This window comes from Micromys minutus (genome assembly GCF_963924665.1).
Source record: "Micromys minutus genome assembly, chromosome: 1".
Lineage (NCBI taxonomy): Eukaryota > Metazoa > Chordata > Mammalia > Rodentia > Muridae > Micromys > Micromys minutus.
Window position 1 is genome coordinate 219,454,348 of NC_137969.1, and position 72,089 is coordinate 219,526,436.

Here is a 72,089-nt window from a genome sequence, read left to right on the forward strand (position 1 = left end):
CCCTGCCTTCTCTTGACCAGGCAGGGTCCACTTTGCCCACCCTAGCTGCTTCTGTCCCAGGTGGTCCACAACCACCCAAGTGTGTTGTTTTCACTCATTGTCCCTTGGCATGCTGTTGCCAAGTCCTGCACATACACAGCCTAACTCTGTGGTAGGTTTTGTGCATCCCACCACTACACCTTCTTTGAACTCAATTAAGTGATCACATCAAAGAACACACCAAAATACTCTGATCCAACTGGTAAAATATAATTTACCCACCTAGATAAGTCAAATGATCTTATACAATTCCATTTCTTATAAAATATCCAGAACAACCTTATTCATATAGAGATGTTCCAAGAGAAACATCCACATCTGCTTCCTTTTGCTTGTCTCCTCTTGAATTTCCCACTTTCTCTTTCTCCTCTCTCCTTTCCTTTCCTTTCCTTTCCTTTCCTTTCCTTTCCTTTCCTTTCCTTTCCTTTCCTTTCCTTTCCTTTCCTTTCCTTTCCCTTCCCTTCCCTTCCCTTCCCTTCCCTTCCCTTCCCTTCCCTTCCCTTCCCCTCCCCTCCCCTCCCCTCCCCTCCCCTCCCCTCCCCTCACCTCCTCTCCTCTCCTCTCCTCTCCTTTCTTTTCCTTTCCTTTCTCTTCCAATGATAGGCTCGAACCACCTTGTCGTATAATGACATCATCCTCCAGAGTAGCCATTTCATAATTAGCATATCTGAAACTGAACTGACCTGTCTGATCTAGAACCTTTTCATTTCTTTTGTGGTTTCCTTATCATTTGCTTTGACAAAAACACTAGGGTCATCTTAAAAAAAACAATTAACCACCACAACCACCACCTCCTTCTCTTCTGTTACCTCCATCACCACCACCACCACTACCTCCTCTGCCTCCTCTACCACTACCATGATAGTGTCATGCCTAGAGGTTATTGTTTTATAGCCCCCTTTCCTATCTTCAAATCTCATGATTTCTTTTTGTTTTCTTTTTTGAAATGTTTCCTAACCACAGGGCTGGGGAGTGTGGGTGTGTGGGTAGGTGGAGGAGAGTAGGGTGGTACAAACATTCTCTTTAGGATTGAACGTCCAACCATCACTTATTCTTTCTTAGCACCATGAACAGTCAGTCTCTGAATTCACAGCCATTTGTTGCAAAAAGGAGCTTCTTTGATTAAGGATGGAAGTAATGCTTGTCAATGGGTATTAACAGAAATATTTACAAGGCAGCCTAGCACTATATTAAGTTAGCTACACAGCATCAATGATTTCCCTTCCTAGGGCTTATGAGTTTCCAAACCATGGGAAAGTTTTTGCATAGCACATACAGAAGACACAGACAGGCATGCATGCATGCTCATGAACACATGGGATTTATTTTTCTTGTTATGTGCTTAAATTTTCTTTTTTTTTACTGCCCATTAGAATTTTTACTGATAATGATATGCTAGTGGCCTAATTTTAGTTTTTCCTGTGCCCCTAAGATAGTCTATAGTTAACGATATGCATGATAACTATACTTAGATATAAATTGTAGTTGTCATATTAAAATTTTTCTGTTTTTTTATTCTAGATTATATTTTTCCTACTTATACTTTAAAAAATATTTTTATGTATTTGTTGACACTTTCAGATATGTATATAATGCATCTTGATCATGTTCACTCTGGATATCCTGGGATCTCTTCTTATTCCCAATTCATTTTTTTCCTATATTTTGTTTTTTGTGGTTTTTTTTTTGTTTGTTTTGTTTTGTTTATGTTACCCACTGAATTTGATACAGGTTAATTACATGACAACTGTGGGTTATTTACTAGAACATGGGCATCTTATCAGTTTTGGCTACCCAGTAACTATTAACTTCCAGTGGACCCCCAGAGAGGATGGGGCACCATTCTGTTCTATCCATGATGAATATTGACTGGCCCTATCTTGCAAAGGCCATTTTTAAGTCATGACAGTTGCTGAGAGCTGGTATCTGCAGATATAGGTCATGTGCAGAAGACAGGGTTACATTAATCACTTTTTTTTCTTTGAGCTTTATTTGATTTGACATTATAATTTCTTCCTTTTGTGCACTTTAATTTGCACCACATGTGTATATATATGACCACTAATTAAACTTGGTGGATTTTCTCCTGATTTGTAGACAGGACTTGTAGCTTAGGCTAGCCTTAAACTGGAGATGCTCTCATTTTAACCTTCTGGGTATTGGCATTGCAGGTGTGTGTTGCTGGAATGTGTCACATATACAGCAAAGAATCTGATTATTCTGTGTCGGAGACAACAAAGTCATATTTCCTTTACTAATACAGCAACACTTTTGAAAAATGAAGTTTTAATTAAATTAACAGAGTTATTTTATCTTTCTTTAAACATGCTATTATTTTATGTGTGGGTGTTTTGTTTGCATGTATACTTGTGAACCATATGCATGCAGTGCCCATAAAGGCCAGAAGAGGGCATTGGATTCCTGGGACTGGAGTTACAGGTGGCTGTGAGCTGCCCTGTGAGTGCTGGGAATCAAACCCCAGTCTTGAGAAAGAGCAGTCAGTGCTCTTAACTATTGAGCCATCTTTCCACTACTTCCTCTTTTTAAAAAAGGATCGTGTTAGATTTATAGAAAAGTTACTGCAGAGTTTCTCTGCAGTCCACAAGCATAACTTTTTATTATCGCATTACACACGTGTCACACATGTGCATAATTTGTTAATTATGCAGACTCTTTAGTAACAAAAATCCACATCCATTCCGATTTATTTAGCTTTGGCAGACTGTGTCTTTTCGGTTGCATCCCAGCATCTCAGCTGCTCCATGGGTTTCATGGCTCCTGGCTTTGTGATGGTATTTCAGACATCGCGACCCTGTCAGTTACAAGCAGCACTTCTCAGACATATTGGCAGATTTCTCTCTGCTTAAACTTCAATGATGCTTCTATCACAGCTAGGCTGGGGTTGTGGATTTGGAGGGAAACACCTGGGCAAACTGCTTTCCTCTCATCCATTTCTAAGTTCGTGCCCTCACGGGGACATGGCCACTTACATGTCTGGGTTGTTGAGCTGCTGTCCTCTGAATTTGCTTTTCAGGAAACTTATTAGAAGGAAGTCCTGTATGTGCAGCTTTTACTGAAGGATCGAGGAGCTGAGCACCTGTCCTTTAGGGTAGAGTAATCATATAAATTATTTGAAATTCTTCTGCACAGGGAAAAAAAAATCCCCATCTACTTATGTATACGATGATTTATTTATATTGCTGTGGATTCATGGGTGTTTATTTTGTTATTTATTTCAACTCATCACTCAGAGTTATTTCCTTTTCCTTGCTCATCTTAGGCTCATTTAGGCTTAAGGGAAACATCCAATTAGCTCCCATTTCCCTTGGTGTGTTGCTATGTCTTACTTTTGTATGTTCAATAATATTTTAGATGAATCTAGATTTCCAGCCTCAATCCTGGACCCAGCTGCTTCTTCAAAATGACACATTCCTTGCAGTGGACACTGGTGTAGAAACAACTATCAGGACATTCTGGTTGCTGTAGAGAGTCAGTGGTAGACCCTGCCAGTTTGCAGAACAACACCATATATGTATGCCTCGTAATTTCTGACTATATCCACATTTATAAGTACCTCTGTTTAACTTTCTACTAAGCAGAAGGGAGTAAGTGCCCATATCTCTTATGGCTGTCAGTTACCAAGTGGATTATGTTACCCAGGTCCCCTGCTTATTCCTAAACTCCCATGCCAGACAGAGAAGGGCTTCTACACCCAGGGCCAGAGCGGTCTGGTTTCAGCATGCATGGAGAATGACTTGAGAATTATTAGACTCTGGGAGATAACCTTACTACCGGAACACATGCTGTGCACTGAATTTCTATTACCGCTGGATCTCTCTGCCAAACTGCCTGTGGCTGACCCTTTACACTTTCTTCCTGTGCTTCTTTGAGTGAAGTTGTTTTAAACATTCGTAAAATTATTAGAGTTTTTAGTTGCACCTTTCATTCTGTCCTGAGATTTCTGGCTCTCTGAATTGTGTTTTAGTGGTTGAGGATATTAAGGTTTATTATTATTTTGTGTTGCAAATCTCTGAGTTACGACTATCATACACTGCTGTGTATCTATCATTGGTCTCAAGAAGACAAGTCTCATCATATCAAAAAAATCTAACTCTTCCTCACCCTCTAGAAACTACTAATGAGTTTGCTGGCTCTGTTCTTTTGTTACTTTATTGTATGGTATGCAGCATACACAGTATTATAAAACATACAGCAAGCAGATATTTCAGACTGGCTTCTTCCGTTTACCTACATTTAGGACTATTCCAGGTACTTAAGTGGTTGAGCACAACTCATTTTGTGTGTGTGTGTGTGTGTGTGTGTGTGTGTGTATTTCAACAGTGTGTGCATAGAAGGCAAAGGTCAATACTGGATGTTTTATCCACTATTTCTACACCTTAGTTTTTGTGACAGGGTCTTTCTTAGATCTCTGTCACTTCTTTTAGAGCATGCCCAGGGTGGTAAACACTTTTTCCATTTTCTCAAAATGTCTCTTTCTCAGTCTTTAATGACTGTCTATGCATAGAAAGTTATAAAGAGATAAACAGTTTCTTTAGGGCATTTGAAAAATGCTATTCTAATTTATCTTGATATTTAAAAATGTTTGATTTAAATTTGCTTTTTTTCAGGTGACTTACTTTTTCTGTGTGGATGTATTTAATTTTTTTTCTCTTTTTAATTTAGGTTCTCTGATTTTGCAGTGTGATTGTTTACGTAAATTTCCTGTTATTTATATTTCTTCGAAATTAGAGTTTCTCAAATCAAACAACTTTTTTTTTTTTCTGGAAGAGAAACAACCTTAACTATTGCTTTTCTTTCTAGAATGCTTATTTTTTTTCCCTTACTTGATTCTTTTAAAGGCTTGATAGCATGCATTGAAATCTTAATAGTTACCATAAGCATGAAGTACATGTAAAACAAAACGTAACATGGAAATAGTCAAAGTTTTCTTGGTGTGTAAAGATTAAACATAATGATTTTTAAATACCTAGAATTGCCACAAAGCTATATTATTAGCTCCTGAATTCCTAGAATGCATATTAACTGTCATTATATTTTATTTTAATCTTTGTGCTTTTAATTTCTCATTAAATTTCTCACCTTCATATTATATTCTTTTGGGCATCCTTAAGTTTTATTGACTGATATTCTTCAGATACCAGTAAGATCACGGTTTCTCTGTTTAGTACATCTGAAAGGCAGTCTAGCACATGTAAACTCAAGCTATTTTATAATGACCTTGCCCATAACAACAAACCATTGCTGTAGATTGGTGCCTCGAACAACCCATTTCTCACAGCTTGGGATGCTTGGAATGCTGACTGTCTCAACTGAAATTTGGTGCTGTCCTTTTACATAACAGGCATATATGTGTGTGGTGCATGTTCATCACCGTGTGGGTGTGCCTGTCTGTTCACATGGGGACATATATGTGCTTGGTTCATGCTTTTGTGTGTGTCACTGTCTCTCTCTCTCTGTCTCTCTCTCTCTATCTCTGTCCCCCTCTCTCTGTGTGTGTGTGTATGTGTGTGTGTGTGTGTGTGTGTGTGTGTGTGTGTGTGTGCCTTTTGGCAGAACTCCCTCTCTGATTTTTCTGATTTTTGCCTTGAGACAAGGGACATGAATCTTGCCACTTCACTTAGGTTGTGTGTTCATCAAGAATTTCAGATTTTTCAGTCTCTACACTTCTCCCTGATACCATGGCTACAGGGTACCTCAGCCACACCAGTCTTTTTTAAGTGGGTGCTGGGGATTTGAACTCATGTCTAAATAATTGCACAGCCCTAGTAGGGCTCTTGTAAAGGCTTGGTTTCAGGCCAGGAGGTAGTTATGAGGTCTGTGTTTTCACATGACCCTTCCTCGGTGAGTGTTCCAGTGTGATTGGGAAATGGAAGTGTAGAGAAAGGTGAGAAAAAAAGCAAGAGAGTTGAAGAGAGGAAAGGAGAAAGAAAGCAAGGAAGGTAAGGAGTGAGAAAGCAAGTTTCTTAGATGTACACACTTATGACATCAGTACATTCAAATAGACAATCTCCAAGTATCACCGCACTAAGAACTGGGTTCACAGTACGCTGCTGATTTAGAGCAGTGGGCAGATATTCAGTTAATAACATGCTTTAATAGACGGCCACTTCACCTTTGTGTGAAAGTGGGCAGGGGTTAAATGGTGAGCTGAGGTAGAAAATGGAAATTCAGTGGAGGGAACTGTCTGTCTGGGAGATGGTTTGAGAAAATGTAAAGTCAACAAGACAATTACCTTGGTTAAACAGCTGAAAAATCTTGTAGATTAATGGAAACATTGAAAAAAATTGCCCCAGCCTTTTTTCCATTATGAAAATTATTAAACTTTATTACAAAAGAATTGCATGCAGAAAAAAAATGCCATTATCTATCTTTTCTCTTTCCCCTAAGTCTTCATTTTTTTCTGGCTTGCTTGCCGTATATATTAATTAAGTGTTTTCAGACTTCCGTAGGGAGCATGAGAGGGAATGGAAGAAGTACACCGTGGCCATGCCTGTGAAACCTTCCTTGTTAGGCTCTCCTGTAGGCTTTGGTCCTATGTAGGCTTGAAGACCCAGAAGTGATGTTGTTTTCTGACTTACTATTCGAGTTCATTGTTTAGTCTTATTTCTTCTATCTCTGGTTTCGATCTAGAGAGCAGGAGAGGGCAAGTGAATAAAAATCAGGTTTGGTCAGCACTCATGGTCTTGCAGTAGCAAAGCACCAACTGAAACTGAGCCTTCAGGGGCTCGGGAGGGGAGAAGAGCCTTCTCTCTCCCCTGAGTGTCCTCTTCCCACTTTTCCATGAAGGGTTACAGTCAGGCTGTCAGGGAGATGAAGTCTCAAAGATTCTAGTCGGAAAATGTTGAAATGCTCTCTTTTTTATCATGGTTAAGATATGGGGTTCAATTAAACCCCTGTTCGACCCACTCTGGCTCCAGCTCCTGCTTCAGCTCTGGCTCCCCTCCTCACCCCTCCCCTCCCTCCCCTCCAGCTCCTGATCCTCCCTCTCCTCCTGCTTTCTCCATGCCTTAGGCTCCTTGGAGTCACTGGGGCTTTTCTGTCCTAAACGTCAGATTTTCTTAAATAAATAGTGAATGACTTTTTTCTTTTGGGAGAGTTATGCGGATTAGATTTGAGAACGTGGTTGGATGTCTGGCATGAGACAAAATATTTTCTCTGAGCGGACGAATGAAAAATTAGATTCATGTGGTATGTTTCTTATATGATTTACTGTTCTAGATACTTTCCGTTACTGTAACAAAATGCTTGCAATTCATGCTAAGAAGAGGAAAGGTTTATCTGACTTCTTTGCATAGGTGTCAGCCTATGGCTAGGTGGAGTCACTTGATTTCTTGGCTGTACAATGGTATCATGGTGTCATGGATAGAAATATGTGATAGGAACATGTAGCCAAGGAGCAGAGAGAGGAAGGAAAGGGATTAATGTCATAATCAAAGACTATTTGTATTTGTCTATGCATGTGTATCCCAACCCACATGTATCCCAAATCTCACAGTTTTATATTGCATTGTATTGACCCCAAATTCATGTTGAATTTCTAACTCTCTATGTGACTATATTTAGAGATAGGCTCTATATAGAGGTATCAAAATAAGGTCATATGGTAAGACCTTAACCACCAGGGATGTTAATACTTCTGAGAAGAAAAGAGACAGCAGCAACTGCAGATCAGCATGTGATAAAAGCTACTGCAGGTGGCACCTTGATTTGGAAAGTTAGGCCCCAAATCACCAGAAAATAAACTGCTGTTGAAGTCATCTGGCCTGTGGTACTTTGTTATTGCAATATTAACAGGCTGATACATACTATCGCTAAACCCCAGACATGGCCATATTTATTAGCCATTTGCAACAAGGGATGATGGAGAATCTCTGGATCTTCCAATGAAAGGTTGCAGCAATATGAGAAATCATTAAACTTGCCACTCTCTAGGTGCACATGACCCTAAGCAGAATCTTAACTGAAGCCTTAAAGGTATACAAAACTATGCTCATATATTTTCAATGTGTGTGTGTGTGTGTGTGTGTGTGTGTGTATGTGTGTGTGTATGTGTGTGTGTATGTGTGAGAAAGAGAGAGAGAGAGAGAGAGAGAGAGAGAGAGAGAGAGAGGACTAGGAAGTTGCTGGTAATTTTTCAACTGAGCCCACATACTGAGATTTCCTGGCTCCTCCTCCTCTTCCCCCTCCTACACCCTCCTCCTCCATGCCTATTTAATAATATTCTTGTTGATAGGTGACATTGTCTCCTGTCAAGGAACTTGGTTCTCTGAGGAGCACTTGAAGCTTTTCTTTTTAAAGTCTGGTGCCCATGTTTTTCTTTCCTTGTTTGCCCAGCCAAGGCTGCACATTTGCAAGCTGTTGCCTGTGCAGGCCTCTGGATTTGTGGCTGTTGTCAAATAAAGTCTGGAGGCAACGATTGGGATATCATATATCCCCGTATCAAAAGATACAAGGAATCAATGACAGATATTCTTAAGAGGACTTTCATCCATCTTCTCTATGGCCTTGGGCAAAAGGAAGGATTTGAATTATAAATATAAGTGTGTGTAGGTATGTGTGTGTGTGTATGTGTTGTGTGACCATGTTAACATTTCAGTGAGTGGTTTCAATACTAAATAGTCTTAAAGACTAAAAGGTTGCTGTTAATTTTAAAACAACCTAAGTCTCAGGCCCTGTATATTCTGAGATTCCTTGACTCCTTCTCCTCTACCCCCTGTTTAATAGAATTCTTGGTGTAGTTGACACTGGCTCCACTAAAGAAATATAGTTCTGTTAAGAGCATTGAAGCTCTGTATATGTGTGTGTGTGTATGTGTGTGACTGTGTGTGTGCATGTGTGTGTATGTGTGTGACTATGTGTGGGAGTGTGTATATATGTGTGAGTGTGTGTATGTTTGTAAATCTGTGTGTGTGAATCTATGTATGTGTGTGTATATGTGGTGTGTGAGTATGTATGTGTGTGAGTGTGTGTGTGAATGTGTGTATGTGTGTGTGTGAGTGCTTGTGTGTAGGTGAGAGGTCAGTGCCTCCCTTCCATCACTCCCTATTTTACTTTTTTTAAAAAAAAAATTTACCTATCTTACTTTTTGAGAAAAGCCCTCACACTGAATCTGAAGCTCACTGTAGTCCAGGGTGGCAGGCCAGTGAGTTCCAGATATCTACCGAGCTTTAGTCCCCAGCTGTCACAGAAGAGTGCACTGCATGGGTCTGCATGGCGTAGAAATTGTCTGTCTCACAGTTCCAGAGACTAACAAGTGTGACGTCAGATGCAAATCGATGCAGTGCCCAATGAGAGCCTGTTTCCCAATTTGCAAATGCCTATCATTTTATGGATCCTTGCCTGGCACAATTCAGCAGCAAGCAAGTTGTCGTATTTGTTCTTGATCTAATCTCTGAGGGCCCCAAAGACCTCAAATCCAAATATCATCCCATGGGGGTGGGGGTGAAAGTTTTAGCCTATGAATCGGGGTGGGGGAGTTGCCAACATTTAGTCAACAACAACAAAAAAATTGATATCTATCTATCTATCTATCTATCTATCTATCTATCTATCTACCTACCTACCTACCTATCTATCTATCTATCTATCTATCTATCTATCTATCTATCTATCTATGTATCTATCTATCTATCCATCCAACTATTTATATATCAGATACACATGAAACAAAGAAATAAAAAGAAAAAAAGAAAAAGAAAGGCTTTAAAGACATGATCTTGAGGTCCAAACCTGCCTTTCATCTTTAACAGTGAGACAGTGAGTCATGGTCCTGTTAGCCTTTCAGGATGTACTTTCTTTCTAAGTGCTGGTTCCAACATCCTCTTTATCTTTTCCCTTTCTTTCCATTTCTTAATATAGTGAGGATTAAACATCAAGAGTCTTGAAGACACAGAAGAGGCTTCACATCCTGGTGGCTGTGTAGGTCCGTCTAATGATCTGACCATATCACTGTGTGGCATGGCAGGTACTGTTTTCAACACTCAGCCTATAGTGTCCTGAGACTAGGGTGGTGGGGTGGGAGTGGGTGGGTGGGGGAGCACTCTAGTGGAGGCAGGGTGAGAGAGGTGGGATGGAGGTATTTGGGAAGAGGAAACTGGAAAGGGGATAACATTTGAAATGTAAATAAACAAAATAAACAATAAAAAACCAAAAAAAATATTGAGCAGGAAAAGAATACTGGGAGTGGATGGAGAAGAAGATGGGGTTCTAAAACTGGCTATAGTCAGTCTTCTGCAGAAGGTGACATTTGAGCTAAGACTTGGAGCATCCAGGGAGTTGGCTGAGTGCATGTCTTCAAGGGGACCATTCTAAGCAGTGGAAATGTTCCCAGGCATGATCATGGGCATGTGCCAAGTACAGCAACGAGGGTCCCCTGAACTGGCTGTGTGCAGTGGACAGTAAGGGCAGGTCTTCAGGACTGGAGACATGGGAGACACAGCGAGCTAGGTCATGTGTGGAGATCCCTGCATGGAGATCGCAGTAGCTACTTTATCCTGAACACCCGTGTGTGCACGCGCTCCTGTGTGATATCTGTGTGTATAGCTGTATGTGCACTTCTCTGTGTCAGTGAGGGCACACTAATGCCATAGGGTGAGTAGAGGTCAGAGGACACCCTCAGGTGTTGGTCAAGGCCTTCTTCGGTGTCTGAGACAGGTTATCCTTGTTCACTGTTGCCAGTGGCCGCCTGGCTTGCAGAGCTGTTTCCTATCTCGCTGTAGGAACACTGGAATGACATACGTGCTCTACCAGGCCTGACCTCACGTGGGCTCTAAGGATTCCAGTCAGGTCCTCACCTCACATCAGCGGCTTCCCCTCCATGAGCCATCTCTTGAGCTCTCCACATTAGTTTTGGAGAAAGCGTCTCTCCCTCTTTTTGGAGCTCACTGACTCGCCCAGACTAGCTGGGCAGCAAACATCAGGACTCTTCTTGCCTCTGCTGCTCCCTGCTGTGTGCACTGTATGTCTGTTTTCCATGAGTGCCGGAGATCCGAACTCAGGTCCTTATGCTTTCTGACTTTATGGACTGAGCCATTTCCGTAGCTCTACATTAGCTTTTGATAGATGACAATCACAGACACAAACAGATTAGTTCTTTCTACCGAGCCTCCTGCAGATTCCTGCTCTCGCTGTGTGGTTCGTGGATTAGCCTGTTGAAACCATCCAGCACAGTTACGCACGCAGAATCTGCCCACCCTGAGTGTACAGATTCTGAATCTTATCACATTTCCCAAGAGACTAGTGTACAGATTAGTTTTTAAGGGACTGGGCTTTGAAGTTTGTTTTATCTCACTGTTTAGTGACAGCCATGAGCATACCTTAAAAATATGAAAATGTGCCAGGTTTTGGAGAATGTGCCTGTGGCTTAGATGCATCGCTGTTTGTGGGGATTACTCGTGTATCTGAGGCAGAAGGCATATACTTAAGAGCATCCTGTCAAGGAAATCTGTATCCAGAATATCCTCAGGTCTCTTTGGTACCCAGGTATGGTCTATTGCCTGAATCTTCCCAGTGAAATGAGAATAGAGGTGCTGTGTGATACTTCCAAAGCAGCGGGAAGAATAGGACTTTCTGAATCTTCCCCATCCATCAGAAAACTATGAGGCCATTATGGGATGAAGGAGACCAAGATGAAAACCAGATGATTCACACTGAGCTATTGTGTGTAAAGTTTTGAGCGGAGGACTTGGGCTGGCTGGCATTATCCTAAGTCATAGATTCTTGGACTTTATGATGTGTGAGCATTAAGAAGAGAGCTTGGCGGTGGGGGGGGTACCTGTTGCCTTCTTCTAATTTTGGAATTTTACTCTCTGGAATTCTGCCCAGCTGTGAAATGAAAGCAAAGCCATTTGTGCAGGGGATGAATCTCAGTAGTACAGTGTCTACTCAGCTTGAGCGGATCATAGGTTCCATCTCCAGTGTGGGACAAAGAGACCACTTTGTTCATAATCGAGTACTGGCACTTGTCCTATGCTGTCATGGGCAGCACAGAAATGGGCAGGGGCATTGCCATTTGTGAAGCTTGATTTGGGAGGAATGGCTAATCTGGTTTGACAGCTCTGTTTTCCTAATGGCGCTACACTTCACTCTGCCTCTCCTGTCCCCTAAAAGAGAACACATTTAACGTTAGTCCCGCAAAAAGCTTTTAGACCAGAGTGGCTCCCTTTTCATAAGTTTCAACACCTTTGTTTCCAGAAAACTGCTTCTGGAGAATCATCCAGGGCCCACCTGGGGACATGAGGGACACATTCAGAACCCTCTGACAGGACTGAGGCCCGACATGTTGCTTTGATGCTGCAGTGTGGGCTTAAGAGGTGGAGAATGTACATTCTCCATGAACTTGGAGACAAATTCATTTCTCCACTTAGGAAAGCTTCCCTGGGTTTTGGAAGGAGCTAGCATACCTCTTTCCAAATTTGACATAGTCTTTTTAAGCCTTGTATAAATTAAGCCTTGGGATTCTTCAGAGAAATTTGTGATTTTATAGCTCCCCAGATTCAAAGCGCTATTATTAAATTATCTTCCCGGATCACCACACTGACAGTTCTGCTTCTTAAAATAGAGATCAGCTGTATTCCTGGACACTGGTGTAGAAAAGCCTGACATTGTGATCACAGCTTCCAGATGCTTGATTTTTAACTACTGTTTTCCTACTTCTGAAGCTCTCCTGACCGGATGTGGAAGATGCCAGCACAGGCTCCTTCATCTGCTCATGGTTGAGTACCATTTCATCCCCTGCTCTGTGCTGGCTGCTGGCTGTCCATGGTTCTTACTTCAGGGATCTTTTTCCTTTCTTCTTCCGGTCCTGTGTCTTCTAATTACTGTGATTTCAAAGGCAAACTGAAATCGGCTTACTTGACGTTAGCCCTGAAAAGCGCTCACACATACCCTTAGCTATGTCTTTTTTAGAGAATGCTAAGATGGAGGGCTCTTCTCCCTGGTTCTCCCCATTTCTCAAACACCCATTGAACAATTACTTTATTACAGCCTTTGGTGGTTCATCCTTAAATAAGGTAGGGGAAATACAGGGCTTTATACTCCAGTGGAGAACAGAGCCACAAGGAGGTAGGCAGAGAAACATTCTGATGGAACTGAGTGTTCGGGAGACATGTAAGAAGGAAACACTGGAAGAGACCTCTATAGCTCAGACATTGAGTTCCTTGGCTCCCTACCCCAAGTCCAAGTATTAAAGGGCTTTTCTCAGTGTCCTGTCATTAGAGGTGGTGAAAGCCTAAAGAGGCAGAGCCTAGTTAGAAGTTGGTAGGTCCTTGAAGGTAATAGTGGGACCCTGTTTCTTCTTCAGTTTTTGGGATTTTTCTTGTCCATTTCTGGACTTTTTTTGTCACATTTATTTTCTAATTTTTATTTCTGTCTTGGAACTACAATAAGACACTAGTAGTATCCTGGGGTTCTGTCTGTCTGTTTTGTATTGTTTTGTTTTCATTTTCTTACTTTTTTGGCTTTTATTTTTCTATTTTTTTTTCTTTTAGAGGAAATCCTTAGCACTATTTTTCAATACACCCATGAAATTTGTGTATTCTTCTTTCTTTTTGGCTTTTTATTGAAAATAGATTCTTCTCTCATATACTACATCCGAACCACAGTTTCCGCTCCTTCCATCTCTTCCACCCTCCCCCATTCACCTTCCCTATCCTCCAGATCCCCTCCCCCATCTGATTCCCTTGAGAAAAAGCAAGCCTTCAAGAGACAACAAATACATAGAACAAAGCAAGGTATAATCAGACAAGGATAAAACCCTCATATTGAGGCTGGGCAAGGAAACCAATAGGAGAAAACTCTCAGGAGTACACGAAAGAATGAGAGAAACACTTGTATCCACAGTTAGGAGGTCCATACAAAACACCAAGCTAACAGCCACAACATAAACAAAGGACCTGGTGCAGACGGACCCTGCAGGACTGGTGTCTGCTGCTCCAGTCTCTGTGAGCTCATATGCACCCTGTTTAGTTGATCCAGTGGGCGCCATGTTCCCCTGGTGTCCTCCATGCCTCCTGACTTCTTATGATCTTAGCCAATTGTAAATGTATCTTCTAATTTTCCTGTAGTAATTGTTGTCTCAGTGTTTTACCTAGGCTTTGTCCTGGAAGCTGCTAGCTTGCATAAAATCTAATCTAGGCCTAAAATGTTTTCAGCCTCTTTCAGACTTGCTGCTGAATAACTTCACCTTTTCTAACTGTTTCTGATCTCTGGCTGGCTGGTCAACTCATCTGTTCTGGCTCAAACTCCTCTCCAAACTGACTGATTCAATCTTGCTTCTCTCTGGGCCTCTGCCTGAATTGCCCTGTTTGGCCTCAAACTAACTTTGGAAATCCACTCTAATCTTCCAGCTCATTCTCATTCTTTGACTAATTATGTATTCACCTGTGTCTAGCTTATTCTTTCCCTGCAACCTGCCTCTGTGAAACTCTCCCTGTAAGACTGCCTCCCCTCCCTGTTACTCTCTGCACTGTCTCTTAGGTAGCTTCCCTTTCCTCACCTTATGAGGGGTGGGCAGATCCTATTTTGTCAAATCTTTCTATGATTGGTCACTTTGTCTGTCATTCAATTAGACATCACTTTCAAACATGGGTGTTTTTTTCTACAAACTAGCTTTACCTTCAGTGTTTGGGATTAAAGGTGTGTGCTAAGGACATGTCTGTATTCCAGCAGGGGGTTAAAGGTGTATGCTAAGAGCTGAGTCACACTGTAACTAGAAACAGGCTATTTCAGAAAATAACAGTCTCAGGGGTCTAACTGTGCTCAAATACCCCACAACAGCCTATATTCAACTTTTAAAGGCATTTTGTCTAGGTATGTGTTTCATTTGAGTTTTGTAAAATATTTAAAGATTTTCCTTTTCTGACTGTTCTCTCTGGTCCATATAGCTTACAGTCACAGTTTTTATTTTATTATTTGTTTCTATCTTTCCTCAAATAGTTTTTTTATTTTGATTCTTTTTTGTAAGAGTAAGGCACTCTAAACTTTAAAAAAATGTAAATTCTTAGTTTTTATCATGATGAGAGAAACAAAGACTTGTACTAGATTATCTTTGGGAGGGCAAATTAGTCCAAAATAACTAGAAGAAATTAGGCTACAATATTTTTAAAATACACATGTCCTATACCACAATTCTTTTAGATTTCAGTAAAAATACACCCAGGAAGCCCACATGTATTCACGGATACAATATCCATAAAACAATGATAACTACCATGCATATAAATGAAAAAAAAAACCCAGCAATATAATTTATAAATATTTGGCTCTCATGATAGAGAGAAAGATAATGTTGACTGAGGAAGACAAAACAAAATTATACATAATGATTATTTATTAAAATTAGAGCAGCAATATTACATTGTAGTATTTTCATACAAAAATATTATATGGCAAAATAAGATATACTATGAATAGTTTTAAAATTGAGTCAACTTTTCCAGTATAATTTTGAGACAAAAATATTCATATATATGTATATATGAGATATGTATGCATTTAAATAAGGTCTAAATTGATACAGCTTGCTATATTGGAAAACCCATAACGCACAGTTTCTGTGTTGTGCTTGATTTATTGGCTTGTGTCATGGCTATAGAAATGTTTCCTGTATGGTTTTCAGTAGATAGACTTTATTTTGTTTTAGCTACTATTTTGGTCTGTAGTATACTTTGTAATAAAAACACTTACGAATGCGGGATGGCTCAACAACTGAGAGTGTTTGCCGCTCCTGCAGAGGACTGGAATTTGGCTCCAAGTGCCTATATTTCAGCTCATAACTGCTTGTAACTCCACTCTCAGGGATCCAACTTCTTCTTCTGCCTTCCACAAGCATGCACACGCATGTGTGCATATAAACATATGTAGACACACATATGCAGAAATAACAAAGAATGGGAATTGAGAAATATAGTTTCAAGTCTTATAAACAGGTTCAAACTATCAATGTGCAGGTTTCACTGAGAGTACCCTGAGCAGGTGTCAACATATTTCCTGAGGGGACCTGCACTTGTCAATGCCTGTCTATTTTTTTAAAAATATATTTATTTTAAATTTGCTCTGTTGCTATATAATGCTATTGTATTATAATACTGGCCCCCAAAATCTGGTTGCCCCTGATGAGGAGATTCTCAGGGATGAGGAGATCCTCACACATACCAAATGATGCTATGCAATCTTGCTCCTTAACTTACACTGTTGTTTGAATAAAGTTGCCTAAGGCCTATAGCTGGACATCAGAGAGGTAGGCAGGGCTTTGCTTGCTAGACTTGGCATCTGAGGAGAGGCGACAAGGAGGAGAGGAAGAAGGAGAAGGGAGAGAACAGCATGGGGTAGGTGGATCATTAGAGCATAGCCGTGATCATCAGAGTAGGAACAGCCCAGACAGAACACTGCAAGCCATATCTCAGGGCTATTGACAAGGAAGTAGACAAAATAGCACTGAGGGTTGATATCTGCCCAGCTCTGGTGCTTTTAAGGTTTACTATAAATATACAGGGTTGTGTCTTTTATTTGGGAACTAAATGATTTAAAGCAGGGTAGCAATCCCCAAATAATATTACAATTTTATGTGTGTGTTTGCCTACATATATGTCCGTATAGAACATGTGTCCCGAGTGCCAACAGTGCCAAGAAGAAGTCAATGGATTCTCTGAAACTGGAGTTCAGGATGATTGTGAATCACTGTATGGGTCCTGGGAAGTGAACTTGGGGCCTCTACAAAACCAACACGTGTCCTTAACTGTTGAGACATCTCTCCAGCAACCTATGTCTGTCTTTCTGGATTTCTGTAATTGTTCTAGGGGTTAAACTACTACCCATTCACTGAGGTAGCATTTGCTTGTCTGTTCAGCATTCCTGAGGAGTTTAGGGCTTCTTGTTCCCTTATTAATTAGCAAGGGATCTCCCCACTGTCCATACAGTATCCCCCAACTACACACACACACACACACACACACACACACACACACACACACACACACACACACACACTTCAGTCCTACATGGGTTTGGAATGTCCATGCTAGCAGACAGAAAAGATGCAGAGGGTTACAGCTTCTCCTTACATGTATTTTCCAACAAGTAGGTAGTTGCCTGCTTCTATTACCCTTTTGGGAAGGTAATACCATTTCTTAAATTTTCTGGTGTTCAGTGAGTGATATGAAGTACCTGAGTAAATTCTTCCAGAATGCATTTGCCGTTCTGACTTTTTTTTTTTAAAGCATCTTTCCAGCTTCCAAAGCTTTGCAACCATTTCTTCCCATTTCCTTTTGTGGTGTTCCTGAATTGATGACCATCTTGGGTTGAATTGTTCATCTTTCCACCTCCTGATAACTTCATATTATTGAAGTCCTGGCTAAGACTTTAGAATATAACCTTGTTTGGAGATAGGCTCTTTATAGAGATAATACAGCAAGAGAAAGAAAAGGCATTGGTGTTTCTTATTCTGTTTTTCTTTTTCTTCCTTCCTTCCTTCCTTCCTTCCTTCCTTTCTCCTCCTCCTCCACCTCCTCCTCCTTTAATTGAGACACAGTCAATGTAGCCTCAGCTGGCCTTGAGTTTTTGGTCCTTCTGCCTTTAGCTTCCCCGTGCTACAATTACAGGCATGTGCCACCTCACCTTGTTCTTATTGTAGCTTTATTCTTACACAGGAAAATTGTAAGTCTCAAAATAAGATTGCATAATGACAACCGTTTTAGAGAGCTCAGGCCAAGGAAATTGAATATTTTTTTCCTAGATGATAAAAGTCATAATGTGTGGAAAGTAGAGCTCAGATGAAGTCGGTGTCATTTTCATCACACACGGCTTTATAGTTTGCAAGAATAGAGCCAAGCCACGTGGCCGGAAAGTGAATCAGAGATTCCCGGGGACCGGAGGCTCTATGACCCCCATTATCCCAGAGGACACAGCCAGTGCTTTGTGATGGTTCCTTGGAGCTGCCAGTTTCAGACCCAGGTATTATGCTCCTCACGGTGTCTCACATAGCAGAGAGGCATTGGGAAGCCCTGGAATTCAGAGTGACGCTTATCCTCTAGATGTCCTGAACTGGAGCCTCCTGTTAATAAGAATTCCCAGGAGAAAGTGGATATGCTGAAAGTTCTAGAGGCTGACAAGGAAACTCAGCAAGTGTGCAGAGGCTGAGGCAGTCCTCATAAAGCTCTGTTGTGTCTGAGGCTCTTTGCTCCTCTACATATCACCTGGTCCTCTTGTGCTTTCAATAGATCTTCCCCAGAGACACCTATGGCTCCTCTTCTCAGTAGGTGCTGTAAGAGTGTCCACATCCCTGCAGGCCTTTCTAGTCACTCAGGCTCACTGTCACTCTTAGTTGTGACATTCATTTCTCTGAATGCCGTGAAGATTTCCTGGCTGCTCGGGATCATTTTTGCTTCACCAATTAGCATGAATATGAAAGTTCCCATCTCAGGCTTCACTGTTCCTCATTCGTGGATCTCCTGTGGGGGAATAGCTTCAAGATCTCTGAGTTGAGGTGTTTTAAATGCAGTTCTTCACAAAATGTATTCAGTTTGGATATCCATAAGTTCTTACTTATTTTCCTTTATCTAGCTCAGGGACCCAAGCCTAGAAGATTTCTCCACTGATTTATCACAGAAAACAAGTAGAGATTTAATGTCACTGCTTACCACTGCACAGTGAGAAGCTGTCGACATCAGGTATTACACCCTGCTGAAGGTTTTCCGATTGAGTGAGGCTGAAGAAAGATACCCCAGTGTTCACATGGGCAATACCATCATAGGTACCAGGACTACCAAGGGCTGTTGAGGGCAGGTAGCTTGTGTGGTAAAGAGGACACACTGTATAATATGGTTCAGTAGCCTTTATATCAGCTTTGCTAGGAGACAAGAGAACAGTGCTAATTGGGCACACTTATTTGAATTTGCTTCCTGGGAAGGTTACGTGTACTCAAAGGAAAATTTGCATCTATTGGTGTTTGAAAGGCATCTCTCTCTCTCTCTCTCTCTCTCTCTCTCTCTCTCTCTCTCTTTTTTTTTTTTTTTTTTTTTTTTTTTTTTTAGTTTGAAGACTGAATAAGCCAATTCTCTGGTTATGAAGGAGAAGATATGCTGAAGTGTTCGGGGATAGGGAAGGGACATCATTTTCAAAAACAGAAACCATTTTTAGCTTCACATTCATAGTCTCCAGCCCGCCCCCGATAGCTATTCTTCATCAGTGGGATTAAAACCGTATATTTAAGCTTCCCTTGCACACAACCATCCCAAGCACATAATTTCTGTCTTCTGTGTGATGTGGGTGGAAGCTGCACGGGTGAGGAGCTGGGGCTCCAAACGAAACTGGAGATTCGTGGGGCTTTGGAGTCTTTGAACAAGCATGGGGTGTTTGTGAAAGATCGTAGGGTTGTGTGTGCTTGTTTTAGGAAATTACATCTCGAAAACTCCCCCCAAGCCATAGCAGACTCCTTTTTTCTTGAAACTGTAGTGAAACTTCTCTGAATTCTTACCTTCCCCGCCCCCTCCTTTTTTTTCTTCCTCATTACTGCTTCCTCCACTGTGCCTTAGCTTGGCCTCATCCAGACTTAAGAGAATCAGTTTCTAACTTTTTTTTTTTTTTTTTTTTTTTTTTTTTTTTTTTGCAAAACCATCCAGATTTCTTTCCAAGCTAAAATATCACCTTTCCAACTGGGAGTGAAGCTCCCCAGAGGAGAGCTCTGACACTTGCCTGTGGTAGAATTATGAAATTTTATAAATTTGCCATAGGCAAAGTTTGCTTTCTGCTGAGCCTAAACAGCTGTATTTTTTTTCCCATAAAGATCAATGTTCATGGTATTTCTCTAGTTTTAAAGAAAGTCACGTCACAGTTTTTGTTCATAGCTGTGTCAAACTTTAAACGATAACATTTATGGGGCAGCTTCTTCAACTGTTCTTTATCCTTTTATTCTGATGTGCAAGGACAGAATACAGTATCAGGAGACATCATGTTTTAAATTTAACTTGTTATTATTTGAGAACCTCATACACAAGCACTATGAACTATGCTATAGTTTCCTCATATCAGAAAAATATTGTGAGCAGGGATGATTCAAGAGCTCTTGCATTCATCTCTCACCTACAGTAGAGTCTGTTCCCTTTTTCTATTCTTTAAAATATAGATTATCATATACATATACGGATATTTAAACTGTGTTACACTGATCTAGTGGATTTAGATGTAGCTAAAACACAGTCAGGCTTCTGGGGGCCTTACTTTTTAACCCTGGTCTTTGTCTTGGTCTAAGGGTCCATTGGAAATTCCAGTAAGAGGCTGAGCTATTACTGACACAGAAATGACCATATACCTTCCAAAACTTATGTACATGTATCAAGTGCAAAACACAGGTTTTCTAAGTTTTGGCTTAATGTTATATACATATACACATGTACATACACATATACATACACATACACATATACATACACCCAGAATAGCTTACTTTGCCACCCTAACCAAATGTTTTCTGCCTAATCTTTCATTGATTCTAACTTGGAGTAAACTTACAATACAAATAAAATTGAGTTAGAACCAATAACATTAATCACTATGAAACGATGCTTTACTGCTCTGCTCCATGCAAGGCTACTTTGGAATTGCTCTTTAATTGTCATAGCAGCCCCAGCCTTATGTGTGGCTATTCGTCATCCACATCTCAGAGAGGTGAACCAAAGCCTGCACCAGGCTTCAGACGCTCTCTGAAGCATATACCAGGGCCCGGCACAACTGGCATCTATAAAGAGGACTTCTGGGGCCCGGAGCAGGGCTTCTGAATACCGGCTTAATTTTCTTTATCATATAAAAGATTTTCAGATATTTGGAAACACAGTTTTCGAAAGGTTTTGAGTAGTTAAAAAAAAATAAAACTCTGAGGCAGGTGCAGCATCATGGGGCAGGGAGAGGAATGGTCAGGGAAAAGGAAGATTTTTCTGGTCAGTATTGGTCTCTGAGGCCAATCCTGGGCATAAGGGCAAGGGCAGTCTCCTATTGAGCAAAACACCAGCTAAATGTGTGAATGGGCAGACAGCAAGAAGCACTGAACTCTGTAGGAAGGGTTGTGTTCCCTGCTTGGTGTGTTCTCTGTTCAGTACTTTTTCAGCCCCATGGCCCGTATTCTGGAAGAATTCGAGAAGGTGGCAATATATTTGAGGTAAGAGTGTCAGTCACGGACATTCTGTGCCTGAAAGGCATGACAGAGACAGAAGTGAGAGGTGCCAGAGTAGCACCTGGTCCCATGATGCTCGGAGCATGATCATTAATAGGGAGCCTCATGACTCTGATATGTTAACAACTGTTTATCACTTATAGTTCGTCTGCAGAAAAGTGCTCCAAATCTCTCGTGCTTTGTACTTTGACAGGGGGTCAAATCCAGACGGGTCCTTTCCGGTTTTGTCCCTGGAGACGAAGGAGGCCCTTGCTTGTTTTCAGTATTTAACTCTCTTCTCTTCCGTTCTTCCTGCATTCCCCAGCCCGCACGCAGCAGTTCTGAGCCTCCTATCTCTGAGCCGCAGCGTGCTCATTAAAGCTGCTAGTTGACATTGCTATTCTCTGCCGATCTGCTTGGAGGCTGGGCGAGCCATGTTTGTACAGCTGTAGCCTGCTTTCCAATCCAGAGAGCGTGGGGAGTCTACTAATGAGCAATTCCCAAGAACATGGCCAGGTGAGGACCCGCGTGTTTCAATTTCTCCTTTTCACATTTACTTCTTTGTAACACAAGGCCATTAGCCAGGCAAATGTGTCAATTTGGTGCCATCAATGTCACCGGCACAGTTGCCTTACTTTCTGGTTTTTCTTTTCTAGGGTTTTGCCAGAGGCAGCTACTGCAGAGCTTTGGTTGGGGAGACATGAGAGACTTCTGGCCAAACATTTCTAGGCTGAGAGTGCCAGACAGAGAGAGCTCCTACTCACCACTGTACAGAAGGTTCCGAGTACCCTCCCACTTAACCTTGATGGGAACAGAATAGGGCCCATCTACCGGACTGCAGGGGTTTCAGATCCCCTGGGGCAGTGGTCCTAGTCTCGTGGGCTGCAACACCTTTGGGGAAACTCAGCCTCTAAAATTATTTACACAATGTTTCACAACAGTAGCAAAATTGCAGTTCTGAAATAGCTACAACAATAACTTTATGGTTGGCGGGGGTTGGGGGGTCACCACAGCAGGAAGAACTGTATTAAAGGGTCATGATGAGAACCCTCTGCTCTAGCAGCTCCCCCAGAGGCTGAAATAAGCTTTAGGTGAGGGGCAAACATGGCTGGCCCGTGCCTGGAAATCCCAGACACCAAGTATTGTGTAGTCGGAGTTTCTGCTCAGGTCTGTGAGAAGCTGAGAAGGAAAGCGAAATACCAGCAGCGCAGTAAAGCTGGATTTTTAAACCTGGGTTTCTGTAAGTCTGCAACTATCTTCCTACTGCTGTTAGCATTCTTGCCCTATGTCAGCGTCAGACGTACAAAACTCATCAAGGGAAGTGGTGGGCAGCGGCATACCTCCTTCGTTCAGTTAGAGAATCTGGGTCTCCACAATTAGTAACATGGAGGAACAGGATAACCCAAAAGGAGGTGGTGGCTAAACTGAGCAGGCCTGGTGCCATCTCGTGCATTTCTGTCGACTTTCTCCTTTGGGGGGGGGGGGCAGAGAATAGAGAAAGGCATAGGTACAGTTCTTTCGCCGGGGGCTCCTCCATGAGGCAAGGTCATGATGTCAGCCACAAGACATACAGAGCTATCACTGCACCTACCCATAATGCTTTTTGGAGGTTTCCAGGTGCTGATCTGCCTAGCTAGTCTTTTCCCCTGTCATCCACTCCCCACACTGGTCTTTATTCCCAGCATGCTGAGTTCCTTGGGACCACCTCTGTTACCTAGTAACTGAATGCCTTTCCTGTCCCCCCTCCTCAATGCTACCTAGGCATCTTTCTGACTAAGGACTCTCCCAGAGAACATGTTAGTGCTCTGGCGAATTGTCCTCCCCTATGCTGGGTAATACTGGAGCTCTCATTGCACCCATGGAAGGCTCTGTGGTTTCCTTCCCATTTATACTTTGCCATTCCCCTTCACTTTTTAGTAGAACCCATTTAGGTGTGATGGAACACCTTCTCTTTCAGGTAGGAGTGATGGACTCATTGCTGAGGAGTGAAATGCAGCCATTTCTGCTTATACTTTTAGGTGCAACAGGGGATTTGCCTCATGGGCTTTGTTTGCTTATGTATTTATTTATTTATCCCTCTGCTCTTTCTTGTTTCCTTGGAGGGGGCACATAACGAGTGGAATGGTTCCAACTATATTACCTTGTGACCAGAAAAACAAACGCCATAACTTAAGAATGTCTGAAGCAAACAGCAACAAGTACCTGGTACATGATAAGGTTATAAAACTGAGGGGCCAGCCTCAGGTCACCTTCTCCCACAGCATCTTGTTGAGTAAACAACACCATCAAACCCCTCAGACCCTCCATTTACTAGGGGTTTCTGCTACTTGTGGCCCAATGTGTCTCTGCCGTGACGATCACTGATTTTAATTGCCACCTATTCTCTCTCTCCACAACTTTCTGTGAAGAATGTGAGACAGTGCTTTGATATCTCAGCACCAACACTGCCTCCAGAATACTACAGGCCCCTCTTTTAAATCTGAGAGGTTTGTTATGCCGCCACAGAAAATAATTTTCTCTGTGTGAATGATGGTTGCTGTAGTTATTAACATCGTATGTCTGCTCATAAAACCCATAGCTCAAGTGGCTGATGTTAATGCAGTTCAGTAGCATGCACATTTAAAACCCCAAGACTGGCTTTAATATATAATCTGTGTTATTAACTTTGTAATATAACATGAAACCTGTCACTGTTGAATTTAAGAAAGAGAATATTGGCAGAAATTTTAGTAAATCAGAGTAAGGCAAGATTGGGCTCAGTTCTAGAAAATTGTCTTCTGTTGAATTGGATGAATTTGGAAATTTAGGGAGAAGTTAGAGTTAATTCATTGTTTAACTTTCTTGTAGGGTATTAATCACAGATCATTACACCTGCTCCCTCAAATTACAAAGTAAATGAATGTCTGTGTTTTATGGCTGGTGCTGAACTTATACATGATCTAAAACATTCAGCCATCTTTTCATTTGCCTTTCATTGGTTGATAAAACCTACGTGGGCACAGTCGTTTCAGGGCTTTTCTTCAGTTCTAGAACATACGAGGTTGCACACACACGAGTCTTTGATACACTGAACCCTGGTCACAGCAGGGTCAGGTGGAGCATGTTTGGTGGGATGGTGGGAAGAGCTGTTTTACTGGGTAGGTGGTTTCTGCAAACTCCTGGAACATAGGAGGCACCGGAAGCTTTAGGAACCGACTTTGATGGCCAGGACATGAGCAGGAGGAGCTCAGATGCACACGAGACAGGTGCTGCTGACGTACACTGGCATGCTTTATGTTAGCTATGTATCTTCAGGGGATGTTCTCTAAGCTAGGATAAACAGAGTCGCATGCAGCAATAGGAAAGGTCCAAATAGGAAGTTGGCATCTCAACAAAGACCAGCACTCATGGGGATAAGAACAACTAGAGTCACATTAGCTGCAGTCCCCAAATAATACTGAGTTGCAAGTTGATGCCAAGTTCATGTCCCACACCACTTAGGTCCTAAAGGACCTTACAGTTCTTCCAAAAGAATTTCAGATTGTTATTTTTCAAGAAAACTTTAATTATATTAAAAATTCTGTGAAAGTAGTTTTGGGGGCTGGATTGCTGAGTTGGTAAAGTGCTTGCTATGCCAACATGAAGACTCGGTTATGGATACCTAGCATCCATGTAGAGCCAAGCATGGTCCAACATGTCTGTGACTCCTGACCTCTTGTATCCCTCACTGATTAGCCAGTCCAGCCAGACAGATGAACTGGTTCTGAGAGACACCCTGTTTCAAAAATAAGATGAAGCATGATTGAGAAAAATATTCATGGTTGACCTGTAACCTCTCCACAAATGCATACACCCTCAGGTAGATATCACACATAGATGCACAACACACACAGACATTCAGAAAACAGATACAGAACACATATAAACACAGACAGATACAGGACACACAGAGACACTCGCACAGATACAAAGCACACAAAGAGAGGAACACTCACCCAAATATACACAGATGCATATACACAAACACAAACACAAATCCAGACGATATTCAACACACACAGACACACAAACACAATGCAGAGAGTCATAGTCACACAGAGAGACACAAATACTCATGTAGCTACATTATACACAGAGACACACATACTAGCATATACATGAAGACATATACACAGGCATATATAGATAACACAGAGAAACAAACAACATAGAGATATACAACACACACACACATAGATATCCAACACATAGACACATACAGATATACAGAGACATAAAGACAACACACACACACACACACACACACACACACACAAACTTTTTGCTTAGAGCAAGTATTTACTTTAAAACTGACCTCAAAGTGAAAATGACTACAGTGGCCAAATCAGGTGAGGAGGCCATGCTCCTTAAATACTTTTCAAGGAGTGTATATTTTTTATAAAAATATTTATGTACTCACAATCTAAAATATACCATATGTCTTAGTCAGGGTATCTATTCTTGCACAAGCATCATGACCAAGAAACAAGTTGGGGAGAAAGGGGTTTATTCAGCTTACACTTCCACATGCTGTTTATCATCAAAGAAAGTCAGGACTGGAACTCAAGCAGGTCAGGAAGCAGGAGCTGATGCAGAGGCCATGGAGGGATGTCACTTACTGGCTTGCTTCTGCTGGCTTGCTCAGCTTGTTTTCTTATAGAACCCAGGTCTACCAGCCCAGGGATGGCACCACCCACATGGGCTGGGCCCTCTGCCCTTGATCACTAGCTGAGAAAATGCCTTATAGTTGGATCTCATCGAGGCATTTCCTCAACTGAGGGTCCTTTTTCTGCGATAACTCTAACATGTCTCAAGTTGACACAAAACCAGCTAGTACAATTGACCCCTTGTCAACTTGACACAGAAACACATCACTATTAAGCCTCAACCCTTACTTTCTTATTCATCCCCAAGATCTAAATAGCCTTAAGAGTCCCAGTCTTTACAAAATATTTTTCATATTAAAATTTCAATCTCTTTAAAATATTCAATCTTTTTAAAAATTTAAAGTCTTGTTTCAATTCAAGTCTTTTAACTGTGGACTCCAATAAAATCCTTCCTTCAAGAGGGAAAAATATCAGGGTACAGTCACAATCAAAAGCAAAATCAAACTCTAATCATCCAATGCTTGGGATCCACTCATGAACTCTGGGCTCCTGCAAGGGCTTGGGTCACTTCTCCAACTCTGCCCTTTGTAGCACACACCTTGTCTTTTAGGCTTCAGCTGCCTGTTCTCCACTGCTGCTGCTGTTCTTGGTGGTCATCTCATGGTACTGGCATCTCCAAAACACTACTGTCTTTCACTGCAACTAGGCTTCACCAATAGCTTCTCATAGGCTCTCTTCATGGTGCCAAGCCTCAACTCCTTTGCATGACCCCTTTAGTTCTGGGACATTAATTGCAACTGAGGATGCACCTTCACCAATGGCCTTCCATGGCCTCTCACAGTGCAGAGCCTCAGCTGCTCTTTATGACCCCTTCATGCCTTCAAAACCAATACCACCTGGGTGACTCTTATACATCACCAAGTCCAGCCATGCACGAGGTACAACCTTGGCTATCTCTGGAACACAGACTCTTTGTGCTCTCAGAAGACACTTCCCAGAAGATTTCGCCTCAGTGATGCTGGTCTCTTCTTAATCACCACTAATTTCTTAGCTCCAGCTGACCAGCATCAATTTTCCCAGTAATGCAAAGGTTTTGCTTTAGTAGTTCTGGTATCTTGTTAACCACAGCTGATTCTGCAGATCCGGTCAACCAAAACCACAGAATTGTCACAATCAGAATAGCAATAGCCCTGATAAGAGTGTTTACTTTTCCCTCTGAAATTTCACAAGGCAGTCCTCCATCTTCTGCACTGTTCTCAACATTATCTTCCAAGCTCCTATTGAACATCCTACAGAGCTCTTAATATCCCAGTGGCTCTTCTAGCTCAAAGTTCCAAAGTACTTCCACAGTCCTCCCCAACACATGGTTAGGTTGTCACAGGAATACCCCACTTCTAGTACCAATTTGTGTTAGTCGGGGTTTCTATTCCTGCACAAACACCATGAAAGAAAAGTATTTATTCAGCTTATACTTCCACATGCTGTTTATCACCAAAGGAAGTCAGGACTGAAACTCAAGCAGGAGCTGATGCAGAGGCCATGGAGGGATGTTACTTACTGGCTTGCTTCCCCTGACTTGCTTCCCCTGGCTTGCTCAGCTTGCTTTCTTATAGAACAAGGTCCACCAACTCAGGGATGGCACCACCCACAATGGGATGGGCCATGCGCCCTTGATCACTAGTTTAGAAAATGCCCTACAGGTAGCATTCCCTCAACTGAGGCTCCTTTCTCTGTGATTAACTCCAGCTTGTGTCAAGTTGACAGAAAACCAGCCAGCACACTATATGTGGACAGCTGTGATGAAAAGACCTGAAGAAACTAACATTCCTGGTATAAGCCTGGCCCAGAAAGCATACTGGAAAGAAGAACCCTGGTTCTATTCCAGACAAAATGAAAAGAACTGGAGGGTGTGAGTGGGTCAGTGATCAGGGCTGACTACCACCCAATACCACTAAGCCGCCTAGACCAAGCACCGATCATCCAGGAATTGCACCTGTGGTGCTCCCTCTAACTGGAAGAGGACTCTTCCAGCATAGAGCACAACAGCCCCTGATCACAAGGTGATTCTGTTAGTGCTGAACCCACTGCACTCCAAACACTATTTTTTCTCATCTGATCTAAAGAGTGAATTTGTTTGCCAGCCTGACATTACTTCCCACATACTAAATTGGTCTTGATGTTTTACATGATTAATTGGGTTTTTTTGTTGTTGTTCTTTTTCATCTGTTGCTTTGTTAGCTGATACCTGCACCTTCACCCTGAAATGCTACAATATATAGTGCATGGTGTATTCATACACAAAATGTATGGCAATGCTAAAATGCTGAAGAATTCTAAACTCATGTCTATATGAAAGAACAGTAGATTTTTTTTTTTACCAATAGTGTTAAAAATGTTAGAGAATTTATCGTACATTTTGGATATTAGTCCTCTCAAATGGAGGGTTGGTAAAGAACTTTTACCAATCTGCAGGTTGCTGTTTTGTCTTATTGACAGTGTCCTTTGGTTTACAGAAGCTTTTCAATTTTATGAGGTCCTATTTGTTGATCTTAAAGCCTGAGCTCTGTTCAGGAAATTTTCCTCTGTGCTCATATGTTCCAGGCTGTTCCCCAGTTTCTTTTCTATTAGGTTCAGTTTATATGGTTTTATATGGAGGTCCTTGATCCACATGGACTTGAACTTAGTACAAGGAGATAAAAATAAATTAATTTGCATTCTTGTACATTTTGACCACTACTTGAACCAGCACCATTTGTTAAGAATTCTGTCTTTTTTTCCATTGGATGGTTTTGGCTTCTTTGTCAAAGATAAAGTAATCACAGGTGTGTAGATTTATTTCTGGATCTTAAATTCTATTTCATTGATCTACCTGTCTGTCTCCGTACCAATGCCATGTGGGTTTTTTTTTTTAATCACTATTGCTCTGTAGTACAGCTTGAGGTCAAGAATAATGACTCCCCCAGAAGTTCTTATGTTGTTGAAAATAGTTTTCACTATCTTGGGATTTTTTTTAATTCCAGATGAGCTTGAGAATTGCTCTTTCTATCTCTATAAAAAGATAAGTTGGAATTTTGATTCAACCTGTAGATTGCTTTGGGTAAGATGGCCATTTTTACTATGTTAATCTTGCTGATCCATGAGCGTGGGAGATTTTTCCATTTTTTTTTAAAAAATATATTTTCACATAGAATTTAATTACTTACCAGTAAATAAAAGAAACTGTTCTATTTTAGTCAACTTAATAAATAGAAAATATAAAGCATAGTTTCCTCTGATCTTTCCTAACCAGTTCCACTGCTTTGCCAAAAGGTAACCCCACATAATTGTTACTATAACAATCCATCTTTCCCTTATGAAATTTCACAAAGAATACTATGTAATATAGAGAGAATTTGCTTAATTTTATAAAAATCAATACCTTCTAAAAATTAACAATAATTTTCTATAGTAGAAAATATCCCAATTTTGCTATAGTAGAATTTGTTATATATAAAACTGTTCCATTCCATATGTGCCAACTACTTTGTTCTTTGTAGAGTTTGGCAATTAAACCTTAGCTGTAATGGTGTTTATACATGTATTCTGGCAATATAAATTTAAGTTTATGTTTAATATATAATGAGTAAAGTATCCATTTTCTAAGCCAAATGATAATGAACTGAATCTGCTAAGAAAGCCAGATATTACTTGAAGGGTTCATGTAGTTTTTAATTCTGCCTCATTTTCTTGCAAGATCCAGCGGTTCCATGGCTTTCTTTTCTTTTCTTTTTTAAATCCAAAGCATAGATTTTATTTTTATGGCTCACATTAAAGTCCCTGGCAGATAGTTCACTTCAATGTTGCTATTTTCTTCTTCTTTTTTTTTAATTGAACAACTTTATTTTAAAAAACAAAGATAAATGTACAGATTTTAAGCATTATTGCATAAAAGTATACAAATACATTTTTGTCAGTACTTGATTTTTTTAAAGGTTTGATAGTATGCCTTAAAATCTTACTAGTTACAATGAGCACAAATTACATGTAAAACAAGAAGTAACCTGGAAATAGTCAAAGTTTTCTTGGTGTGTAAATATTAAGCATAATGTTTTTTCATTTTCTTTTTCTTTTTTGGCCTTTGTTTTTTCTTGAACTTCATATAGTCTATGAGTTGTTTCTGGGGTGTTCAGAGCATTCTGGGGTTAGTATCCAATTATCAGTTACTGCATATTACGTCTGTTCTTTTGTGACTGGGTTATCTCCCTCAGGATGATATTCTCTAGATGCATCCATTTTCTTAAGAACTTCATAAAGTCATTGTTTCTGGTAGCTGAGTAGTACGCCATTGTGTAAATATACCACAATTTTTGTATCCATTCATCTACTGAAGGACATCTGGGTTCTGTCCAGCTTCTGGCTATTATAAATAGAGCTGCTATGAACATTGTGGTGCATGTGTTTTTGTTGTATGTTGGAGCTTTTCTGGGGTATATGCCCAGAAGTGGAATAACTGGGTCTTCAGGTAGTACTATGTCCAATTTTCTGAGAAACCGCCAGACTGATTTCCAGAATGGTTGTACGAGTTTACAACCCGACCAACAGTGGAGAAGTGTTTCTCTTTCTCTGGATCCTCGCCAGTATCTGCTGTCTTTTGAATTTTTGATCTTGGCCAATCTGACTGGTGTGAGGTGGAATCTCAGGGTTGTTTTGATTTGCATTTCCCTGATGGCCAATGATGTCGAGCACTTCCTTAGATGCTTCTCAGCCATTTGATATTCCTCAATTGAGAACATTTTGTTTATCTCTGTACCCCATTTTTTAATAGGGTTGTTTGCTTTTCTGGTGTCTAACTTCTTGAGTTCTTTGTATACCTTGGATATTAGGCCTGATTTTTCCATCTTTTGAGGTGTTCTTTGATTTCTTTCTTCAGAGTCTTGAAGTTCTTGTCATACAGTTCTTTCACTTGCTTGGTTAGAGTCATATCAAGGTACTTTATATTATTTGTAGCTATTGTGAAGGATGTCATTTCCCTAATTTCTTTCTCTGCTTATTTATCCTTTGAGTATAGGAAGGCTACTGATTTGTTTGAGTTAATTTTATATCCATCCACTTTGCTGGAGTAGTTTATCAGGTGTAGGAGTTCTCTGGTGGAATTTTGGGAGTTGCTTAGGTAGACTATTATGTTTAGATTCCAGAGAACCAAATAACCCTTTAAAAATGGGGTACAGAGTTACAGAGTGGAGAGAATGAGGAGGCTTCATCTGGCTCCCGCTCTCACAGCCACTGCAGTACATTGGGCTCCACTGAGACAGCGCTGGGCAATCAAGAGTCAGACGGGCACTGGGTGAATCTGTGCCTCTTGGAGGAAAATCAACTAGACATGGGCAAAGGAGATCCTAAGAAACCAAGAGGCAAATGTCTTCATATGCATTCTTTGTGCAAACTTGCTGGGAGGAGCACAAGAAGAAGTACCAGGATGCTTCTGTCAACTTCTCAGAGTTCTCCAAGTCATGCTCAGAGAGGTGGAAGCCCATGTCTGCTAAAGAAAAGGGGAAATTTGAAGATATGGCAAAGGCTGACAAGGCTTGTTATGAAAGAGAAATGAAAATCTGCATCCCCCTCAAAGTGGATACCTAAAGGAAGTTCAAGGACCCCAATGCACCCAAGAGGACTCCTTCGGCCTTCTTCTTGCTCTGTTCTGAGTACTGCCCCAAAGTCAAAGGTGAGCATCCTGGCTTATCCATTGGTGATGTTGCAAAGAAACTAGGAGAAATGTAGAACAACATTGCTGAGAATGACAAGCAGCTCTGTGAGAAGAAGGTCACCAAGCTGATGGAGATGTATGAGAAAATTATTGCTGCCTACAGACCTTAAGAAAAACCTGATGCAGCAATTAAGGGGGTGGTCAAGTCTGAAAAGAGCAAAAAAAAAAAAAAAAAAAAAAGAAGAAGGAAGAGGAAGATGGTGAGAAGGATGAAGAGGATGAGAAAGAGGAAGAAGAAGAGAAAGATGATGAAGAAGAAGATGATGAATAAGTTGATTCTAGTGCATTTTTCCTTGTCTATAAAGCATTTAACCCCCCTGCACACAACCCACTCCTTTAAAAAAATTGCAATGCAAAACAGAAATGGGGTACAGAGCTAAACAAAATTCTCAACTGAGGGATCTCAAATGGCCAAGAAGCACCTAAGAAACTGTTCAACATCCTTAGTCATCAGGCAAATGCAAATCAAAACAACACCAATTCCACCTCACACCAATCAGAATTGCTAAGATAAAAAACTCAGGCAACAGCAGATGCTGATGAAGATGTGGAGAAAAATGAACACTCTTCCATTGCTTGTGGGATTGTAAGCGGGTGCTACCACTCTGAAAATTAGCCTGGCAGTTCTTCAGAAAATTGGACATAGTGCTGTTACCTTAGGACCCCAGATATACCACTTTTGGGCATATACCCAAAAGATGATTCAGTATATAACAAGGACACATGTTCCACTATGTTCATAGCAGCCTTATTTATAATGGCCAGAAGCTAGAAACAACCCAGATGTCCCTCAATGGAAGACGTTGTACATTTACAAATGGAGTACTCCTTAGCCATTAAAAAACAATGACTTCATGAAATTCTTAAGCAAATGGATGGAACTAGAAAATATCATTCTGAGTGAGGTAATCCAGACACAAAACGACACACGTGGTATGTATTCACTGATAAGTGGATATTAACCCTAAAGCTTAAAATACTCATGATACAATTCACAGACCACGTGATGTCTGAGAAAAAGGAAGACCAAAGCCTGGATTTTTCAATCCTATATGAAAGGGGGAACAAAATAATCATGGGATGAAGAGAGAGAGAGAAAGAACCTTAGAGGGAGAGAGAAGGGGGAAAGAGATAAGGGGAGAGCAGGGGAGAAATCCAGATGCTCAGGAAATGGAATAGAAATACGTAGCAGTGGAGCCTGGGGAACAAGGGTAGCCACTAAAAAGTCCCAGGTTCCAGGGAAGTGAGAGACCCAACAGGAATGGCCTTATCAATATACCCAGCAACAGGGAGATAGAAACTTTAGGGACCACCTTCACCTTCATAGGGATGACTAATAGTTGAGGTATTGGGCCACTCACCCATCTCAAAAATTTTAAACCAGAATTGTTCCTATCTAAAGGAAACACAGGGACAACATTGGAACAGAGACAGAAGGAAAGGCCCCACCAAAGCATCCATTTCATTTGCAGACACCAAACCCCAACACTATTGATGATGCCAAGAAGTGCTTGCTGAGAGAAGCCAGGTAAGGCTGAACCCTGAGAGACTCTACAGCACTTGACCAATACAGATGCAAATAGAGCCAGCTATTGTGCTGATCCCAGGGCAGCCAATAGAAGAGCTAGGGGAAGGACTGAGGTGCTAGAGGGGATTGCAACCTCAAAGGAAGAATAACAATATCAACTAACTGGACCCTTAGAGATCCCAGGGACTAAACTACCAATCAAAGTGTACACATGGAGAAATCCCTGGCTCCAAATACACACTACTTCCAACAATTGGAGGGGATGCCCTTGGTCCTGTGGAGGCTTGATGCCTCAGCACAGGGGGATGGTAGAAGGGTGAGTGGAGGAGCACCCTCACAGAGGCAAAGGGGAGGGAACATGGGATGGGGGGTTGCAGAGGGGAAATTGGGAAGGAGGATAACATTTGAAATGTAAATAAATAAAATAACCAAAAAAAAAAAAAAAAAAAAAAAAAAAACTCGAGAGAAGATAAGTGGTATGTGGCACTCTTTCCTGCAATATTTCATTTATCATTTCTCCTTGGCTGTACAGAAAGTTTACGGGTTTGGACATGAATGGCTCTAAACAAGAAAAATACCAAGTTTTATGAGTTTCTGTGCACATGTCTACCTTTGCTCAGATGGATGGATATTCAATCAACATTGCTTTACTCTATCCAGTCATCTGTTAACACCACTTATCAGGCATCTTCTATAATTTCCCCTTCACTTCTTGGGAATAGCTGTTATCACAGAAGACTGGAATGTCATAGTCTATGTTCTCCAGGTAGCTGAGACTTGGTAACTTGGTAAAGAACACAGATCTACTTGATTTATTGTTATAGAGTAGTGGTTGTCATCCTTTCTAATGCTGGGGTCCTTGAACACAGTTCCTCATGTTGTGGTGACCTCAACCATAAAATTGTTTCATTGATACTTCATACCTGTCATTTTGCTACTGTTATATATCCGATAGACAACCTTGTGACTTACAGGTTGAGAACCACCGTTCTAGAGGATTAGGAATTTCCAAAGCGTGGTTCTGGCATCTGCTCAGCCCCCGGTAGGAGCCTTCTTGCTATATCCTAACATTGCAGAGGATACACAGGGAGACAAGAGGAGCTGTCTCAGACCTTCTGCATAAAACCATAGATTCCGTAAATCAGCTCCCAATTGATCTCATTGAAACCTAGTTACCACCTTAAAGCTCCATCTCCAAATATCCTCTCCATATACTATAGAAGATTAAGTTTCAGCCCATGAACTTCTGGGGACACATTCTAGCCATAGTACATTTCTGATAATCAACTTAGATTCTAGAATCCACATGCTTATTACTTTAGGTTTTATATAAACAGTTAAGCAAATAATAGCATGGATTCCCCTGGCTGGTTTCACTGAGGTTTAGAAGAAGACTTGAGTACTCAGGCCTAGGCCTACCCATGTCATTGTTCTTGGCTTCACTCTTGAGAGACATGGTTTGCTCTCACACAGTTCCTGTTTGTATCTGTGCAGTCTTCTCTCTGGAGGAGGACCTGAAGTTGCAGTCCCGGTGTTCCAGGGTCCTCTCAGGACCTGGGCCCCCTGCTGCTATCAAACAGTTCTTGCTTGCTGAATCTCTTTAGATCCTTTAGAAACCTCCACGTTTACAAACTCCTTCCTTATTCTTATCCCTGTGTCTTTGGGGTGGCTTGTGATGTCTTAATTAACGTTTTTATCTAGTCATTATTGTGACTACTTTCTAGGGTACCAGGAGAGGAACTTTATAAATAAACTGATTCGTCCCTCAAAATCTAGGCAGGCAGGATTTAGCCTCCCTTGAGTGGGCCGCTGCTTCCTTGGAGGCATCCCTCAGCTGAAGGCTGCACCAGCCAGCGCTTCCTCACACGTGTGTAGGAGAGGTCAAATCACACAGCCTGTTTACTGGAGTCTGTCGACACTGTTAGGATGCTGGTGGGTGGCATTGCAGCTGCTGTTTAGAAGCCTCCTCAGCAGGGAAGGCACAGCACTAGACTGGAAGGAACAAACTGTACCAGGAGGAGGAAAGGGAAAAAGTATGGTTGAAAAAGCTTCTCAGTCGCAGAAATAGTAGCCGCAGCGTTACGGCTTCATCGCTGGCAATTTGGTTCATCAGGCGACTGTCTGAAGATGGTGCGGCTTCAGGATTTTAATAAGTGTCCGCCACAGCACTTTTCCAAATGGCATCAGGTACAGACGACACAGGAGGGTATATACTCTGGTTTATCTCTTCCTCAACAAAAGCTACTTTCCTTGCAGAGCGACAGGAGTCTTAAGCCTGACAGCACGGTGGCTATGAAAATGAATGCGGAGCCCCCACACTGAGAGATCAGCAATAGTTCTTTTCACTTTATCCCAGAGTTGTGAAAATAGTGTTGGTCCAGAAATCGTCGCTTGCAGAAGGGAGGACGATGTGTCATTGGGCGTAAGCTACATAATTGAGTTTGGGTTTTAATTATGAAGAAGGGTCAGGGGGCAAGGAAGTGACTGTCACTGCAGTGCCCCTTATCCATTGAATTCTGCCATTTTTGGCAAAGGCTGAGTCCAGTACAAAGGCCCTGGCCACGTTATTAATCATGTTTGTTGGGCAAGCTACAATAATCTGCTGTCTGGATACAAAGCCAAGCACGAAGTTGCCGGCTGGATGTGATGATAAAACACTTGATGCCATTCACTTTCAGTCCCTGCTTCTGCTGAGAATTAATTCCCTCTTAGCTCCACTTAATGAAGGGGACGCACTGGAAGGAAATGATCTCAGTAACGTCATGTCAGGCCTTCAGTTGTCATGTTCTTGATTATAAGGCAACGGAAAACATGAAGGCTGGCGGAGCTGTGTGGAGAGAGAGCACATCACTGCTGCTTGGTAGAGAAAGACCCAGGGTTCTGTAGGCAGGGAAGTGAGGATGTGCGTCTAGACTCCAGCACAGAGCTCTGACACTTGCCCTGACACTGGACACTCTTTTGTCTTATTTCAAGGTTGGGCTCTGCTGTTCCATCACATGGCAGTATTTCTTGATTTCTTGTTAATGAGCTCGACGAGATGTTTACCTGCTGGGCACTCAGGATGGCTGTCTGCACAGGGAGAATACAGTCATCAGTAAGGTGACTCTGAAGCAGTGAGTGTTTGAAAGGTCTCTCCGCCCTGGCTAGGACGATATTAATCTCTGTGAAATGATCTTAGTCTGTTGACAGGACACAATGCTCCTTTCATTGGGAGACGAGTCCTCAGACGGGTCCTGTCTTGTTGCCATTGTCACCGTTGTATGGTTTTATTTTATAAAATAAGATTTTATTGTGTTCAGTGCTCTAACTAACATTTTAAGTGTTCAGAAATAGAGACACATGGTAAAAGTATTTTTGAGTGTGACAACAATCTGGTAAGGCAGGGTATGTTTGATCAGATATACTTTGGATAAAAGTGTTCTAGTAAGTGAATAGATTGAGGCCATTATGTATTATACATACATAGTGCATACATGTATTCATACATATGTATATATGTACAAAATTTTTTCTCAATTTTTGTTGTTTGTTTTAAGAATTTTTCACTCTACTTGGAGTTGAAAATTCTATCTTTCTTTAGTAATACCTAAATTTTATGTGGCTAATGATGCAGTTTTAAAAATCATATTGCGACTAATTCTTTGAGAATTGTATACAATGTATTTAGATTATATTGTCTCCTACCCTTAACTCCTCAAGATCTATATCCACCTAACTTTTGTATTTTCTCTATTTAAAAAACTCATCAAGTGCAGTTTGTGTTGCCAACTAATCTTGGGTTTGGGCTTACCCGGAAGTACAGTCATACAGTAGGTGTAAGGATACACTGAAGAACTGACTCCTGGGTCGGTCATAAGCCATAGGGAAAAATATACTACTATTATCCAACTAAATGGATATAGTATAAAAACAATCCCTAATAACTTGGTGCTATACCCTTAGATAAATACATAACTCAACTCTCATCAAATAAGTCATTAACACAGAAACTTACATGTGCAAAGAAGAATAAATTAGAAATTTTTGGATGTCTTTATATCAGATTCCTTCCTTCTAGGATTAAGTTTATTTAATGCGAATAATCTGAATATGATGTCATTGGATACTGCCACTTTTTTGTTTTTTGTTTTTTGTTTTATCTGGCTGCCTAGATCCAAAACTTCTTACTACCTTTGTGGAATCCTCCACTGTAGTGAGAATTTTGGTTTCTTAAAAAGCAGAAATAAGACTGTGCTTTTGTTTTAATCCCAGGTATGAGAAATAGGGCTGCTACACATTGTCCACAGCAGCGGATCATCATTTGTCTTCTTCTCTAGCAGAGGTGTGATTTTACTAGCTGCCAATAGTTTCTGTGATTGTGTGACATTTGGCGTTCTAGAGACCTTTCAGAAGACATATAAATGCTAGGGCCACAAGAAGTGGAGTGGGTTGTTGGTTGTTTGCTGTTGGTTGTTGTTGGTTTATGGTTTGTTAAGAAGTTAGGTGCAAAAAAGAAACAAGGAGAAGAAAGAGGATGAGGAGGAGGAGCAGGAGGAGGAGGAGGAGGAGAAGAAGAAAGAAGAAGAAGAAGAAGAAGAAGAAGAAGAAGAAGAAGAAGAAGAAGAAGAAGAAGAAGAAGAAGAAATTAGATACCTTGATGGGTGAAGATCAAACATGCCCCAAAGAACTCAACACCCCCACTCAGCAGGAAGCAGTCTAATTAGAATGCCACCCTGTTTCTATCATTTTTTCTTTTCTATCTAGTATTAGGGGGTTGAAAGTTTGGAAAAGAAGGTAGAGAAGGATGGATGGAAAATGAAGCCACAAAATAGCAAAAGACAGCTACACACCATTGGAAACCTCTGTTGACTAGAAGTCAGGACTGATCTATAAACATTTAGAAATGTCTACACAAAATGGGTTAGTCTGCAGTGTGGGACAGGAATAGTAAGAATGATTGGGACTGGACTTGTGACTGCATCTAGGAATTGTGATCCAGAAAACATAAGCAGGAGTTAACCATGGTTTGACTAAGCTTGTTTTTATCCTGGATCATAAATGTGTATGTAGCCTTTCAAGAAATACATCAGTGAAATTAACACATTAAAGTACATTTTTGTGGGTCACAGGAAAAAAATTAACCAGTCAAAGAGTTAAATTAAGTATCATGACTTGAATTCTCAGCTCCTATTGTCTGAGAATGAGCTGACCCAAGTGCTGTAAGTGGGGTATTTGTAAAAACTTAGTTCCTGGTGTATTGGCTGCTTATCTTTCCTTTCTCTGAGTCTTGAAACTCATCTAGAAGAGTCCAATAGTGTCTCTGAGATTCTCCACGTCTTAGTCAAAAAATATATGAATTGGGGAAAAGTAAGATTCTGTACAAGGGGCAGATAATGTGCATTTATTTTTGGGGCAGAGGCAACACAGCAGAGTGGCTTGATCCTGGAGATTTGGATGCTGTTCAGATCTCATCTTTATCCCAGTCACATGTCTTTAGGCACAGAGGGTTTCAAAATGAGTTAACTGTTTCAGGAACATTAAATACTTTAGGGCCAATCATGTCACACTATTGTGGGTCGCAACCCCTTTGAGGGCAGCATATCAGATACTTACATTATGAGTAGTAACAGTAGCAAAAATACAGTTATGAAGTAGCAATAAAATAATGTTATGGTTGGAGGTCACCACAACATGAAGAACTGTATTAGAGGGTCACAGCATTAGGAAAGTCGAGAGCCACAGCACTAACATATAGTTCATGTTTTAGACAAATTAATGCTCATCTATTGAAGATTTAATTTAGCGTGTCAATTAAAACTCAGAGTAATACAGAAATTCATTAGGAAAAGAAGAATAGCCCATGATAATTTTCCAAACTGAGTTTTATTAGGCCAAGGTTTGCAATAATATCTCAGGATCAGCTTGGGATAGTGCTGAAACATTGATAGGGAAAGCATTTCTTGCTGTTTTAGGTATGGACAAAGGATCTCTTCATAAATATTTATTTAAACATAACTTAGAGACCAGTTCATGGGGATCAATCTCCATTGAGCGCTACGAGTCTCTGTTTGTTAACATAGCATTTTAAAACAAATTTTAGCGGCGGTAGAGAACTTGAACCCAAGGCCTCACTCATGCCAAGCAACCCTTAATCTAAAATTTCCCATCATTTCTCTCATGTTCCGTAATCTCTTCACAGAAGAGAGAGAGACAATACTCCAACACTGCTCTCTTGCAGAACATGGGGATGTAATTCAACCTTTCTTAATAAAAATCTCTTACCAATGAACCTACATATTTTTTAAAGTATCTATTAAAGTTATTCAATAACCTTTTCTAAAAATACTGCGTACCTTTAAAAGATATGTTCAGATTTGTTGTTAAGCAACTTTTATTAAGTACACCGAAGCACTGTGTGAATAGGTGCTGATCTCCCATGGCCCTAGCACGAGACCTCAGCCTGTGGTTGACTTAGACAGCCTTCTCATCTAATCAAATCCCTCCCATCCTGCCTCAATTGTTGCTCTTCTGTCTCCTGTTCTCTACCATGGAAAAAGAAAAGGAAGAGGAGGAGGAGGAGGAGTAGAAGGAGGAGGAGGAGGAGGAGGAGGAGGAGGAGGAGGAGGAGGAGGAGGAAAGAAACATAATACTCAAGTAACTAAAATTAGAAAAAGGTTCTGAAAATTTTCCTATGTAAACATAATATTTTCTTATCCTGCACTCAGTGTATCTATCACAAATTTCTAACATCTTAGTATACTCAGCCTTGCTAGTCAGGCTATAGGACATTGATTGTCCCCTGAAGGTTCTTTAAGTCAGAATATTTCTAGACAACCTTGCTCCAGGCAGCGTCCCTGTCATTTGTAGCTGGCCTTGACTTCCAAGGCTGTGTGTCAACTCTGTTCCTATAGCACTGATGCTAACCCTGCTGGTAGCATTTACTTTACCCACTAGTGGAATTTATCTGCTAGATGACTGCTGACATGTGTTGTCAATGGTTTCTTTTTCAAATTCAGATGACATTGTCCTAATTAGAGACAGTAGACAAAGAGGCACAGTAGTTGTGGGTGAGTGAATGGTGATAGACCACCTTTCCACAAGCATTTTTCTGATTCCTCAACTCTCCAAAAAAATCTACCTCTCCAGTGTAGTCAAAACGAGGTTCAGATAGCTGCTAAGGCCATTGTCTCTTGCCTGGTCCCCTCATGTCTTAAAGAAGCCATATGAGTTCCAGAGAAAGTCATCCCCTGGCCTCAGGCAGTCATACAGGACAGCAGTTGGGGACATCAGATTTACTGACTTGGCTGTGTTGTTCTTTTCTACTATTGAAACCTTCTGAACATTTGTAGCCCAGAGTTCTTTCTGTAGAGTGACTGGAGGGTGTTAAGATTTAGTGCCTAACATTGAGTTTGACCACATTCATACACTCACACTCACCCCCCCACACTCACACCACACACACACACACACACACACACACACACACACACACATACACACACACACACCACGCACACACACCACACCACACACACACACACCACACACACACACCACACCACACACACACACACCACACACACACCACACACCACACACACCATACCACACACATACACACACACACACACACACACACACACACACACACACACCCCACACACACACACTCCACATGTATAGGGATGCACACACTGCTGCTCCACTTTATTCATTCACATTAATTTTTATTTTGGGTATCCAACAAAAAGAACTCTTTACTTTCTGAAATACAACCAGTAACAGTGACTGCTTTTTGAATTACAGCAAACCATTGACACATGTCTTAGGAGATTTCACCCGGCCAATGACCTGCATGTTGTTACTTCATTCCTGGGTCAGAGTTAATAGATGATGATAATGTCTCAATTTTTAAAAATCTGAAACACTTTTCAAATTTTTATTAACAATATATTACTTTAAAAATTTTAACACTGCCATTCTTATTTTTATATGTGCCACACTATATACTCACAGTTTTTTATTTCAATTTAAATTGTTTTAAAAATTATTTTTAAAATGATTTCTTATATAAATACATTATTTACGTCATTTCCACTGCGTCTTTCCCCTTCTAATTCCTCCCATGCTTCCCTCTCAAATTTGTGATCTTTTCTTTTTTAAATATTATTGTTACACACACACACACACACACACACACACACACACACAACCGGATTAGTATATTTAGTGTTGCTTGTTTGTATGTGTCTAGGCCTGACCTCCTTGGATAGTTTTAGTGTGAGGGCTCTATCACAGGGCTCATTCCTGGAGAAAACTGAGTCTTCCTGGCTTGGCAACCATTAGTTGTCTGTAGATCTTTATAGTGTTGGGGTCTTGATAGATTTACCCTTTCTTAGGAATGGACATAGACAGATACACTCACACAGATCTGCAAGAACAGACACAGAGACAGATTCACAAGACAGCCATTAGGCAAACAACAGTCAGACAGAGGATGTAAGATCCAAGCTTTCTTGTTGGTTATAGAAAATGCCATCTTGACTCAGACGTTCTGGCTTTCTGGCTCCTACAGTCTTTCTGCCAGCTCTTCCCTGGTGTTTTCTGAACCTGCACTGTAGGGATTGTGTGGTAAATGTATCAGTTGGGGTTGGACACCTCATGGTTAGTTATTCTCTGCACACTTACCAGATCTGCGTTTCTGCAATGGTCTCCATCTACTGCAAGAGAAGTTTTGATTCTGTGTGAGAATTACACTTATCTGTGACTCCATTGATAGTTATTTAGGATGCAGTTTGATGTTATGCTAGTTTAGGAAATTGACATTCATAGGTTCTCCTCTAGGGACCATGGTCTCTCTAGCTATGGGTAGGCAGCTAGGTTGACAGTACCGATTATTCATGCTTTCCTATTGAGTGGCTCTTATGTTTAATTAGATAGCTGTTGGTTACCTCTGGGATGGACTTGCTACTACTCGACCATTGAGACCATTGAGTTATTGTGATTCCTAGGGTTTACATCTGTGTAAGACTACTGACAACCTTTTCCTTCTTGGCAACATGTAGCTACTTCAGAATCTATATGAGAGCTAATCCTTAGAAAAAGACCTCTGGGTCACTTCCAGCACAATTCCTCTGTGTCTGAACTATATGATATCTTCAGCAGTAAGGTCTTAATTTCAAGTTCTTGAAGGAAACCTATATAATTTTTGGAATCTCTTTGACTCCCTTGACCAACAATTAGAAGAAGGTTTTCTATACCTACCTGAGAGCTTTAGTTAGTGTATAGTTCTTGGGTTGGGCATTATCACTCTGAGCAGTATAACTATATTAAAAATATACATACACATATAGTCATATACACATGTGCATATGCAATACATATTTAAAATACATTTGTTTATTGTTATTTTATGTGTCTGAATGTTTTGCCTGTATGTAAGGCTGTGTTCCACGTCTATGCAGTGCCTGCAGAGGCCAGAAGAGAGAGTCACATACCATGGAACTAGAGCAAAGATGGTTATGAGACACCATTTCACACATTTTGGGGTGCTGGCAACTGAATTCAAGTCACTGAAAGAGCAACAAATGCTCCTAACCATTAAGCCTTATTTCCACCCCATACATACATGTTTTTAACCAAACCTTAGTGACTCCCTTCCCCATCTATTCCTCTAAACTGCTCTTGTATTTCCCCAGTTAAAGTCCCATCCTCCACCTCCCAATTCCTTCACCATGCCTGTCTTCTGCTATCCCCTCTAAACCTTCCCCGGCATGGCACCCCTTCCATGACTAACTTTTACTTTTCATGAATTTTTGTTGCTTCCACATCTAAATATTAAGAGTATGGCAGAGCGGAGCCTGGCTCAACCGCCAGCCGGAAAGGCGGCTCGTACAGGCTGAGCAACTGTGACCTGGAACAGATCTTAGGAACTTCTGTTCCCACCCGGAGACGACTTCAGGACACAGAGAGGAGCCTGGCCCAACTGCCAGCTGGAAAGGCGGCTGGTACAGGCTGAGCAACTGTGACTGGGAACAGATCTTAGGAACTTCTGTTCCCACCCGGAGACGACTTCAGGACACAGAGCAGAGCCTGGCCCAACAGCCAGCCGGAAAGGCGGCTCGTACAGGCTGAGAAACTGCGACCTGGAACAGATCTTAGGAACTTCTGTTCCCACCCGGAGACGACTTCAGGACGCAGAGCGGAGCCTGGCCCAACTGCCAGCTGGAAAGGCGGCTGGTACAGGCTGAGCAACTGTGACTGGGAACAGATCTTAGGAACTTCTGTTCCCACCCGGAGACGACTTCAGGACACAGAGCAGAGCCTGGCCCAACAGCCAGCCGGAAAGGCGGCTCGTACAGGCTGAGAAACTGCGACCTGGAACAGATCTTAGGAACTTCTGTTCCCACCCGGAGACGACTTCAGGACGCAGAGCGGAGCCTGGCTCAACCGCCAGCCGGAAAGGCGGCTCGTACAGGCTGAGCAACTGTGACCTGGAACAGATCTTAGGAACTTCTGTTCCCACCCGGAGATGACTTCAGGACACAGAGCGGAGCCTGGCCCAACTGCCAGCCGGAAAGGCGGCTGGTACAGGCTGAGCAACTGGTGAGTGGGAGACTTAGGCTGCGGGGGAGCAGAGGGATCTCTGCGGAGTGCACACAGAAAGGGCACCCCCTGCCCTGACCTGCCCTGTCCTCCCCAATCCAGTGACCGGGAACAGATCTTAGGAATTTCTGTTACCACCCTGAGACGACTTCAGGACACAGAGCAGAGCCTGGCCCACCTGCCAGCCGGAAAGGTGGCTTGGAGAGGCTGAGCATCTGTGACCAGGAACAGATCTTAGGAAAGTCTGTTCCCACCCGGAGGCAACTTCAGTACGCAGAGCGGAGCCTGGCCCAGCTGCCACCCGGAACCTGGGCTGCCGGGGAGTAGAGAGATCTCTGCGGAGTGCACACGGAAAGTGTACCAGGGACACAGACCAGATACAAGGGAAAGGCAAGAACATATCACTGACAACAAAATGGCAAGAGGAAAGAGAAAGAGTATATCCCAAGGAAACCAAGACAATCTAGCAACACCAGAACCCAGCTCTCCGATAGTAGCAAACATCGGAATTCCAAACACTCCAGAGAAAGAAGACACAGACCTGAAATCATGCCTCAAGACGCTGATAGAGTTACTTAAACAAGAAAGGGAGGAAAAGCAAAAAGATTCAGAAGCTTTTAAAGAAGAAACAAGAAAAATACTCAAAGAACTCAAAGAACGAGATGAAAACAGAACCAAAGAAATAAAGGAATGGAAGAGGGAAATTAAAACAGAAATTGACACAATAAAGAAAGCGCTAAAAGAGATAACCCTAGAGTCAGAACACCAAAAAAAGAAATCAGGAGTCACAGAAGCAAGCATTTTTAACAGATTACAAGAGATCGAAAAGAGAATCTCGGGGGCAGAAGACAACATTGCAAACATAGACGAAACAGCCAGAGAAGATGCAAAAAACAAAAAGCTCCTAACCCAAAATGTCCAGGAAATCCAAGACACAATGAGAAGACCGAACCTAAGGATAATAGGAATAGAAGAGGGAGAAGAGTATCAACTAAGAGGCACAGTAAATATCTTCAACAAAATCATAGAAGAAAACTTCCCTACCCTCAAGAATGAGATGACCACGAGCATAAAAGAAGCCTTCAGAACTCCAAATAGGTTGGACCAGAAAAGAAATACCTCCCGACACATAATAGTAAAAACATCAAGTGCCCAAAGTAAAGAAAGAATACTAAAAGCAGTAAGGGAAAAAGGTCAGGAAACATATAAAGGCAGACCAATCAGACTCACACCAGATTTCTCAACAGAGACTATGAAAGCTAGAAGAGCCTGGACAGACATCATGCACTCCTTAAGAGAGCACAAGTGCCAGCCCAAGCTGCTATACCCAGCAAAACTATCAATCACCATCGATGGAGAGACAAAGATATTTCAAGACAAATCAAAATTCACACAATATCTGACCACAAACCCAGCACTACAACGAATTATAGGTGGAAAACCCAATACAAGGAGGGAAAATACAGCCTAGTAAAAACAAGAAAACTCCTAAACAAGAAAACTAAAAGAAGAAAAAAACACAGACACAACTCAACCCAAAAAAGCAAAAATGGCAGGAAACAGAAACAATTATTCCTTGATATCTATTAACATAAATGGTCTCAACTCCCCAATAAAGAGACATAGACTATCAGACTGGATACATAAACAAAATCCAGCCTTTTGCTGCATACAGGAAACTCATCTCAGAGACAGAGACAGACACTATCTCAGAGTAAAAGGGTGGGAAAAAAACTTCCAAGCAAACAGCTTTAAGAAGCAAGCTGGAGTGGCTATTCTAATATCGAATAAAGTAAACTTCCAACCAAAAGTTATCAAAAAAGATAAAGAAGGACACTTTTTACTCATTACCGGGGAAATCTGTCAGGAGGAACTCTCAATCCTTAACATATATGCTCCAAATAAAAAATCACCCACATTCATAAAAGAAACTCTACTAAAGCTCAAAAAATACATTTCACCCCACACAATAATAGTGGGAGACTTTAACACCCCACTCTCACCAATGGACAGATCAGGGAAACAGAAACTGAACAAGGACACTGCAAAACTAGCAGAGACTTTGAACCAACTAGAATTAATAGATATATACAGAACATACTATCCTAAAGTAAAAGAATACACCTTCTTCTCACCACCCCATGGCACCTTCTTGAAAATTGACCACATAATTGGACACAGAACGAGCCTTCATCGATATAAGAAGATTGAAATACTCCCATGCATCCTCTCAGATCACCATGGTGTACGGCTGGTCTTTAACAACAACAAAGAAAACAAAATGCCCACATACACATGGAAACTAAACAACGCTCTGTTAAAGGATAGCAGGGTCAAAGAAGAAATAAAGAAAGAAATTAAAGACTTTCTAGAATTCAACGAAAATGATAACACAACATACCCAAACCTATGGGATGCAATGAAAGCAGTATTGAGAGGAAAACTCATTGCCCTAAGTGCTTCCAAGAAGAAACTGGAGAGAGCTCACATCAGCAACCTGACAGCACAGCTAAAAGCCCTAGAACAAAAGGAAGCAGATATACCCAAAAAGAGTAGACAGCAAGAAATAATCAAAATTAGGGCAGAAATAGACCAAATAGAAACAAAAAAAACCATTGAAAAAATCAACAAAACAAAGAGTTGGTTCTTTGAGAAAATCAACAAGATTGATAAACCCCTAGCCAGACTAACTAAAGGGCATAGAGAGAGTATCCAAATTAACAAAATCAGAAAGGAAAGTGGTGACATAACAACTGAAACTAAGGAAATTCAAGAAATCATCAGATCCTACTACAAAAACTTATACTCCACAAAATTGGAAAATCTGGAGGAAATGGACGAATTCCTAGACAGATACAAGGTCCCAAAGTTTAACCAGGACCAAGTAAACCATCTAAATAACCCTATAACACCTAAAGAAATAGAAGAAGTCATCAAAATCCTCCCAACCAAAAAAAGCCCAGGTCCAGACGGGTTCAGTGCAGAATTTTATCAGACATTTATTGGGGATATAACACCAATATTCAACAAACCATTCCAAAAGATAGAATCAGATGGAATATTACCCAACTCATTTTTTGAGGCTACAATAACCCTCGTACCTAAGCCACACAAAGACCCTACAAGGAAAGAGAACTTCAGACCAATCTCACTTATGAACATTGATGCAAAAATACTCAACAAAATTCTTGCAAACCGAATCCAAGAACACATCAAAACCATCATTCATCATGACCAAGTAGGCTTCATCCCTGGGATGCAGGGATGGTTTAACATAAGGAAATCCATCAATGTAATCCACCATATAAACAAACTTAAAGACCAAAATCACATGGTCATCTCACTAGACGCTGAGAAAGCATTCCAGAAAATCCAACACCCCTTCATGTTAAAAGTCCTGGAAAGAACAGGAATCCAAGGCCCATATTTAAACATAATAAAAGCAATATACAGCAAACCAACAGCCAACATCAAACTTAATGGCGAGAAACTTGAAGCAATCCCACTAAAATCAGGGACTCGACAAGGCTGCCCACTCTCTCCCTACCTATTCAACATAGTACTGGAAGTCCTGGCTGGAGCAATTAGACAGCAAAAGGAGATCAAGGGGATACAAATCGGAACGGAAAAGATAAAAATATCACTCTTTGCTGATGACATGATAGTGTACTTGAGTGACCCCAAAAATTCCACCAGAGAACTCCTACAGCTGATAAACAAGTTCAGCAAAGTGGCCGGATACAAAATTAACTCAAACAAATCAGTAACCTTCCTATACTCAAAGGACAAACATGTGGAGAAAAAAATTAGGGAAAAGGTACCCTTCACAATCGTTACAAAAACTATGAAATACCTTGGTGTGACTCTAACTAAGGAAGTGAAGGACCTGTATGACAAGAACTTCAAACCTCTAAAGAAAGAAATTGAGGAGGATCTCAGAAAATGGAAAGATCTCCCATGCTCATGGATTGGAAAGATCAACATCTTAAAAATGGCCATCCTACCAAAAGCAATCTACAGATTCAATGCAATCCCCATCAAAATTCCAACCCAGTTCTTCATGGAATTAAAAAGATCAATGTGCAATTTCATATGGAATAACAAAAGACCTAGAATAGCGAAATCCATCCTCAACAACAAAAAAACATCTGCGGGAATCACTATCCCTGACCTCAAGCTATATTACAAGGCAATTGTGCTGAAAACTGCATGGTACTGGTACAGAAATAGGCAAGTGGATCAATGGAATAGAATAGAAGATCCAGAAATGAGCCCTCATGTATATGGTCACCTGATTTTTGACAAAGGAGCAGCAAACCTTCAATGGAAAAAGGAGAGCCTATTCAACAAATGGTGCTGGTCCAACTGGCACTCAACATGCAAAAGAATGAAAATAGAACCGTTCTTATCTCCTTGTACAATGCTCAAGTGTAAGTGGATTAAAGATCTCCACATTAAACCAGATACACTGGAACTATTAGATGAGAAAGTAGGGAAAACCTTAGAACACATAGGCACAGGAGAAAATTTCCTGAACAAAACACCAATGGCTCAAGCTCTAAGGTCAAAGATTAACAAATGGGATTTAATGAGATTGCAAAGTTTCTGTAAGGCTAAGGACATCGTCAAGAAAACAAAACGGCAACCAACAGAATGGGAAAAGATCTTTACCAACACCACATCAGATAGAGGCCTAATATCCAAGGTGTACAAGGAACTCAAAAAGCTAGACACCAGAGAATCAAATAACTTTATTAAAAAATGGGGTACAGAGCTAAACAAATCATTTTCAGTTGAGGAACACCGAATGGCCGAAAAACATCTGAGGAAGTGCTCGACATCCTTAGCCATCAGGGAAATGCAAATCAAAACAACCTTAAGATTCCACCTCACATCAGTCAGATTGGCCAAGATCCAAAACTCAGATGACAGCAGATGCTGGCGAGGCTGCGGAGAAATAGGAACACTTCTCCACTCCTGGTGGGGTTGCAAGCTAATACAACCACTCTGGAAATCTGTCTGGCGATACCTCAAAAAATAGGATATAGTACTACCTGAAGACCCAGCTATCCCACTTCTGGGCATATACCCCAGAGACACTTTAATACACAACAAAGATATATGCACCACAATGTTCATAGCGGCTCTATTTATAATAGCCAGAAGCTGGAAGGAACCCAGATGTCCTTCAGAAGACGAATGGATACAAAAATTGTGGTACATATACACAATGGAATACTACTCAGCCACCAGAAACAATGACTTAACCAAATTCTTAAGAAAATGGCTGCATCTAGAGAAGATCATCCTGAGTGAGATAACCCAGTCACAAAAGAACAGACATAATATGCAGTCACTGATAGTGGGATGCTAACCCCAGAGGCTTGCACTCCCCCAGAAACAACTCACAGACTGTATGAAGTCCAAGAAATGAAGAAAACAAAAAATATACATATATACACAAAACAAGAAGACTTTGACTATTTCCATGTTGCGTTTTGTTTTGCATGTACTTTACGCTTATTGCAACTAGTACGTTTTCAATGCATACTGTCAAGCCCTTGAAAAAAATCAAGTACTGACTAAAAAACATATTCACATGGTTTTATGTAAAATTTATTTTAATGTCTGAAAAAACAGTACTGACAAAAATGTATAATTTTAAACAAAAAATGCTTAAAATCTTTACATTTATCTTTGTTTTGCAAAATAAAGTCGTTTAAAAAAAAAGAGTATAATCCACATGTATGAGTGAACACGATACATTAGAATTTTTTTGAGCCTGGGTCACCTTCCTCAGTGTATCATTTTCTGGTTCCATCTATTTGCTGATTGTCTTACTTGGGGTTTGTATTGCTGGGATGGAACCATAGTAAAACAAACAACCTGGGAAGGAAAGGGTTTACTGGTTTCCATATCCTCAATCATGGTCCACCAAGGGAAGGGAAAGCAGGAACTCAAACTGGGGCAGAAACCTGGCTGGGGACACGAGCTGATGCGGTGGCCATTGGGGAGTGTTGCTTACTGGCTTGTTCAGAGTGGATTTTCCAGGACTCCAACCAGGGGTGGTACCTCATGAATGATCTGGACCCTCCCACACTAATCACTAATTAAGAAAGGTTCTACAGGCTACCTACAGCCCAGTCTTGTGGAGGCATTTTGTCAACTGAGGCTCCCTCTTTTTTTATTGGATATTCTCTGTATTTACATTTCAAATGTTGTCCGGTTTCCCTCACTCTCATCCTCCCTCCCCTATGGCTCCCTCTTTTAATGACTCTAGCTTGAGTCAAGTTAATATAAGTCTTGCCAGCACAGCCACTAAACAATAATTTCATTGTGTATGAGTACCATATTTTCATTATCTATTTGTCAGTTGAAGGATATCTTTAAAAGTAATTATTTATTGTTTTACAATTTTTGTTTATTGAAAAGACTCCTTTCTTGCACAACATTTCTTGATTACCGTTTCCTCTTCCTAGTCCCTCCTACCTCCCCTCCCCTCTGCCTCTGCTCATTTTCTTTTCCTCAGTACAAAAAAACAGGCGTTTAGGAGGTAACAACCAAACATAACCACATCTAATAAGATAAAAACAAAAACCATCACATCTAGACTGGACACGGCAACCCATCTGAAGAAAAAAAAAAAAAGCCTCAAGAGCAGGCACAAGAGTCAGAGATCCCAGCAGTGAGCCAGCAGTGAGCCAGAAAGACAGGAATGTTGAAAAGAATTTCCAACTAGCCGGGTGCAGAGAGATCTCTCAGGAGCACGCAGAAAAGTGCCATCCCGCGGTTCCCCCTCCCCTCCCCAGCTTGCTTCAGGGAACCAGTAACCCGGCATCAGGCTGTTCAAAGCCGGACAACACAGAGTGAGGAATGCACACTCAGACCATCCGCCACCAGGAATAGCAGTGAGCCAGAGGTGAGCCAGTGGTGAGCCAGCTGTTAGCCAGTGGTGAGCCAGCTATGATCCAGCAGTGATCTAGGGACACAAGACTGTCAACAAGTTGGCAAGAGAAAAGAGAAAGAACGTACCCCAGGGAAACCAAGGCAACCTGGCAACACCAGTACCCAGCTCTTCCATCACAGCAAACAGCAGAATGCCAAAAAATCCAGAAAAAGAAGACTCAGACCTAAAATCACACCTCAAGATGATGATAGAGATCCTTAAACAAGAATGGGGGGGAAAGCATAAAGAATTGGAAGCTTTTAAAGAGGAAACAAGAAAAACACTCAAAGAACTAGAGGAAAACAGAACCAAAGAGATGAAGGAATGGAAGAAGGAATTTAAAACAAAAGTTGAAACAATAAAGAAAACACTAAAAGAGACAACCCTAAAGATAGAAAACCTAAAAAGAAATCAGGAGTCACAGATGCAAGCATCTCCAATAGACTACAAGAAATGGAAGAGAGAATCTCAGGGACCGAAGACAAAATTGAAAACATAGACAGAACAGTCAGAGAAGATGCAAAAACAAAAAAGCTCCTAACCCAAAATGTCCAGGAGATCCAGGACACAATGAGAAGACCAAACCTAAGGATAATAGGAATAGAATAGGGCAAAGAATATCAAATAAGAGGCACAGTAAATATCTTCAACAAAATTGTAGAAGAAAACTTCCTTACCCTTAAGAATAGATGACCATGAGCATAAAACAAGCCTACCAAAATCCAAATAGATTGGATTAGAAAAGAAATTCCTCCGGACACATAATAGTCAAAAGGCCAAGTGCCCAAAGTAAAGAAAAAAATATTAAAAGCAGTAGGGGTAAAAGGCCATGTAACATATAAAGGCAGACAAATCAGAATCACACCCGATTTCTCAACAGAGACTATGAAAGCTAGAAGAGCCTGGACAGACATCATGCAGACCCAAAGAGAGCACAGCTGACAGCCAAAGCTGCTATACCCAGCAAAACTCTCAATCACCATAGATGGAGAGACTAAAATATTCTAAGACAAAACTAAATTTACACAATATCTGACAACAAACCCAGCACTACAACGAATTATACATGGAAAACCCAATACAACGAGGGAAACTACATCCTAATAAAAACAAGAAAACTCCTAAGCAAGAAAACCAAAAGAAGAAAGACATACAGGCACAATTCAACCTCCAAAAGCAAAAATAGCAGGAAACAGCAACCACAATCCTTGATATCTGTTAACATAAATGGACTCAGTTCCCCAATAAGAAGACATAGGCTATCAGACTGGATACATAAACAAAACCCAGCAATTTGATGCTTACAAAAAACTCATCTCAGAAACAAAGACAGACACTATCTCAGAGTAAAAGGATGGGAAAAAAACCTTCCAAGCAAATGGCCCCAAGAAACAAACTATAAAGTAGATTTTCAACCAAAAGTTATCAAAAAAGATAAGGAAGGACACTTTTTACTCATTACAGGGAAATTTTGTCAGGAGGAACTCTCAATCTTAACATATATGCTCCAAATACAAAAGCACTGATATTCATAAAAGAAACCCTACTAAAGCTCAAAAAATACATTGCGCCCCACACAATAATAGTGGGAGACCTCAATATCCCACTCTCACCAATGGACACATCAGGGAAACAAAAACTGAACAAGGACACTGTAAAACTAGCAGAGGTTATAAACCAACTGGAATTAATAGATATCTACAGAACATATCATCCTAAAAATAAAAGAATACACATTTTCTCAGAACCTCATGGCACCTTCTCGAAAATTGACCACATAATTGGACACAGAACGAGCCTCCATCGATATAAGAAGGTTGAAATACTCCCATGCATCCTCTCAGATCACCGTGGTCTACAGCTGGTCTTTAACAACAACAAAGACAACAAAAAGCCCACATACACATGGAAACTAAACAATGCTCTATTAAATGACAGCAGGGTCAAAGAAGAAATAAAGAAAGAAAGTAAGGATTTTCTAGAATTCAATGAAAACGAAAACACAACATACCCAAACCTATGGGATGCAATGAAAGCAATACTGAGAAGAAAACTCATAGCTCTGAGTGCTTCCAAAAAGAAACTGGAGAGAGCATACATCAGCAACTTGACAGCACAGCTGAAACTCTAGAACAAAAGGAAGCAGATACACCCAAGAGGAGTAGATGGCAAGAAATAATCAAACTAAGGGCAGAAATCGAAAAAATAGAAACAAAAAGGACCATTGAAAGAATAAACAAAACCAAGAGCTGGTTCTTTAAGAAAATCAACAAGATTGATAAACCCTAACCAGACTAACTAGAGGGCAAAGAGAGAGTATCTAAATTAACAGAATCAGAAAGGAAAGTGGAGAAAAAAAGCACTGAAACTGAGGAAATTCAAGAAATCATCAGATCATACTACAAAAGCCTATACTCAACAAAGCTGGAAAATCTGGAGGTAATGGATGAATTCCTAGACAGATACAAGATACTAAAGTTAAATCAGGACCAGATAAACCATCTAAATAATCCCATAACTTCATCAAAAGCCTCCCAACCAAAAAAAGCCCAGGTCCAGATGGGTTTAGTGCAGAATTTTATCAGACATTTACTGACAACATAATACGAATACTCTCCAAACTATCCCACAAAATAGAATCAGATGGAAAACTACCTAACTCAGTTTTCGAGGCTACAATAACCCTCACTCCTAAACAACACAGAGACCCTAAAAGGAAACAGAACCTCAGACCAATCTCACTTATGAACTTTGATGCAAAAATACTCAACAAAATCCTTGCAAACCAAATCTGAGAATGCATCAAAATGATCATTCACCGTGATCAAGTAGGCTTCATCCCTGGCATGCAGGGATGGTTTAATATACAGAAATCCGTCGATATAATCCACCCTATAAACAAACTCAAAGAAAAAAACCACATGGTCATCTCACAAAATGCTGAGAAAGCATTTTACAAAATTCAGCACGCCTTCATGTTAAAAGTTTTAAAAAGAACAGGAATCCAAGGCCCATACCTAAGCATAATAAAAGCAATATACAGCAAACCAACAGCCCACATCAAACTTAACTGTGGGAAACTTGAAGCAATCCCACTAAAATCAGGGACTCTACAAGGCTGCCCACTCTCCCCCTACCTATTCAACATAGTACTGGAAGTCCTGGCTGGATCAATTAGACAGCAAAAGGAAATCAAAGGGACACAAATTGGAAAGGAAGAAGTAAAAACATCACTATTTGCAGAAGACATGATAGTGTACTTATGTGACCCCACAAATTCCACCAGACAACTCCTACAGATGATAAACAAGTTCAGCAAAGTGGCTGGATATAAAATTAACTCAAACAAATCAGTAGCCTTCCTAAATTCAAAGGACAAACATGTGGAGAAAGAAATTAGGGAAAAGGTACCCTTCACAATAGTCACAAAAACTGTGAAATACCTTGGTATGACTCTAACTAAGCAAGTGAAGGACCTGTATGACAAGAACTTCAAACCTTTAAAGAAGGAAATCGAGGAAGACCCCAGAAAATGGAAAGATCTCCCATGCTCATGGATTGGAAGGATCAACATTTTATAAATGGACATCCTACCAAAAGTAATCTACAGATTCAATGCAATCCCCATCAAAATTCCAACACAGTTCTTCACTGACTAGGAAAGAGCAATATGCAATTTCATCTGGAATAACAAAAGACCTAGAATAGCGAAATCCATCCTCAACAACAAGCAAACATCTGCGGGAATCACTATCCCTGACCTCAAGCTATATTACAAGAAAATTTTGCTGAAAACTGCATGGTACTGGTATAGAAATAGACATGTGGATCAATGGAATAAAATAGAAGATCCAGAAATTAGCCCTCACATATATGGTCACCTGATTTTTGACAAAGGAGCTGTAAACATTCAATGGAAAAAGGACATTCTATTCAACAAATGGTGTTGGTCCAACTGGCACACAGCATGCAGAAGAATGAAAATAGACCCTTATCTCCAGTACAAAGCTCAAGTGCAAGTGGATCAAAGATCTCCACATTAAACCAGGTACACTGAAACTATTAGATGAGAAAGCCGGGAAAACCTTAGAACTCATAGGCACAGGAGAAAATTTCCTAAACAGAACACCAATAGCTCGAGCTCTAAGGTCAAAGATTGACAAATGGGACTTAATGAGATTGCCAAGTTTCTGTAAGGCTAAAGACACTATCATGAAAACAAAATGGCAGCTAACAGAGTGGGAAAAGATATTTACCAACCCACATCAGATAGAGGCCTAATTTTCAAGGTATACAAAGAACTCAAAAAGCAAGATATCGAAGAATCAAACAACCCTATTAAAAATCGGGTACAGACTTAAACAAAAAGTTCTCAATCGAGGAATATCGAATGGCTGAGAAACATCTAAGGAAGTGCTCGACATCCTTAGCCATCAGGGAAATGCATATCAAAACAGCTCTGAGATTCCACCTCACACCAGTCAAATTGGGCAAGTTCCAAAACTCAGAAGACAATAGATGTGGTGAGGATGTGGAGAAAGAGGAACACTTCTCCACTGCTGGTGGGGTTGTAAACTGATACAACCACTCTGGAAATCATTCTGGCAGTTCTTCAGAAAAATGGACATGGTACTACCTGAAGACCCAGTTATTCCCCTTCTGGGCATTTACCCCAGAGATGCTCCAACATGCAACAAAGATACATGCACCACAATGTTTATTGCAGCTCTATTTATAATAGCTAGAAGCTGGAAAGAACCCAGATGTCCTTCAGTAGATGAATGGATACAAAAATTGGATACAATGGCTTAATGCAATTCCTAAGAAAATGGATGCATATAGAGAATAACATCCTGATTGAGATAACCCAGTCACAATAAACAGACATAATATGCAGTCAGTGATAATGGGATACTAACCCCAGAATGCTCTGAACACCCCAGAAACAACTCACAGACTGTGTGAACTTCAAGAAAAAATATTTTAATTAAAATAGAACTGTATCACATCCCCCTTTCCTTCCTACAGCCCCTCTCAGTTTCTCTCCTATCCTCTCAAATTAATAACCTCTTTTCTTATATTATTGTTACACATATACATATGTGTATGTAAATGTACCCACAAATACTTAATTACAACCTTACAAAAATATATTCATATACTTTTATGCATTAATTCTTAAAAATGTACACATTTATCTTTGTATTTTTAAAATAAAGTTTAAAAAAAAGAAATTAAAAAGGAAAAAAAAAAGAGTCAGAGATCCACTAGTTCCAGATTTGAAGTTTTAATGTGTATGCAGAAGACCTGGTGCAGACCAGTATAGGCTCTGCTCTTGCTGTGTGTCTCTGTGAGTTCGTATGAACTTTGAGCAGTTAATTTAGAGGGCCTTGTTCTCCTGGTATCCTCCATCATTTTCTGGCTTGTACACTCTTTCCACATCCTTTCCTTCAGGGCTCCCTGATCTCTAAGAGGGAAAATTGATAGAGACATTCCATTTAGAGATGTGTGTTCCAAGATCTTTCTCTCTCTATGTGATGACTGGCTATGGGTCTCTGTATTTGATCCTATTTGCTACAGGAGGAAGCCTGTCTTTTGGTAGCAGAATAAGACATCAATATAAGTACAGTGAAATATACTTAGAAGTCATTATATTAATGCCTTTCTTCTTTTCTTTCTTAGACCAGTAATATTTGGCTTTACCCTAGGTCTCTAGGCTATCTAGTCTCTTCTTTTTGGTCACCCAAAAAGTGCCAGGTAAGAGTTCTATTTCATAGAGTAGGCCTCAAATCAAATCATAATTTGGTTGGTTACTTCTATTATTCCTGTGCTGCCATTGTCCGAAATATTTTGCAGGCAGGACATACTGTGGCTGAGTTGCTGTTTATGTTTCTCTTTTGATATCCTGTAGAGTACCTTCCTGTAAAGACACCGAAGTGTAGAGGTAAAAGTTCTATGCAGGTACCAGCTCAACTTCTCCATTTTCAGTCAGCTGTATAGGAGTTTTTAATGACACCAATAAAAATAGGAAATGGTATTATTTTTTTCAGTGTTGTTACTCAAATCTGACACAATCTCTTAGCTAGCTCCATTCAGTTCTATTGACAAGGAAGAACATCCTACAGGAATCTAAGCTTATCTGTTCCTAAACATACCCGGAGTGCTTGTGCTGCGTTCAGAATCAATAGGAGCAGTCACTTCCAGATTTGTGGTCTCTATCTGAGCAGAGTGTGGAGCCAAGGCAAGCTATCATTTTATGATATTAAAGTATTCTCTTTTTCCAGCTGACCCTATGATGCTGGAATTTTCATCCATTCAAGATGAGAGTTCCCATTGTTTAGTGCTGTTTAGGTGAAATAAGAGTGCAAGGCTGACATTTTAGGATATACACACACTATCAGCTTCTGTCTACCATTGCCTGTGCAATGTATGGGATCAGATTACCCACTACATACTGCTTGAACTACATCTGTTCTTTCCATTCATATGAGGTGATGATGTCAATCAGGGTGTGGCCTGGACTATAGTGTACCATAGAATTAAAGTTAAACAGACAGACACCCTTCTCTGAAATGTGTTTTTATTCCTAATCAACATATGTGCTCACATTTAATCCTCCTATTGTGATGGAGCATTGCCAATACAGATACTTACCACTCATGAATCACATAGTTTCTTCCCCCGAAGATCAACGGTGGGGTTACTTCAAGGGATGTTTCATGTAGTTTTTTATCATTTTTATTGATTTATTACTCAGCATTTGTATTTATATTGGATTTTCTGTGCCACATGTTTTATCTTAGCACCAAATAGCACCTTTCTTCCAGGACATAGTTTCTTTGCCAATGTAAATGCAATGGAGTATTTTTATTATGTTTTTTATTTGTTGCTCTGTATTCCTGCCCAGATACTCTTATGGTGGTCATAGTTTGAGTAGGCACAGCCTTAGTTTTTGTGTTAATTGTTCAGTTTTGTGTTTAAGAAAACTTTTTTCCCCATCAAGGGCTTTTATCAAGAATATTTTAAATTAAAACACTGAACTCTAAATATTTTCTTCATAAGTGTTTCTCTGACATAATGCAGATGCAATGTTGAGCCATGCGCATGTCTGTGGTGAGGTAATTCTCCAATTAGTAGAAAAATTCAGAAGAGAAAACCAAAGTGAGTCATCCTTGCCAGATAGGAAGAAATTGCAGATTCCCATTTAGACAAAGGAAGTACCAAATATAGATGCACCCCACCCAAGCTCTGTGTCAGATGTGGAAGAGAAGAGGCATGAGGGAGGAGGAAGTCAGAGAAACTCAGAGAGACCCTCTTGCTCTCCTTGGCCCCACTCTTCCTTGAATAAAACCAGTTTTCTCTGCCCCACCTGTCACCATTTCACTAGCTTCCCTTGTTTAAGTGGATGGATCCCCTTGGGAAAACGGTTGCAAGAGGAAATCATAAAGATGAGAGTCTGCTTTGTTAAGGGGGGAAAAGCACGTGGCTTCACCCAACTCAGTCACTTGAAAAACAACATTATAATGATCTTGGACCTGTGTCAAGACATTACTACACACTGCACAGATAATACAGTTATTTACAACATTAATATGCTTCTTAAAATACTTTATTTAATACTAATGCATACATATTTTGATCAAACCCATACACCCTAATTTTTCTGCCCTTACATTTCTTAAGAAAATGAGGTGCCATGAGAATTGAACATCTTGTTCTGATAAATACTCTATCTTTGTTTCCTGTAGAAAGCTAAGGATAGTTGGCAGGCTAGAACTTAGTAGTAAAATTCAATAAAGTTTCATTATGCTATTTCACAAATGTGCACAACATACTTTGACCATATTCAGGCTGTTATTTTGTATAATTCATATAATGCTGATAAAAATATTGCACTAAAAATCCAGTAGTGCTTCATTGTGTGAAAACATGACTTAGTTAGAGGAGATGAAATGTGCTTTGTGATGCCTCCTTTGTAGTCAGGGTATTAGGCTCTGAGCTATGGTTATTTTTCTATTAGTGGATAAAGACAAATTAGGAGCAAGAATGTTTATGGAAATGTTTTACTTTAAGATTTGAAACTCAGCTAGGGAATCTCCACAAGTCTTATAAAACTGAATTGCTAACATACTTTTAGTTCTTTTTAAAAGTATCAGTCATGTAAAGGTTTTATCCAGATGCTTTATCCAGATGTCAACCTACTTACTTGGGTAAGTTTATAAGTGAATCTTCCTATCCTAGTACCTATATATTATTTTAAAATAATTTTTCACTATTATGAAGACTTGAGCAGTTTTATGATAAAGCTACAGCTTGCTTTAGACCTGGCAGTCTAAAGCATTCAGTATACTGAGAAACACTCAATATATTGACCCATTTTATATACCATTCACAGATTATATTGTCTTCCATTGTTATTCCATGGGTATTGGTTCTAGGTTCCTACCTAACCTCAAGAACCCAAATCAATCTTGTATTTCTGTTTAACTTGTCCATGTTACTATATTTAGACATTATTCACTATACTACATATGGTAGCAGTTGTTACATTGAAAATTGTATCAGGAATGATGCTCAGAAGAGCAGTCTGCACATCTCCAGTACAGAAAAATGTTTTTCCTAAATGCAGTCAGTCAGAGTGGCTTGAACATGGAAAGCCTGTGGATGAAAATGATTGATTTCGGTTTTTTTTATTACCAGTTTTTGGATGTATTTATGGTAGTTAATTCTAGAGTGGAAGATAAAATATAATTCTCATTATAATATGTGGTATCTATCTATCTTTAGGTATTGATATAGATGTAGATGTAGATGTAGATCTTGGTTAGGTTTCCTGACCTAAACCAAAATCTACAAGATCTCACAGGAGTGACAAAAGCAAGTTTGGAAATAAGATCTCCTGCCTTTCAAGCTAAATCTTTTCTTAATGTTATACCTAATAAAACACACTCTAGCCCAGAACTCACAGACTAGATTAAAGCTTATCCACCAATTTTCCTAAATCTTTATACTGTACATTTTCTATTGTGTAAGCCTAATGTCAGAAACTGAAGAGAAAAAAAAAACCCCACAAATTTTAAACTAACATGTGGGCTTCCCTATACTTTTCTCAGTACCCAGGAAAAAGCCAGCACCTTTCAGCAATGTTTCTACCCAGAAGACTCTGTCTTCTTTAAAGCATTTCAAAGCCTTTCATTTTGTAGTTTATATGAATTTGTTCCTTGACTCATCAAATATTTGTGACCTGAATAATATAGTTCTGTGCTGTTATCCTATTCCCTTAGATGATCTATTTCAAATATTTGCTAACTTACATTACTCCAGAAACCATGTTAGATCTTCCGTAAACGTATTACCCACTTTCCCAGATGGTATAAAATGGACACATGTTGAATTAAAATGAGGTCACTCATTACAGAAATGTCTTGTGTTTTGGAGTTCAAGGTGGGATAATCCATATTTCAGGTTGTTGCTCTCATAGCAGCTTTCACAAAGAAAGTGTTCTTAACAGACATGTGTTTTGTTCAAATACATCGCCCATGAATAAGTAGACATTACACATTTAACCAACGCTATAACTTTGAATGAGACACAGGGCTCAGTCTTGCTCTGCCATTACTGCCTCAGGTAATCTCTTAATGAGGAACAAACTTTCTCCCATGGAGCAATTGATAGTAGTGCAATTTGGTGGGGTAGAGAGACCAGGGATGCTGAGTACAACGCACAGGACATCTTTAGTATCAAAATATGAGATGGTCCAAAAAAACTGTAAATAGCACACAGATTGAAAATAATCTCAACTCACGGTTACTTTCTTACTAAAATCTTAACAGGTTTGTATTGTACTTACTGTAATATTTTGTGGATTTTTTTCAATATATACTTTTCATTGGTGGTATGCTCCAGAAAAAAGTCAATACCTCTACTACATTTCTAAATATTTCATAGGCTAAGAGCATCAAAACACCATACTTAGGAGTTACTGAGTGCTCCTGTGGTTAGTGAAAGTCGGTGACACCACTTTTAGAAGCTCTTATGAAAAGATCAATCATTTAAATGTCATTGCTAGAGCTTTTGCTGTTTACCTGTATAAGTATTATTATACTTATACAGAATGAATGATAAGATTGAACACATTGAGCAGTTAATATTTTCATTTATTATATTTAAATTTCAGTGCTGAAAATGTAACCAAGTTCTAGGCAAGTATTCTACCTGAGAGAGAAAGGTAAAATAGAGTTCTCATTATAATATGTTGGATTAAAAATAGATACATATCAGTTAGGTTTCCTGACCTAAAAAAAATCTACAAGATCTACACAAGTGACAAAAGCATGTTTGGAATTAAGATCTTCTGCCTTTCAGGCTGATTCTTTTCTTACATGTTACACCCAATAAAACACACTCGAATCCTGAGCTCACTGACAAGAGTGCAGTTTATCCACCTACACTTCAGCCCCTAATTCTGTGTTACCATTTACAGGATTCTTGAGTTACTTAAACCCAAAATATACAAAAACTGCATAAACTGAAGAATTAACATTTGAGTTTAAATTGCGAGCAGTGGTGCTTGTGTGCCGTTCATGTAAACAGTACAGAGCGATGGGTATAAAGGTTGGTTTTATATAATAAAGTATAAAATAGAGAAATGCTTTAACATAAGATTATATGAATGAGGGACTAAAGAAATAAGGGTGAGATGAATGTGTTTGGTCTGTGGATAAGGTAAGTGTGTAGCTTGTCCCCAGACCACAGCAACTTTGACTCTGTTAATAATTTAACTAGGACAACAGGCATAAACAATGGCATTTGGGATAAGAGAAGATAAATGGCTACCCTATCTATAAATAATGCTACATATTTGGAGAAAAGAGTAGAGATTTGTTCTGAATTAAATATAATGCCTTCAGGGAAGTCACATGCAAATTCTTTTTAGTCATCTTAGGCATAAATGATTTACCCAGAACAGGCAGACACCACAGAACTGACACTAGATGCTTTGCAGTGGTAGGCACACTTTGCCTGTCAGAGTAGGCAGCTACGAAGTAGTCTTACCAGTGTCTTGGAAGGCCTAGTAGCTCTTCAGCAATATGCTACTGTAGCTTGGAAGTGACAGGAAACTGTGTTTGTATATGCCATCTGGGGAATGGGAGAACTTCTATGGAAACTTGAAAAAAGCCAGTGGGTAAGGAGCAAAACAAGGTAGACCTAAAAGTCTAAATCCAATAAGAATTCTGTGAACAGGCACCAAGCAAATGCATTGACTAAAAATATTTTTACTTCAAGCATCATTATGGTGGGTCACCTATAGGACACTTTTACACTAGGAAGACAGGTTCAGAAAAACGTGAATTCTCTGTGCTCAGATAAGCCAATCTTTATAGGACTTTTGAAAATCTAGAGTTCAAAAACACAAAGTTCAGGATGCAGTTAAGGCAGGTAGCCACTGGGTTGTGTATTTGGAAGAACTGGAGTCATTTCAGAGTGTCATCGACATCCGGGTGGCTGGGAGAGGGGCCTACTTAGCATGAGTTATGAACATGAATTATTTTGATTGTGTAATTAAACTAGGTTTTAGAGAATTCAAAATATTGCTGTAATGACTGTAGTATGTGGTGGCTGAGCTGAGCTGAGCTGTATACCTGATTGTCAGAAACTTCTTAAAGTGGCCATTGTTTGGTAACCCATTCTTTTATTTGTATTTCACCCTTCCTCTGATCCTCTGAATGTTGGTGATCTATCTTTCAGCACTAGCTCATGGTGTGCACAATAAGTAACCAAATAAGTATATAACAAGAAACAATGTAAGATTGGTTCATTTTGACCCAGAGTTCACAGCGTCTACCACTGCCAGGAAGCCATAGTAGTAGAGTGGTTTAGTCCGAGGTACCATACAAGAAATAGAGAAAGGGACTGTCATTGGCCAGCTGGCTGTCTCCTTTTTCCCTTTTTATTCAGTGTTGTACCTTGGCCAATGGGAGGTGGACTCTATTTTCAGGGTGTGAATTCTCTGTCATCTAAACTTCTCAAACTCCTAGGTCTCCTTGGTGGTTCCAAATCTAACGCAGATTAACCAGCATGGTGTGATCGTCCACTGGAGAAGTCCCTCAACCTGGAAAACACCCACATTGTTGCCTGGCTTCTTCACCTATGTAGAACTTGTGATATTGGTGTTCTGGACTTCCAGGGCCTACATTTTCACACCTTGGTTATGAATGGACGCGTCCATGTGGGCTGCCAAAAACTAATGATCAGAAATGGTGTTGTTTTCGCTAAGAAATTGAGGGTTGAGCAAGACGAGGGTACTTTGCCTCACTTCATTGGCCATTTTATGAAGAAATGAACAAAAAGGGGAAAGACGAAATGATAAAACTCCTCATTTTTACACATGGTTTCATTCAGCACAGGCTGAATTTTATTAAGTATGCTTGTGCATCATGGCAGAACATGAGCCACCATGAGAGACACATCAGTTTGAAATACAATTTGTTGATAGTGAGGATGCAATTAGGAAAAGCAGTGGCTTTCCTTGTCACTGTCACCAAATAAATATCTGGCAAGAAACAACTTAAGGGAGTTAAGGCTTATTCAGATTCTGTATATATTTTGATTGCATTTATATTGTTGGTGTATTTTATTTGAAAAACTTTTTTAAGTCTTGATTTGGCTGATCCTGGTGTTTGATAATAAGGTAGCATGGTAAAATACATTAGAGAAAATCCCGAGTAAAATCTGCCACAACTGGGGTGACAGGGGGATGGAGAAAGGACAAACATGCAAGAAAGCTGAGTTTGGTGTGGTGTGCTCACATTGGTGGAGCAGTAGAAATGGTGCAATAACTTAGAACATCTAGAAGAAGTGTTCAGCTGGCCTTTGTAGGAGGAACAATCTCATCTGGGAGGAGGAATCCATGGTTGCTAGGTGTTTGCACATACTGCCAACATTCATACCCGGACTCAAGAAATGCTTTGACATTACTCTTAGCAGTTCATCATGACTTCACGTAATCATATTATACCACACCACACCACACTTCATTATAGCATGTCAAGCCATACCATGCCGAATCATATCATATGACATCACACCAAACCACACCATTTTACACAGCATCATATCACACCAAAATACAGTAACACATCATCACACCACAATAAATCACATTATATTGTATTGTATCATCATATCACTTCATGCCTCATCATATCACATCACACATTACCACATTGCCACATGTCACAAAACAACTTAAACTAGACTGTTATAACCAAAAGAATCAAAGGCCTGCGGATACATATGTAATGTTTATAATGCATGGCTGCTTCTGAGTCAAAAAAGTCATTGTGTCTCATGTATAGTCTTGATTTTTAAATCTCTCTCTCTCTTTCTCTCTGTGTGTGCATGTGTGTGTGTGCTTGTATGTGTGTGTGTGTGTGTGTGTGTGTGTATGTGTGTGTACCACAACAAAAGTGATACATTTCATCACTTTGTTGAGTGCCTGGTGGCAGGGGTATAAGGCAGCTGGTCACATGGCACCTGAAGTTAGGAAGCAGAAAGCAAACTTCAAGTAGGCTGGCTATAGATCCTATAGGCTGTAGCTTGCTGGCTTCTGCTCACAGCTACCTTGTGAAGCAGATACTGTTATTTCAGTATTTTTCATGAGGACTCTGAGGGACATTGTGGTTAAGATATGAGATCATAATGCTGGTCATGAGTAGAACTGTGGTGGCATTGGGCTCCATCTTGTCTCAAGTTAAAGGAAGGCATGGGTACCTAGAGAGCCGAAGGGAGAAGGCTTGTGTTTAAGATTAGAAAACATCAAAGTCTTAGAGTTTGTGGTCCATTTGGCAGACACAGTAGATGAGCTCAACTGTAGCTGGGCAGTAGAAGATGCTGCCTTAGGAGTGAGGCAAACTGAACATCTGGAAGAGGGAAAGGTGTGTGTCATGATAGGACTTGTTTGCAACAAAATCTAACTATTTTTTTAAAAAATAAAGGTAAATCATTCACAAGACTGACCACCAGGCTGTTGTCACTACCCAGACCCATCATAGAATGAGGCTTTCATTTTGTATTTCTGATTACCCATCTTCATAATGTGACTTTCATCCATTTTTTGTTGTTTTATGGTCACATTGAGAAATGAGCACAGAATCAGGTTAACATTCACGAGAGCAAGAGGCAGAGAGCTAAAGGCGGAAACAGAAACTTCGTAAGTGTTCTACAGTGGAGGGAGCTTGCAGGAAGACTCGCTTATTAACTTCTGCTTCTGCATCCTTGACAAGAAAGAATGCACCTACATCAGCTGCAGTGATGGTTATTATTTGATAAGCTCTCTCAGGAAGCCAAGGATTTATAGTAAGAAATAGAAACTGTATCAACCAATGCTTTCCACAGTGCAAATGTCTTCAAAGTAAAGACTAAGGAAATAAAAAGGCTTCTTATACACTAAATAAAGAGAATCTTTTAGATGATAATGGGGCATATGCAGCGATATCAAAATGGTAGAACAGAAATATGAGCCTGTCGACATTGTTAATGAGACCTTAAGTTGGGTACATTTGTTAAATCTCTGTCAGCTTGATACAAGCCAAAGCCATCAACTGAGAAAATGCCCCCATTACATTTTCTTCTAGGTCAAGTTGGCCCCATTTGAGATAATAAATAGATGTGTAAAGGCTCAGTGCACTAGGAGCAGTATTATGCCTGGGGAGGTGGTCCTGGGCTGTATGAGAAAGCAATCTGAGCGAGCCATGAGGATCAAGCTAGGAGAGAGGGTTCTTCTAGGGTCCCTTCAGTCTTGCCTTCAGTTCTTGTGTTGGCCTCCCACAGTGATGAATTATAATCTGTAACCAAATAAACCCTTTCCTTCCCAAGTAGACTTTGGCCAGTGGTTTATCACAGTAATAGAAGAGAAATTAAAACAAAAGATAGACTATTGTTTTTTCAGTTTTAGATCCTTATTAATCTCTTTCTCTCTCTTCCCCTCTTACTTCCTTCCACTCCCCTACCTCTCCACTCCTCTGTGTGTGTGTGTGTGTGTGTGTGTGTGTGTGTGTGTATGTGCTCACACACATGTGCCCAAATGCACATATCATACATCACAGGGCAGGTCTTGGGAATTTGTTTTTTAATATTATAATTTCTGGGCATAGAGCTCATGTGGTCAGCTTGCATATCAAGCATGTTTGACCTATGAGGTATATCTTTGGTACTATTTGGAGAGGGTTTTGAAGACAAATTAATGCCTGAACTTTCTCTAGAACATATAAAAGACAGTGGATGATAAAGTAAATAATAGAAGTCTCAGTAAATCAGATGCATGAGAAAAGTACAAAGCCAAAGAAGTGTGAAGAATTCACATGATACCAGCAAACACTAAAAATTCCCATTGGTTTTGGTAAACCCTGTAACAAAGTATAGTGCATTCTTCCTGTTCTTAGAAACTTTATCCCCCCACTTCAGATGCTCCAGTTTGCCAGCATCTAGTTCCTGAAGTTATAACCTAAGTGTGGTGTTGGGAAGCAATGACTTATACCCTTTAGTCATATGAAAAATGAATATTAGTCAGTTACACAGTTCCATACATCTCTTCTCTCAGTTTATCTGTCCCTTTTAGTTTAGAACAAATAACCAGGGCAGCACCAGCAACAACAAAGTTTCAAGAAGTCCTTGGCCTCAGTGAAGATGAATTCATAGTACAACTTACATATTCATGAGCAAAAGTGAAAAGTCTTACATCACTCATGAAAGAAGGTGAAAAAAGTCTCATCCTTCAATTTTTTTTCTACATTAGTTTAATGAATGTTCTTGAAAACCATTGATGTGTCAAATCTGTGCAGGAAACAGGTTATCTAATTGGGCCACATTAAAGCAGGTGCTACATATCTACAGATTTGAAACTTTAGCTTAAGAACTGGCACGTGTCTTGTTATTTATGAGTTATTTTCTTCCTTTTTGTTGCACTCAAATGCTTGCCTAACTACCAGAATTCATGTCGTGCCATTTTGAAGGTTGCAAAATGATATATTTTTTTCTTTGCACAGGAATTTTCCTTTCAGGCAAAGTTTTACAATAAATTTAAATTTATTTAGCACCATTGTCCAGAAGGGGTACAGAAAATGGAAAACAGTCATGTGGTATTGCCTCATGGGTTTCCAATCTATTAAATATTATTGTCTTTCTTTCACAGTGCAAGTTGATTGTCCTGAAGCCAAGTTTAGCAAGGCCATATTTTAAAAAGTATTAATCAGGATCTGGACCTTCAAAATTACTAACTTTCTCTCAGGACATTAATCTTAATATATGCATTTATTACTCTGGGCTGGAAAGACCCTTGTGAATGTGTAACTTCCAAAGAAAATTTGTACATGAGCAGTACTTAGTATATGAATCACTTCTCTGTTTTCTAGAATTTGATTAAAGAGAAGAACTCAGCCACAAAGGTCAAAAATGCCAACACGTTGCGATTTGGAATCAACCTGATCTTTACATTTTTATTTGTTTGCTTGTTTATTTTAATTGACACAGAAACACTAGGATTCATGGTGGCATTTTCAATCGACTCTTGTTGAGAGTGCTCCCATCTCTTTCACTCATCCCCACCCCCACCTTCCACCCTTCCAATGGTCCCTTTTCATGCCATGTGTGTCCCAGTGCATCCTGCCACTCTACGAAACCTCTTCCACACTTTCTGTGGTCTCTGTCCTAGTTTCATACCCTACACTCAACAATATTTCCATATAGACACATATGTATACATGCCGTAAACACTAAAAGCTACACTCTGTATGTGGGAGAGATCATGTGCTACATTCTGTCTTTTGCTACTTTTTGAGTTCTTTGCTTTTTCACCTTCTCTGCCCCTTTCTTTCACCCTTTAAGTCTCCCAACACCAAATAAAAGAGGAAAAAAGAATATCGAGAAAAAGGAAAGAGATCCCTGAATAAAGTTGAGGTAAGAAAGAAGGCAGCATTATTGTTAGACTACTTCCTGACAATTTGGGGCAAGTTTGATCTTTGCTGTCAGAATATCTAATTTCTTTGTGTTGTTTTTTTTTTTTTTTTTTTTTTTTGCCCATGACTTCTTAACAAACTATGACAAACAATCATCAGAAACAGCTAACAACAAACCATCTATGAGGATTCTGGGAACAGAAAAGTTTCCAGAATTCCAAAAGTCACACAGCTGCAGAAACTCTTTGCAGCTGGCAAAACCACACCTTTGCCAGAGCATGAAGCAAATCATAGTCAGCTGCTGTGGACAATCTGAGGCAGTCCAATATCCCACACCTAGAATCAAAACAAAAATATGTTCTTATAGTATTTCTGAGTTGTTTAAAGAAACCAAAATTCCAAAATTCTCACTACAATGTGCCCTATTCCATCCCGTTGAACCACATGTCTGCTTTTCTGACAGCTGCATGCAGATTTTGGCGCTGTGACTTTGTAGTGTAATTTAAGGTAAGATATTATGATGCCTCTAGCAGTAGTAGGCTTTCACTGTGGAAGGTTTTGGCTACTGGTGGTCTTTGGTGTTTTCATATGAATTCTAGGTTGCCTTTTCTAGTTCTGTAAATGCCATTGGGATCTTTCTGGGTAGTACATTGAATCTGCAGATTGCTTTAGGTAATATAGCCATTTTTCACAATATTAGTTCTTCTAATCAAAGAACATGGGAGATCTTTCCATCATCAAATATCTTCTTTCTCTAACTTTTAAGTGAGGGTTATTTTCTAGTAAATTGTTACAGATATGATCTGATGACAGTTTTCAGTCTCCAAACAAAGTTCTTAATTGAGGGACTGGCTATAAAAGCAAAGTTTGACTTTCAGGATAAAGTCAGATAATGTCTTCTGTGTCTTCACATGTAAATCCCCTGTAGAGAAAGACAAATTTGTTGGTAGAATGATGAGTAATATCTAGGAATATCAAAATCATAGAATACAGCTATGAATGTAGCAAAATTATTAATGGGGCCTTAAGATGATCAGAAAGCCGAAAGCTGAGTCATGAGGCTTTTTGTATAAAAGTCATGCCATCCTAAGGTTGTTCTCTCTCTCTCTCTCTCTCTCTCTCTCTCTCTCTCTCTCTCTCTCTCTCTCTCTCTCTCTCTCTCTCTCACACACACACACACACACACACACAAACACACACAGATTAAATCTTGGGGATGTCAACTTATTTGACCTCCTGGAGATCTTTGTCATATTTTCAGTTGTCATCGCCTTTCTCTGGGAGGAACAGATTGGAAGAAGTCATGCAACACTGTTTCCATTTCACTGGGAGACATACATTTTCCTTTTTTATTTCTGCCTTTTGTACCCATGGCATTTATATAGTGCTAAGTAGATTTTTAAAGAATATTCCCATTCCCTTTTCTATTTACTCTTCCCACTGGGTCAGCTAGGGACACGGAGCAGTTGTCGTTCCATTAACAAATGAGAAAGTAAGGACCAGGATACTGATGAGTCACTAAAGTTGCATGCTGAAAAATAGTTCGGGTGGCAAGAAAAAGCAAAGCTTTTGTTTGGTTTTAAATTACAAAAGGGAAGCACAGTTGAGATTTAGAAAATGATTCATTTGCACTGTGTCCTTAATTTCTTTTCTTTTTTTGCTCCCTTGTGAAAACTGTAGTCATTTTCCAACTTATTTTTTATTAGATTATTTTTTTTGAGAATTTCATGCACTGTATTTTGATGATATTCTTCTCCTTCCTTCAACTTTTTCCAGATCCAAATGCTTTCTGGCCCACCCAACTCCGTAAAATCCAGGTTTGGAGGGGGGAGGTGGCCGTGAAGTCTCACCCCTACAAAGGAACCACTAGCAACTGAAAACAGCTGAAAAAGAGACAGTCAATTGTTTTTAATGGTGTGGCTCCTATAAGGCCACCATACTCTACTGGAGGCCACATATCCAAATACATGGCTGGCACATATTGTACTTCTGCTTTTTCATTTGTTTGTTTTGCTTTTTAATAGGACCCAATTTTTAGTTTCTCATTTCGCAGGGAAAACTACTAATAGTCTGATATATACATTTCCACATAAAGATAATTTAAATGCTTAACATGTACATGCAATTTAAAATAGTTAAATCTTTCCAAATTAGAAATATTTTGTGTATTTTGTATTTAATAACAAATCTCTGGTATTTATCTTCCAGACAATACAGAAAAATAAAATTAAAGCTACCCTATCAATATAACAATATAACAGGCTTTAATTGAAGCCTGGTTATGGGCTCTCAGATGCTGCTATAAATGCAATGCTGTGAGGAACAGTTTTTGACTGGATACACAGGGGCAGGGGTATCTATACTTGAGGATAGTTTCTAAAAATGAATTATCAGAGATATTTGAAATTCTAATTAAAAGTTCTGAATTTGTCTTTTCAAATACCTTAATGACTAATTACTGCATAAGAGAGCTGAAATTTCTTCATGTCTGTTTAACACCAATATGATTAATTGCTACTTTTATAATTGCTACTTATTTATGAAGTATATTTGTTTGTTTTCCTTATATTCTAACTTATTTTGTTAAAGACTTAATTTTAGATATTTCCTTGTGGTAAGAATAACAGATTTTGTCTCAGCAAACAGAAAAATAATCATTTTAAAAAAGAACATGTAATCCCTATTTTGTTGACTAGAAAAATTAAACCAATAGAAATGATTAAGGCTAAATATTCAGTGCTAGAATATCTATCCTCACTCTGTATTCCAATAGACTTTGCTTTACATACATGTCATTAGACACATATTTATACATACATGCCATCAGACACATATTTATACATACATGTCATTAGACACATATTTATATATACATGTCATTCGACACATATTTACTGACGTATCTTTGGTATCAATGGGATGTAATATTTATGTTTTAATAACTTCAAGCTGAGCTTAAAGAAATTTTACTTCAAACATCACCCATGTTTTAATATTTCTATTTTTGCTTTTCTCATTTCCTCCCTTGTGTTTCTTTAAAGGGCATGTCTTTGCTTTTTAACAATTTCTTAGGCACAGAGTTTTTGTCTGGTATTGTTATGAAGTGTTTGTAAGTAGCATGGTTAATTTAAAAACCCTAATTGAAAACCTACAACTTCTGCATGCTGTGTTATTTAATATAATGTAATGTAATGTTTGTAATTCATGATCATGAATACATGTCTATGTTCATGTGTAATTTTTTTTCAGTCTTCTGTCATGTCTTCCATTTGTTTAGCTGTCAGGTTTGTCCAGTCTTTCCCATTTTTAGTATATATACTCTTATTTGCATTCTTCTGATGGTTACTTTATTTTATTTTTCAGACAGAATCTCACTATGTTGCCCTGGTAGCCTGTAACTCATTATGTAAGCCAGGCTGTCTCAAACGCTAAGAAATCTTCCTGCCTAAACCTCCAAGATGTGTCGATTAAAGGTGCATGACACCATACCAAGATAACATTTCACTTTTAACACGCATCAGAAATGATTGCAGTTACTGAAATTATTATTTGATTTTTAGCATCTTTACATTTTTTTTTTATTCCATCTAATATAGTGTCCTTGAAAATACTGAAATTTAAACTCTGCTTTTTTCCTTTTCTTTTTTTTTTATGGTTTATAAGGTTTTTAGAACAATTCCTTTAAGGAAGCTTAAACGTTATTTTTTGAATCAGGGTCTTGCTATGAAGCCTAACCTGGTCTTAAGCTTGCTACAATTTCTCTGCTTTTGCCTTCTGAGGAGCTTAAGTGTTTTATTAGTAATTATACAAAGCAAAGATTTTCACAATCCATTCCATCCCATCTTCTCTGCAATACTTTCTTACGTCCTCTCCCACATTCAGGTCTCAGTCTATAGCCCTTTCCTTTCAGCCTCATGACCTTTCTCTTTTCTCTCTTTTTCCTCTCTTTCCTTCTCTTTTATGTCTCCCTTCCTTCCTTCCTTCTCCCTCCCTCTTTCTTTCTTTCTTTCTTTCTTTCTTTCTTTCTTTCTTTCTTTCTTTCTCTTCTCTTCTCTTCTCTCTCTCTCTCTCTCTCTCTCTCTCTCTCTCTCTCCCTCCCTCCCTCCCTCCCTCCCCCTCTCTCTCTATCTCTCTTTCTTTCTGTTGTCTCTGGTGTTTGCTTTTGTGCAGCTGGCTTATTTCACTTAACACACAATCTTTCTTGTGATAAATATAATTCCAATTTTCTTTATCTTTATCAATGTTAATACTACATCAATACGAGTTGCATTAAGTTTCACAATTGTAATTTTAGCAAGTGTCCAGAATAATGTATATATCTTTTTTACTACTTAATACTTGAGAATTTTGTCAAGTTCCTCGTGTCTCTTGGTTAATTCTTCATTTGTCTAGGACACATTCTCAGTAATTGCTCCAGAGTGATCTGTAGATGGGTATAGTCTAGAACTTGTATTTCTGAAACACTTATAATTTGTGCCCTTGCTCATATGTAAATGTCTTATTACA